The sequence below is a fragment of the Alnus glutinosa genome, chromosome 6 (assembly GCF_958979055.1).
Source record: "Alnus glutinosa chromosome 6, dhAlnGlut1.1, whole genome shotgun sequence".
Taxonomy (NCBI): Eukaryota; Viridiplantae; Streptophyta; class Magnoliopsida; order Fagales; family Betulaceae; genus Alnus; species Alnus glutinosa.
Window position 1 is genome coordinate 15499378 of NC_084891.1, and position 72089 is coordinate 15571466.

The 72089-nt window shown below is 35.7% G+C and overlaps 2 protein-coding genes across 5 annotated transcripts; both read left to right on the forward strand.

Moving 5' to 3' along the window:
* Positions 1–16178: 16178 nt before the first annotated feature.
* On the forward strand, positions 16179–33454 carry LOC133870830 (uncharacterized). Of its 4 annotated transcripts, none has more exons than XM_062308063.1 (10): positions 16179–16455; positions 16569–16613; positions 19534–19590; positions 19916–19985; positions 20628–20669; positions 27277–27350; positions 32202–32350; positions 32447–32532; positions 32644–32753; positions 33252–33454. In XM_062308063.1, exons 1-10 carry the CDS (start codon positions 16300–16302, stop codon positions 33312–33314), a joined length of 852 nt encoding a protein of 283 aa, XP_062164047.1. In that variant the 5' UTR covers positions 16179–16299; the 3' UTR covers positions 33315–33454. The 4 variants fall into 4 exon arrangements, with proteins under 4 accessions (XP_062164047.1, XP_062164048.1, XP_062164049.1 ...); XM_062308064.1 differs by having other exon boundaries at positions 32447–32529; XM_062308065.1 differs by having other exon boundaries at positions 32202–32272.
* A 15624-nt stretch (positions 33455–49078) lies between these two features.
* On the forward strand, positions 49079–59330 carry LOC133870494 (homeobox-leucine zipper protein ATHB-8). The gene is made up of 19 exons (XM_062307643.1): positions 49079–49376; positions 49492–49720; positions 49838–49997; positions 50484–50584; positions 50685–50775; positions 51372–51467; positions 51544–51657; positions 51751–51834; positions 51952–52107; positions 52191–52265; positions 52374–52480; positions 52566–52758; positions 53414–53599; positions 53772–53852; positions 54344–54478; positions 55234–55559; positions 56217–56316; positions 58061–58210; positions 58937–59330. Exons 2-19 carry the CDS (start codon positions 49503–49505, stop codon positions 59081–59083), a joined length of 2520 nt encoding a protein of 839 aa, XP_062163627.1. The 5' UTR covers positions 49079–49376; positions 49492–49502; the 3' UTR covers positions 59084–59330.
* Positions 59331–72089: the final 12759 nt, after the last annotated feature.

The window sequence follows — 72089 nt, forward strand, 5'->3', positions numbered from 1 at the left end:
TTTTTTGTAAAAAGCGGGTCGTTACAGTTACGGATTGAGTATGTTTTGGTGCTCTGGTTGTGCCTTGATGGGTTTTGTGTTTTGGCCGGTTATTGTGGAGATAGGGTAGATGGGGTAGATGGGGATGTTTTCTGTTGGACCTGTTGTGGTTGGGTGTGTTGGCCATTGCATTGATTTTGATGATTTTGGGTATTTCACTCTCTTAGAAATTGTAGTTTGGGTTGTAAACTGTATTTTGATCTCTTATGTCTTCCGACTAGCTGGGTAATTTGTTGAGCTTGGCCGTGTAATGTTGTGGTCGGTCAAATAGAAGTTGGCAGTGGATCATTTTGGGATACTTGGACCAGTTGTGTGATGTTTTTATGGGTATTTTACTGTATGGTGTTTTATTTGGTGTTTTTGGTAGTGTGGGTTGTTAGATGATGATTTGCTAATTTTGGAATAGATAATTTTAGAGTTATATGAGGGTGTTTGACTATATAAAATTTGAGTATGCTGTTTTGTTGGGATTTTGGGTTGGAATAACCAAATGGGTATGTAAGTGTTATTGGTGTTTTGGCTAACCAAATCAGTGATGGATTTTAAAGATTGGATTTCATGTTTTTATAGTGTCTTATGTTTTGGATGTGTTCCTGTTTCGGTGATGAGATTTGGAAGGAAAATTAGTGTTGTTAAAATTATTCTTTTGAAAGATAAATGGTTTTATTAAAAAGTTTGAACATTATTGGGTGAGTTTTATGATTTATGGGAATATATATATAGTTGGGAAATTCTTAGATTAAGAATAAATGTAAATGATTTTATGAATAAAATCATGAAATGAATGTTTCTATGTATGTATAAATATAAACAAATAAGATTCATGTTTATGTATGACTTCTTTAGGTGATGATAATAATAGTATTCTATGTACGTGTATCTAATTGTTACAGATGATGAACTAAGAGACTGCACAAAGGGCTGTAAGTATTTCTAAAATACTTACTAAGTTATATTGTTTTCCATATTGTTATGTTTATGGATTTATTTATTTGTTTGTGCATGTAAATTTGCATATTTTACTTTTAATTAATGAATTTATGCAATAAAGCTAGCAGAGCCACCAGTGGGCATAAGTCCCGTGAAAGATGTAATAAATACGACTTGGAATGCATAGGCTTCCAGCAGAAACCAATAAGCTTTATAAGCTGTGAGGAGCTAAGGCTCGAGAAATTCGTTAACGCACAGGACTATAACAAGATGAGTGAAAGAAGATGATAATAAAGACTGTACATTTAAAGCTACCACTCATTACTTTATATATATATATATTCAATCTATGACTATGACTAGCTACCATGAGCCATAAATTGCATATACATATAGACATGAAGTTATATTACATTATGATTTTCTTTTCTAAATAAATTTATAAGCATCATTTTATTAAAATGGTTTACTCACTTAATCATAGTATGAGATTGTGGAAGTATCCGTAATCATATACTCATTGGTGCAGGTTTTAAAGATGAAGGATTGGATTATGCTAGAGTTAAAGATTTAGAGCTAATGTTATGTAGCTGATTATCTTTCTTTGCAATCATTAATATTTGTATTTTTTTGGTATGTAACATGTTTAGAAATGTTTGTATTTAGAAGGTTTTTTATGTATGCTTTTCATGCAATGCTTATGTGTCACTGATGACATATGTTGTGATGTAATTAGTTAAATAAACTCATAATAAATGTCTAGATGTATTTCAGTCAACTCAACGTATTATGGTATAAATTCTTAAGTCTTTAAGTTGAAAAATATATTCTGCTGCTAAATCTTAACTCTGATGAGGTTTTAATGTCACGTGAGAATTCGAAATTTTCAATTACGCAATTTTGTAAAAGGTAGGTCGTTACAATGTCAGGTGGCTGTTTTTATATCTTGGTAATTTCAAACCTCTCTATGAGAATAGGTTTGCTCTTACCTCACATGGTAGAATTAGATTTTATCTTATTCTCTGAAAAGCGTGTTTTTGTTGTTTTTGTGGTTTTTTTTTTCCAACAAAAAAAAGGGGGAGATGCAGTACATAAGTTTTTTTTTTTTTTTTCCTTTTGTTTAGCTTTTCAGATATCTTATGTATTTTTAACTGACATCTCAGCCATTGTGAATTTGATGAAATACGCTTATATATAGTTGAAATCTATAGTCTGATTTCTGCTAAGTTTCTCTGCTGCATCTTAAAAAAAAAACTGGATAGTTTATTCCTCTCATGTGATGAATTTGTACACTATCCAAAGCTCCCTTAAGGTAAATTCTTTTATCTCTAGTTTTTGACACTGAAGATTTTATTAAGAGATAAATTTTTGCCAAAATGCTCAAATTGACCAACTCGCTAGTTGAACCTAAAACCTAAAAATTCTAGCATTCTTTCTAGGTTGCAGCACTAAATGTTGAAAAGCATTTAAATTTCAGAAAATATAGATAAATTAAAAGATCCACTGCTTATTGTGTTGTTAAAACTGTTCTTACACTTTTCCCTATAGAAAGAGTCAGTGATCAAATCATTAGGAAAAGAGACGATCACTAACGGACTAATTTAAAGAAAAAGTGATGTACATAGGGAGAGTATACCAGATGAGGGTGGCTAGGACCTAGTAAGATAATGTTTGACTTTTGACTAATCAAACATAAATTTTCTCTTTTTAGAAAATTCAGTGTTTTCAACCTTATCTGTGAACTTATGCCTTGTTGAGAAAGCTTTCACACACAACATGAATTACATGAGTTGAGTAAAATATTTAAAATTTTCCATCTGCGGAGATTCTTTGGCTCATAAATTGCTTGACTCTTAATTATATGTTTGCATATTTGTTATTTGCTATTTGACTGTGTTATCAGTTTTGAATACATGCGTGTTCTGAAGCTAACATTAGGGAAAAATTTAGTTGTCTACTATTTTTCCTCTATTTTAGCTTTTCTATATGGAGCATTCGGACGAGAGTGGCATAGCGTCCAGACGCGCATGGGACTGAAAGTCTGACAGACTGCCGTTCGGACGACTAAGTTCACCATCTAGATGTGCAACCTTAGGGTTATATCATTTTGTCCCTTGTGCCACACCACTGTTTGTCTTGAGATTTTCTTTTCTCTTTGTTTTTCTCTCAGGTTTCTCATGTTTCTCTCGAGTATTTGGTGCTTGTTGGCGTTTCCTACCTTTTCTTTTCACTTTTGATATTCCAGGTATGCCCTTATTTCTATTTCTCTTTTATTTAGTTTTATATGTTCTAGAAAATAGAGATTTAAGATTTATTGGAATATTTGAGATATTTGCATGAGAAATTTTCTTGTTGTGTGCTGAGGTTGGAAAATTTATTTGAATGGTTATATGCTATTATGTAAATTTTTGGGCATCCAATTTTTAGCCGTTATAATGCCAAAATTTTTCTAAATTGGGACTAATATTTTCTTGATTCTAGAATATTATATGGGAATTTCTTTTATATTTGTTTTAGATCCCAGAATTTGCCATGGCCAGATTTGAGAATAGAACAGTGATCAAGGAACGGCTGTTAACCGACGTGATGTCATGGTTCCCCCCTTCTCCTTCATTCATGAAATCTTCCGAGTGAATAGATGGTTGTCTTTATTCACCTTCAACAAAGTGTATCCTCGTCTTGTACATGAGTTCTATGCCCACATGAAGGTAGTTGATATTTCTTAAAGCTGTCCCATTATGAAGACCACTATGCTTAATGTAGACATCATAGTAGATGCTACTCTTATCAGTATGATCACTCAGATCCCTGTGACTCCAGATTTAGATATTTCCTTCCTAGATTCAATGGACCCCCCTTCCATTGAACACCTAAGGATGTTCTTTGATCCTCAGGGACATCATGTTTTGGAAGAAGATATGCAGGAAGTTAAAATTGGCTGGCTAAATTCTCCACACCGTCTTCTAGCTCAGATAGTTTTGCAGAATCTGTGGCCCCTTGTCAAACACAACACTCTCACTATTTGCCGGGCTAGATTTCTCTATGTGATCATCCAGGACTTTCCTTTTTGTATGTGCAAACATATGGTGATGACGATGATCGAAATGCAGATAGACAATTAGGTGGGTCTTCCTTATGGCTGCTTAGTGACCCGGATCATTCAACATTTTGTGCCTAATATTCCTTCATGGGAGCTTGAATCAAAACCTGAAGGACCTTTTGGGAAGCACATAGTGATGAAGTCCAATGCCCAGTTTCTGAGGCATGTGTATCCTGCAGAGCACGCTCTACCAACTCCACCAGTTCAGCAAGGGCCTTCAGCATCATCTTCTTCTCAGGCTGCTCCTCCTTCTGCTACTTTTGAGGAGATGTATTCCAGGCTCTCTGCTCAGATTACTACAGGCTTTCAACAGATTGATGAGCATTTGACCACAGGTTTTCGAACCTTTGGGGATCGTTTCCGAGTAGTGGAAGCAAAAGTGAAGCAGGTCAATCTCAATGTAGAATCTTGTTTACATTTTGTGGAGCTAGATGAAGAAGATGAAGAAGATGAAGATTAAGTGCTGCGTCACTTATTTTTTTCTTATGTAGAACACTGCTACATTCCAAAATATTTTGGATGGTTATTTGTGGGTTTATAACTCTGTTTACCCTTTGTCATTTTGAGACAAAAAGGGGGAGTAATTTTTATGTTGGACCAATTATGTCTTTTTACACCAGTTATTAGTTTTTGTCCCAGAATGGTCAAAGAGGGAGTTTGTTAGTTTTATTGGCTACATTCTGGTAGACAAAAATACTTCCTATTATGGACATTGACTTTTTAAGGACACCGTAATTCAAAGTCAAATTTAGATATTATTGCAGAATATTTATTTCAGCATGGAAAGAATTATACAAGGCAAAATCTGCAATATACTACTCAAGAAAGGGAAGATTCTGAGACAAGGAAGATTTTGTCAACGGCGATTTTCCATTGTGATCGTCCAGACGACCCAGAGGAAGCATCTGGACACCAGCCAGTGTTACATCATGTCCGAACAGCGTAGTAAATGCAAACCACATGGACTTAGTGTTTGCACAGCTGTCCAGACGACCCAGCGGATGCGACCCACTGAGAGCACATGTTCGCACAAGTGTCAGGATGCAAATGTGGTAGCTGCGAACAGTGGAGATGTTCTACACAACCGTCCGGACGCTAGAGCAAGTCATCCGGATGCGCTTCAACAACTTATGAAGAATTGCTACTTACTGTCCGAACGCCCAATGTCCTGTCCTGACACCGCCTAGGGAAATCCGAGTTTGTGTCAAATTTGGTTTTCCAAAGCCTATTTAAAGGGGGTCCTAGGCTGTTGTAAGAATTCAATATTGAATTGAATTCAAGCGTGCTAAAAGAGGGTGTTTAGGCAGAAACTATTAGATGTGCTAGGTCTCTTAGAGTATTTGTGTGATTTGATCAACCATTGAAGTCTAGCTTAGGGAGGAGCCCTAAGCCAAAGGAATCCATTGAAGAACCCTTCAAACAGGAGGTCTGGTTGGGAGGCGTTCACATATAGGTACATGTTAGAATTAAAGGTACGACTACTGCATTGGATTATGTGAGTACGATTGCTTTGTAGCTAGCTTTTTCTTTTGAATAGTGGATTGCCTGGGTTTGGCTGCCCCGGAGTGGTTTTTCTCTTTGGTACAAAGAGTTTCTACTTATTCACCAAAATATCTGTGTTCTTTATATTTCGCATTTAATATTGGTATATTGGTTGATTACACACACACACACACACACACACACACACACACACACACACACACACACACACAGGAGTCTTAATTTTTCACACTGTGATGACTCCATTTTGTTAAAAACAAAAAATAGGTCGTCACAAACACAATTACCTAATTTTAGGGGCATTACATAATTGGCTAATCTGTTACGGACCATATGCCCCGAATCGGGAGTTACCATGTGGAAGATGTGATCGAAGAACCATTACTTTGTTGCATAAGCATGCATCCCAATCCTTTCAAGGAAGTATTGCTATAGATCACGAAGCCTTCATATTCCGAAGGAAGTGTGAGAACAGGTGTAGACAATAACATCTGCTTTAACTCTCAATCCAGTCATAGTGAGCATTCTTCTTTATCAGTGCATTCAAGGGACTTAAGAGTACGGAGAAACCTTCCACGAATCTCGAACTTTTTTTTTTCTTACCCATGCGGTCTATGTAGGGTCAAAGCACACAGCCATATTGCTAGGTAGTGCTGGAACCCACACAGATGTCTGTAATTTCGATGGAGTAGGGGAGAGATATTTTAATCCTTACCAACTTGATCTTGTTGCCCCGGGCAACAAACATGCATGAACCATTTCACGAAGTATGTGTCTGAATAGCCCAAAGTCTTGATAGTTAGCTCTTGGCCTTTTGGTTGAAAAACAACGTCGATGAAGACGTGTAGTTGCACTATTACGCGGCGGGGATTGTAACTTTCCATGAATTTTCCATTTCTCACTCAATAATGGAACTTAATAGTAACCAGCTAACCTGGATGTACTATTTTAATTGATTGTTTCGATTAATATATGTGCAAACGTTGGATATTCAATGTGTTTCATCCAACGGATACATTGAATTTTTTTGATTTAATTTGGATATCCATTGTGATTTGTTAATCAAATAGATACATTGGATGGTTTTAAATTAAATTGGATATTCATTGTGATTTGTAGAAATGATGGATTCATTGAATCTTTTAATAGGTAATTTTATGAAAATTAGAACATGCATATGATATGCACAAACATGAGAATATGTGCTTTGATTTGGTGAGGTGGATTCTGAAAATCTTAGTGTTTTTTTTTTTCATCTGTTATTTTTAATTCAATTTCATTTAGCTTATTATTTTAAAAATCTCAAAAATTGGAACTAGGTTAAAATAGAATTAATTTAAATAGAAATTAATTTTCGCAACACAATTCCCTATGGATTCAACCTCGCACTTGCACATACACTATATTGCAAATGATTCGTGCGCTTACAAGTACTTTAAAACTCATAACAATCATTGATCTTGGGCAAAGGGTACTTGTTCTTCACCGTTATCTGGTTTAGCTCCTGGTAGTTAATGTACATTCGCATAGAGCCATCATCCTTCTTAACAAATAGCACTCGTGCACCCCAAGGTGATACACTCATGCGAATAAACCCCTTGTCCATCAGTTTTTTAAGCTGCTCATTCAACTCCCCTAGTTCAGTTGGGGCCATCCGATAGAGTACCTTGTGAATCGGCTCGGTCCCAAGCTTCAATTCAATGCAAAACTCAATCTTTCTATCCAAAGGTAATCCTATGAGTTCTTCAAACATATATGGGAAATTCTTCACTACTCGGATGTTTTCCAGCTTTACTTCAACATCAAGCTTGGAGAGTAGATACACCAAATAAGCCTAGCCACCATCCATAATACATCTACTTGTTTGAAATGTTGAGGGTAGTTGCAAAGTAGCTCACACTCGCGATTCAAAAATTTGAGTCTTTATATATTTTATTTATTACACGTGTTGTTATATAATTTGATTTGATGTGGTACATTAATGAAATCCGTAAGATTTTGGACAGAAGTTAATAATAATGACTTATTTGATATTTTTTTAACATATCATAGTTAACTCTTAGAACATTTTTACACTACACGGAGCTTATTGCAAATCAATGTAACCAGAGAGGTTGATTTTACATTTTTCACTTTTTTTTTCTTAGATGAAAATTTATTATTTTTTGTTTAACTATTCATTTGAGTAGGTTGGGTTGAAATATATATTGTTTAATATTCAATTGAGAACCATTGAACAATTGATTTGAAGGAAAAATAAAAAATAAAAGTTGAGCCGGATGTTGACTGTTTGATTTTTTTCAAATGAGTTTGAGTCGAGTCGAATAAGGGTGTTTAAGAGGTTGTTTGAAATTGTGTTAAGGAACTTAAAAGAAATGCTTTTAGTATATAAAAAAAATGTGCAAAGAAAAAAAAAAAGGGGGTATGTTTGGTAAAAAATGTAAAAAGTACCGCTCATTATAATAAAAAAAAAAAAAAAAAAAAAAAAAAAAAAAGGGCCCTAAAATCGCGTTTCAGAAGAAGCTTAAAATGAAGCCTTTTTTTTTTTAAGAGCTATTTTAGGGTTTATATATATATATTGTTTGGAATTATGATGGGAAATAGAATTTTTACACTAAAAAAGAGCTTTTAAGAAAAAGTTCCATTTTTCAAGCTTTTTCCAAAAAGTGTGTTTTGACATTTTTAGAGCAAAAAAGTCAAAAAAGTACTTTTTGAATTTTTTATTACACATACCAATTTTTGCTCATAGACAAATTATATTTTCTAACGCAATTCCAACCAGGCTCTAGAGTAACTTGAGCTGGAAGAGGGATTATGATCCATTACAATTTCAAAAAAAGTGAAGATTTTCAAATTATGTTAATTCAGGCCGTTTTTTGTATCGAACGACTTGAAAAATGTTACCTATTAAAAATATGACAAGTTACCGAGGTATCCAAAAAAAAAAAAAATCGTTCTTAAATTTTTTTTCTTTTGAAGAGACGTTTCTTCTTAAGGGTCCGTTTGAGTTTGCGATTTTAAAAAGTACGATTTCAAAATAGCGATTTTAAAATATGCGACTTAAAAAAAATGGTTTTTAAAAACGCAGTTAAGCGTTTGGCAAAATCGCAGATTAGCCTTTTAAAATACTGCATTTTCAAAAAAGCACCACATTGCCTGCGATTTGAATAAGCACTTTTTTGCGTTTTAAATCGTAATTTTTTAAAAACGCAGTTTCCAAATGGGTCATTTTCTATGATTTGATTTAAAATCGCACTTTTTCTCAACGAAATCGCAATCCCAAACGCATCCTAAGTAAACCTATTTAGAGATCTTGAAATTATTTTCTAATTCTTTTATCTCTTGTTTTATGTTATTAATTTCAAATTTTAAATCTGGACCTGTAGTAGGATGTTTCTCTTGTTTAAATCTTTTAGAGACATTAATAAGATTATAATTTATGTCATTAGCAATAATTTTTTCTTTTTGAACGATTTCATATAAGTATTTTATTTTTGTTTCTGGATCTTCAATTTGATTTATTAATTCCAATATTATTCTTTCTTCTTTTGTTATAGTATTTATATCTTTTCTGCATATATTCTTATTATTATAGAAACATAATCTTATTTCAATATCAGAATATTCAATATTTTGAGATATAATATTGCTATTATTAATTTGTAATAATTCTTCAGGTTTAGATAATACATCTAAGAGTTGGGATTTAGCCATAAGTTTTTTATAACTAATTTGACCAAATTTGTAATATAAAGTTTTAGAACATTTTGTCTTATAAGGTTTGTATGATCTTATCTTCTTATACTTATTGAATGATACTATTAAAGGAAAACCATTTTGAAAATATCTTAATTTATCATATTTCTTATCCTTCTTAAAATAATTTGTTAATCTTAAATCATACAAATTTAGTTCTAGATGCTTTAGTGCATTAATAATTTTTTCATATGTAAGACTAATTTTTCTATAAGTAAGACTTATACCATCATTGTGATAATTATTAAATTTTTCTTTAACCTTATGGGCAAAATAATCTATAAATCTTTCTTTCCAAAAGAGGACTCTATTATTCATTCTGATTAATAATTCTAGAAGAAAGACATCTTTATACCACTTAAAATCTGTTGCAGAAAGGTATTTTAAATGTTTCAAATTTTTATAAATATTTTTCTTATATCTTAAAACATCTTTTATAGATTGATTTGAAACAATATTAGATATTTGATAATCTGATTTATTAGGACATTTATAAACAATATTTGTTATTATCATTATATCATGTAAGATATCTGAAATTTTATAATCTGATAAATCATCTATATTCCAATTATATAAAGCATTAGCTATATAAGCAGTTCTTGTTTTTAATTTAGCTTTTATTCCTAATTCTTCAGATTGTATATCAAGAGGTTTAAGATACCAATTATGAATTATAGAAGTATGTGTAACATAATTTCCTTTATAATTATTCCTAAGTATTATTCCACTATCATTTCTATTTTCTAAGATCATTCTGTTTAGATCTAGATCTTGAGATTGTAACTTATCAATGTCTAATTCTATACCTAATTCTGTTTCTGATTCTTCTTGTGATCTTTCTAAAATTTTATTATGATTAGAAATAGACATATGATTTTTATTCTCTTGATTTTTAGAAATTTCTTCTAATAATTCTGTATCATTTATTTTAAAAGAAAATTGTAAATTCGGAGGAGTTTCATATAATAAAAGTCTTTCAGTTTCTTTTTCTTGATTAGTTAATGGATTTATATGATTTTCAATTCTGCTTGATTTGTCATTAAAATCTTTTATACACGTATTTGTATAATCATTTTGTAATATAATATTATTATCATTACTAGGACTAGCTTTAAAAGAAGAAGTAATTAATTTAAGAGGAGAAGTAACTAATTGTGATTCTTTATGAATTAGGCTTAATGATTCATTAGGAGTATAATCTTCATGAATAATTTCATCAGGTAAAGGATTTGGACTAATTTCATTAGGTAAATGATTTTTATCATTATTATTCATATTTTTATCATCATTAAGACTTATTTCTTTAAGAGGAGAAACAATTATTTGTGATTCTAAATGTATAGGAGTTATAGATTCAGAAGGAAGATTAGAAGAGTATACTTCTTGAGTATTTTCAGTTTTACTAATATTATCTTCTTCAATGTTAATTTTTTCATAATTATGCTCAAACCAGGGGAAGAAATATATATATGTTCTTAATTCATTCATATGATTATACCATCTAGTTCTTATGTTATTCTGTTCTATTTGTGAAAATTTATTAAAAAACCATTTTCTCTTATCATCATTTTCAGGAGACATAAAATCTTTTCGTATTTTATCTTTATTTATTTCATAATTTCTATTTAACTCATCTCTAATTTTCATCATAATTTCAAAATCTTTCATAACCCTATTCTCTCCATTATTAATGACGTTCCCATTATTACTATCAACTAAAGAAGGCCTATGAGACCTAGAGGAAGAGTTCCTAAAGATTGAATCCATCATTTGTTTTAATACTCTAAGTTTTCAATAATCAGCTTTGAACTACTAACTGGACCACTGCCTGGACCACCCTCAACGCTCTCCTGGCAAACGGGCTAAACCAACGGCCTTACGCTAAACCAACGCTAGCAGTTCGGACTAACCACCTACGACTCGGAATATTATCGCAAACTCTGAACCCTCTCTCTACTCACCCTTGGCTCTGATACCATAAACTCACCCAGGTGACAGTAATTAGAGAAAGACAGTATAATAATGAAGATAATGAGAATTATGAAGATAATGAAAGTAGATGATGATATTAATGAAAGATAATGATTTAAAATAATTTAGCAAAATAATTCGAAAACATAATACAAAGGAGAATCATATAGTGAAGAGAAAGACAAAGTAATAAACATACTTGATTATATTGATTCGAAGAAGTGATGATACAAAGCTGCCTTGATGCGAGGCAAGATTTAAGATACAAGGAAGGGGAATGGAATAGTACTGATAGTACTGATACAAAAGGATACAAAGGCTAAAGGATAGAAAGGCTGATAGGCGATTACAGATTGGCTCTTAAGTGGCTTCTCTCTAAAAGCTTCTAAAAACTTCTGCCTTCTAAACATATCTTACATGCCTTTATATAGGCGAAAAGGAAAGGAAGATTACAAATATAAACAGTAGAAAATATTTTACATATCTTTTGAACAGTAGGGTAGGTAATATTCCGTAACAATAATTCTGGGTTGTCGGCAGCAATAATTCAACGCGATTCTGGACAGCAGCAATAATTCAATGTATTGGGCAGCAATAATTCGAAGTGATTCTGGACAGCCGCAATAATTCAATGTACCACGTGTCTTTTGAACAGTGAAACATCAATAATTCTTGAGAAGGTAATAATTCAATGCTCCGCATGACTTCTGAACAGTAATGCAGCAATAATTCTGAGTCTTCTGAGCATCATTTGTCTTTTGCATCGGCTTGATACAATGATTCAAAAGTCTTGATACCAAAAGTCTTCGTTCAATGTTTTGCATCTTTTCAAGGGCATCTCAAAATAATACGGCTCATCATGCACCTTCATAAATGATTCTTCAAAAAGTCTTCATACTATTATTATGATCCAGATTGAATCCGTTGAGGAATTTTCTGTAGAATTTCCGCTGGAAATTCTTCATACTCATTCACCTTAGCCTTTCCTTCCTCCGCTGGAGTTAGGCGCTTAGGATTTTGTGGAATTTCCGCTGAAAATTTTCCATACTCATTCACCTTAGCCTTTCCTTTCTCCGCTGGAGATAGGCGCTTAGGATTATGAATTCTTCTAGGTGTCATTATTCCTGATCTGATTCATAAAGTCTTCATAATTCTAAATCTGCATAGTCTGCATAAGGATCTTGAGAATATCCTGCTAATACTGGTTCATCTTCATCATCTTCATCATCTGATAATTGAGATAAGGTTTCTAACAAATGTTTTCTGAATTCTTGCTTGGAAGTGGAGGATGCTAATTTTGCCTGATTGATACTTTTCTTTAGGAGAAACTGATTCTGATCTGTAGATTGATTCTTGGATAATCCTATGATTTTTGTGATAATATCATCATAATCATACTTGTCCCACCACTTGATAGAGATGGTACGAACAATATATTTAATGTTATTATCAGGAGAGACAAAGTTGTAATCCCAGGACAAGATCCAAGGGATATTAAAATGAAGAAAGAAATATAATTCTGGAGGGAATAGATTAAATGGAGCAGGTGAAGGAAAATTCTTTGAATATTCTAATAATTTGTTACAAAGGGGAGAAGGTAGGATACTAGTTTCGGCTCCAAAAAGCTTCCACCATTTATCAAACCATAGAGGCAAATTTTTGATTTCATGAATTTTATCAAAGGTAAAAAACCAAGAATGTTGATAACGATTATTCTGAAAGAAAAAGGTATTATACCAAGCTTTTTGATAATCAAAATAATTATAAGTTTGAGGAACAAATGGTTGAGTAAATCTTTTTCCCTGCCAAGGGTTATGACTCCACTGAGCAGGAGAAAGAACATTTTTAATAGTGCATTTGGAGAAAGCAATCCTTTTATGATCAGGATCATATTTGCAAGGGGTGTGTGATAGAAGGACTGATCCAGAGTCAACAAGTATGAATTCATAAAATTTTTGGTTCTTATTTTGGTCTTCTGGCAGAAAATCCCATCCTGGTGGGAAGACTTTTGTGACTAATTCTCTAGCATTTTTCATATGTTGGTATTCAAGTTCAACAGGAAATAATTTTGGCTGGTATGATTTATACTTATGCAAAATTTGTGAAGGTTGGGAAATTGGACTAGAATTCATGCTTTCTGAAGAATGTTCTGGCTGATTCTTTGAGGAGGATGATGCAGCTTGAGCAAAGGTGGTTAATTTAGTAGGCAAGGGAGGAAAATTTCCTAGAACAGTAAACCTATTCTGAGAAGGGATATGATTCATAGAAGGAGAGGTAAAGGAAGGATTGGTCGAAGATTCCTTATTCATGGCATAATCTGCTGGATTTTGTATTTTTGATCTATCTGGCTTATTCATTTTCCCTGTAAAAATTCACGGGTTAAAAAATCAGGAATACTATTTGATTCTCCTTTTATATATTCAATTTTGAAATCAAAAGAACTTAAAATTGCTTGCCATCTAGCAAATATTTGTTTAGAAGCAATATTTTTAACATCTTTTTGTAAAACATCTTTTGCACTTTTACAATCAACACGAACAAGAAATTCTTGATTTAAAAGATCATCTTGAAATTTATGAATGCATAATACAATAGCTAAAATTTCTTTTTTAATAGTACTATAATTTTGTTGTGCAGTATTCCATATACCAGAATGATAACGGACTAATTGTTCTTTTGAATGAGAAGTTTTTTGCTTAAGGATACCTCCATATCCTATTTCTGAGGCATCAGTTTCAACAATTTTGAAAGTATTAGGAGAAGGAAGACCTAAACAAGGAAGGACTTTGACATGTTTTTTAACCTGCTTAACAACTTCTGTGTGTTGATTAGACCAAGGAGGAGGATCTTTTTGTAATCGTTGATAAAGTGGTTTACAAATGATTCTAAGATTTTCATAATAATCAGAAATATAATTTAAGCTTCCTAGAAATCTTTGTAACTGATTCTTGTCTTTTATTTCATCAGGAAATTTGTCTGCAAATTGTAATGACCTATTTATGGGGGTAATAGTATTCTGGACAATATTATGACCAAGAAAACGAATATTATTCTGAAATAAACTAATTTTAGTAGGTGAAACTACTAATCCATTATTCTTTATGATTTGGACAAAAGTATGTAAATGTTTCCAATGTTGTTCTATTGATTTGGAGAAAATTAAGACATCATCAATGTATACAATGGAGAAATCGGAAAAAGGAGTGAAAATATCATTCATAATATTTTGAAATTCACTAGGAGCATTTTTTAATCCAAAAGGCATGACATTCCATTCATAGTGTCCAAAAGGGACTGTAAAAGCAGTTTTATATCTATCATTTTCATCTATTTGAATTTGCCAAAATCCACTCTTCATATCAAATTTTGAAAATATAGTAGCATCATATAATCTTGAAAGTAAATCTTTTTTATTGGGAATTGGATATCTTATCCATTTTAGAGCTTCATTTAAAGGTTTATAATTTATAACTAATCTAGGGGCTCCTCTTTCTAATTCGGCATTTTTCTGGACATAAAAGGCTGAACAACTCCAAGGAGATTTACTTTTCCTTATTAGACCTTTTTGTAATAAGTCTTGGATTTCTTTTTTGCAATATTCTAATAATTCTTGATTCATTTGGATAGGTCTGGCCTTTGTTGGTATTGTTTTCTCATTAAAGTATGATTCATAAGGTAATTGAACAACATGATTCTTTCTATGCCAAAAAGCATTTGGAATGTTAGCACAAATATCTGATTCTATTTTTTCTTGAAAATTTTTAATTTTTTGTTTTAATAAAGGATCCTTTAATTGTTCTTTTATTCTTTTATGTTTTTGTTTTAAGAACATTATTTGTTTGGAAATATCATTAATATCTTCTTTTATTATTAGTAAAATAAATCTGAATAAGATTTTCTTTCTCATAATTTTAGTACTAATTCTTTTTTCTGTTTTTATAAAAGGATCAAGCAAAGCTAAAAAAGGATTTCCTAATATTATTCTAGAGGTAATATCTTTTACTAAAATAAACGTAGTTTTAAAACATATTCCATCATTACATATATGAGCATTAGGTATTTTATATTCTATATTTAATCTTGTTCCACTAGCTTGATGTAATTTTTCAGTTGTTTTTTCATAATATTTTGTAGGTATAATTCCTTCTTGAATACAATTCATATCTGCACCTGAATCTAATAATGCTATGGTTGTAATTTGAAATTCAGCATTAATAATTAAAGTAACTTCAACATACCATTTTTGAAAGATTATTCTATCTATAAGATTAATGAATAATTCTTTATCTATTGAATCATGTTTAGTATTATCATTATTTTTGATTTTATCATCCTGTATAATCTTTTTGGTATGCTGTTCTTCTGATTGTAATGTTATAATTTCTTGTACTAATTGTTCATTAGAGATGTTGAAATTATTTTCTAATTCTTTTATCTCTTGTTTTATGTTATTAATTTCAAATTTTAAATCTGGACCTGTAGTAGGATGTTTCTCTTGTTTAAATCTTTTAGAGACATTAACAAGATTATAATTTATGTCATTAGCAATAATTTTTTCTTTTTGAACGATTTCAGATAAGTATTTTATTTTTATTTCTGGATCTTCAATTTGATTTATTAATTCCAATATTATTCTTTCTTCTTTTGTTATAGTATTTATATCTTTTCTGCATATATTCTTATTATTATAGAAACATAATCTTATTTCAATATCAGAATATTCAATATTTTGAGATATAATATTGCTATTATTAATTTGTAATAATTCTTCAGGTTTAGATAATACATCTAAGAGTTGGGATTTATAACATTAAATAAAAATAAAAGACCTCGATTTACATAATTTAAGAATTTACGATTTGTTTAAAATTGAAGACAACTCAAGCTATTATGTTATTTTGTCAAGCCGAGTCGAACGCTTAGAATAAGTCATGGGAGCAGGGTGATTGAAACCCCAACAAAGCCAGCCTTTGAAAGCCAACCAAGATCCAGAGAAAATGGAGAAGCAGCATGATCCGATAGAATGGTTAAACCGAATGGTCTCTGAGCCGTATTTTCTCTTCCATTTTCTTGCTTTCTTCTCCTACTTGGTCGTCCGCGGCTCTGCATCCCAACTCCTCTTCCCTCACCTTACCCATCATCTCCTTCATCGGGTACTCTCTCTCTCTCCAATTGAATATTTTAGTACTTTTTTGGTAAGTTCCTTGCCTTGGATTTTTGTTGATTTCTTGATTTTCATTGTTTACTGTTCCTTTTATTTGTATAGGAAATTCAAGCGATTCTGGCATTTTCTGTGTTGACTCTAATCAAGGTATGGTTTTCCACTGCTTTCTCTAAGAGTTTTTATATTACCATGTAATGTAGCATTTGGTAAATTTTCAAAAATTCCCCATTTTAATAGTTTGTCTTCTTTGAAGCCGAGCATATAGGATTTCATTGTAGATTATCCTTCATGCATGTACATGTACATTGAGTGTAAGATTCAAGATAGGATCTTTCATGAAATTCTATAAGGAAATACTTCTCTCCTTGTTTATTTTTTTAATAAGTAATGAAATGCATATCAAAGGGCACAGAGGGCGCAACCCTAGTATACAGGAGAATGCTTAAGTAGAAGAAGAAAAAAGTACAAGAATATCATTAAAACTAATCACTAAAGGAGCTAAACACCCAGCTATCCAAGTAAAAAGAGAGTAAAAGGACATGAGATCCTCCAACGTCCTCTCTTGGTTCTCGAAATTTTTGTCATTACGTTCCCTCCACAAGCATCACATAAGGCGTGAAGGCACTATCTTCCATGAGACGGCACTCCAAGAACAACTACCCATCCACCAGCAAGCAAACAAATCAACCACTTGATTAGACATAACCCAAGACATCTCAAAGCGACTAAAGATAGCATTCCATAGAGAACATGCAACCTCACAAAGGATAAGAAGATGATCTACGGATTTCCATTCTGTTTGCACAAACAACACCTATCAAACACGATGACATGCTTTTTCCTAAAATTGTCCATGGTAAGAATCTTCCCTTGAGCCGCTGACCAAGCGAAAAAAGCCACTTTCAAAAGAACCTTAGTCTGCCAAATTCTCTTCCAGGGAAAAGGAAAAGCTTCTTTACAAGCAAGGATCTTGTGAAACGGGGCCCACCAAAGCTTGTTTTTCCCTTCCCTACTCACACTATGAGAATACAACAAAGTGTAGAAGGAAGCCAATACATCCACCTCCCAATTGTGAGCCGTATGAGTAAAGCTAACGTTCCATTGAAGGGATCCACTAGAGAAGTCCATATAAATTGCAACAAACGCATATCATCCCAAAATTATATAAATTTGGGAAAGCTTCCTCGAGGGTCATCTCTCCACACCACATATCATCCCAAAATTTGATCTTGGACCCATCACCCATCTCAAAACTGGCATGTCTAAAAACAATCTCCACCCCATCCTGATATTCTTCCAAAGTCCCACCCCATGCGGCCTAGGGAGATCAATAGAACTCCATCCGCCCCAAGCACCACTAAATTTAGCGTCCACAACACCTTTACACCATGCTTCTCTCTCATGCACATAACGCCACAACCACTTCCTTAAAAAGGCCCTATTGAAGAGCTTCAAGTTCTAGATCCCCAAACCTCCCTCAAAAATATGAGAGCGTACCTTGGGCCAACTGACCAGATATTTGAATTCTTCATCTATCCCACTGCAAAGTCTCGTTGAAGCTTCTCTATATGATTTGCCACACCAACAGGAATGGGGAAGAGAGACAAGAAGTATGAAGGTAAGATGGAGAGAGTGCTTTTGGGGTAACCTTGCCACCTTTAGATAGATTCGTTATTTTCCAATTAGCCAACCGACGCTCAATCTTTTCCACAATACCATCCCAAATATACTTGGCCTTCTAACAAGTCCCTAGTGGAAGACCAAGATACTTCAAGGGTAAAGAGGAAGTCCTACAACCCAAAATGCCGACCAGTTCATCCACATTGTTCACATTACCCACAAGAACCAAAACTGACTTAGCCAAATTGACCTTTAAACCAGAAGCGGCTTCGAAACATAAGAGTAAAACATGCAGATAACAAAGATGATTAGGGTTGGCCCCACAAAAAACCAAAGTATCATCCGTGAACAACAAACGTGAAATATTTACCACATCAGAGAGCCTAGATCCCATAGAGAAGCTTGAAATAAGACCCTAATCAATAGTAGCAGTAATCATTTTACTTAAAGCTTTCATGACAACCACAAACAGAAGAGAAGACAGAGGATCACCCTGCCTCAACCCACGAGAGCTACTGAAGAAGCCAGACAGAGTGCCACTAACCAAGATGGAGAGGCACACTAAAGAGATGCAATGTGCTATCTAAGAACAACATTTCTCCCCAAAACCGCACATTCTCAATAAATACAATAAGAACTTCCAGTTGACGTGATCATAGGCCTTCTCAATATCTAGCTTGCAAAGGACTCTTGGATCACCAAATTTTATTCGACTATCCAAACATTCGTTTGCTATAAGAATTGAATCCAGTATTTGCCTACCTATAATGAAAGCGTTTTGAGACTTATAAACAACCTTCTCCACAACCCTTTGCAATCTATTAGCAAGAACTTTAGCAATGATTTTGTAGACACCACTCACAAGACTAATAGGCCGGAAGTTCTTAAGATCAATTGCCCCAGGCTTCAGGATTAGAGCACTAAACATGGCATTGCGGGTTTTTTCAAATTTACTACGAGCATGAAAAGCTTTTTCTGTTTTTTTTTTTTTTTTTGTAAGTAATTCAGATATCATTAAAAGTGTAAGGCTCCCCCAGGTACACAGAGTATAAAAGAGAAGCCATCTAACCAATAGGAAAAATAGTTCTCTTTGTTCGAATTTATTTGTTCTGAAAGGCAGTCTAGACAATGTGGAAAAAGCATTTTTGTAAAAGGTAGAGAGGATGGGCCTTGTTATCTGGTACATAATGAAACATTTGTCTAAAATCTGGATGCTTGGTAATGCTGAATTGACAAAATAAGGAGTACTAATTTTAACTTTACTTCTACAAAAATTCTATGATGCACTTTTAAATGTTTTCGAAAAATTATGAGGCTGTTAAGAAAACAGATTTCAGAGGTTGTGGACAAAATTCTGCATTGTGATTGGTTGAAGTAGCTAGGATTTTAGGAAAGTTTATTTTCTATTAAAGGTTGTTAACACTAGCTTTCTCTTTGTTTGCAACAGATAACCAGACAAGAAACTTGGGAGGCGTTTACTGCTGATATGCTGTTTTTGGCAAAGGTGGTCATCTCACTGCCATTTCCTGGTCTTGCTACATAAGCAAGGAGATTTAATAGTTATTAGTCCGCAAGTTACCAATTAAAAAAGAAAAAGTTATTGGTTTGCAAGAATGATTATGATTTATCTATTAAACCATGCATAATACATGCTTCCGCAGGAGGGACGAATATTTTGTGAGTGTCTGTTACCAGAAGTCAGATATATGTATATTTTTTTTTTATATAAGTTTTTTTTTTTTGGTATCACCCTCTTCAGTTCTTATGTTTATTTTCAATGTGGTGCTTCTTATGTCGTATTTTCTAATCCGAGATGCATTTTCTATCAGGTTTTTCTTGTCACCCTTGCTTTAGTAATGGATTACCATGTGGCTCTTTGGTACTTGGTGGTATTTGGTGGTAGGTACCCTTTTTCATGTTTTTTATATAGTGGCCCCGTTTGGCAACTCTTCCTCCATACTTCGATTTTTTTTTTTTTTTAGTGGTAGTAAGAAGTGATTGATGTGATATAAAGTAATAAAAATTTATTTGGAGAAGTGAAAAAAAAAAAAATTGTATTTTAGTGGGTTTATTTTAATTAAATAATAATAAAAAATTGTTGATGTGATATAAAAGGTAAATAAAGTTAAAATGTTTTGAAGTTTATATTTTTTTTGGGAGAAGTGAAAATAAAGGAAGGGGAAAGCAGGGGTTGTCAAACGTGGCCAGTACCTGGAAAAGTAGACATGGAAATACTAATATTCTGATTTTCTTTGCTTATTTAAATTTAAGGTTTGGCCCCTAGTCTTTCTTAAGTTTATAAAAAATGTTTGAATTTAAATATGATAGCAGCCTGCCCACGTTGCTTTATGGTATTAATTTACTTCTCTCATTTGATAGCATGCCATTGAGAAAAATATGATGTTATTTATTTTTCACTTAATTCTAATGCAAAACATAGCTGAACATAGAGCTGAATATATGATGAGTCAAGGATACTTATTTATTAATTGATTTGATTGTTTGATCTTAATGCTTATCTACTGTTGTGTTCTTATGCAGCTATATATATTCTAACTCAACAGCCTGCCTACCAAGGACTAGGTAAGAATGAATTTGGGTTTTGCCCCATATCATCATGATAATAATAATAAAAATAAGTTTGTAAAGAAACCAAGTTGTTTATGAACAGTTCAAACTTGACTCCTATAAACTAAGCTTGTGTTCGGTTTGTTTACTAGACAAACTGAGTTTGAACAAAAAATTACCGAGCCTAGCTCATTCAAGTGAGCTTGGCTCATTTAAGCTCGTGAACTGCTCATATACAAACTTGATTTCAGTCGATTTGAGCTTGTTTAAAGTTTGTTTTTGTACACGCGCACGTAATATGCATGGTAAACACGCGTGGGATGGTACTCTTTTGTCTTGTACATACTAAAATACCATATATATCCCCTCAAAAACTAAAACCGTCTCTCCTTCCAAAAACCAAAGAAGCCCCATTTTGTCTTCAGTTTTGTGATCTAGCTTTGGTTTTCCATGAATAAACTTTCCCCTTGTCATTCAATCCACCCAAACTTCCCCTCATTCTACATCATTGCCCCCACTTTATTAATCTTATCTTTCACACCACCCGTCCACTTAAGCACATTTCCGTGCTATGTACTTCAAGTCCTTTGACCCTCGACCTAACTTTTTCAGGACTCTCTCTCTCTCTCTCTCTCTCTCTCTCTCTCTCTCTCACACACACACACACACACACACACACACACACAATCCTTGTTCTGTTTTAAAGGTGAGTTAAAATTGAAAACACTGCTTTATCCGCATTTTGTCATTTAGTCTTTTTCTTATTTATATCTTATCATCACTCAATGGAGACCTAAAAAGAGAAGAACAAATTAGAAGGGGCTCTCTCATTTCTTTCCCTTTGCATTTTTCATTGATTGATTGGTGTAGATAGAAACAGTATTGTTTTTTTTTTTTGTGAGTGACAGATTTCAAGGAAGCAAAATTGTTAAGGGAGGCGATGAAATTGTTGTGGCAAGATCGGCTTGGATGTTGTTTGTGACTCCATCATAAATCCCAAAGACCCTCCTGCCTCCTTGAGTTTTTTTTTTTTTTTTGGTTTCCTCCTATTCTCCCTGTAATCATGTTGCAGTTAGAGACGTGGCAGCATGAGGGAATGATTTAGATATCGGTGGGGCCCTTCGTAACTTCAGAAGACAGTTAGAGGATCCAATAGGGGAAGTGGACTGGGTTTTAGCTAAGGTGGATGAGGGCCAGATTTCTAAGGGCCTGAAGGAGTTATATAAAGTGGATTAGTCAGAAAATGTAAAGGAAAGCCCAATCAAACAGTGCGAACCCATTCAATTTTAAATTCAATTCTAGATGTGGATCAGGCTTTAGCTGAGGTGGATAAGGGTATGAGTTCAAAGCAGGTCCATATATTTTTAAAACCAGCTGTAGGTGTTCAAAGCTTGAATATGCAGATTAGAGCCCATCAGGCTAAAAATAAAAATGGCTTGTATCCAAGAAAGCTGAAGCTTTTGCTCCAACTTAAGCCCATGTTGAAATGGGTTAGAAAGATGGGGGCTGGGGAGATGTTTTCTTCGGGCAAAGGCCTAGGTTTGGGAGCAGGTCAAGAGGTTTAGTGCACCGCTCAGATAAGCAATGTTCCAGTGGTTTCGCCGGCAATCCTTGATGGTGCGGGAGTTGCCCAGAATCTTTTCGAGGGCTCTGTTGGGGTGTTGTTGCACGCCGGAGATCATTCGTTCACGAAGTAGCTTTCAATACAATTGCCCAGTCGCAACACTTGCGCACCTCTCCAATCAAACTTTTTCGGTGAGAGGTTGCATTAGTTTCTCTTAAATCTGGGCTTGTTAAGTTTGATGTTGGTGGCAAAGTGTGCACGTTAGAAGAGTTGCCTTGTTTGTTTGACAATATGGGCCTATCAAAGATAATGTGGTTGATGTTGTTTGTCTGAGAAATGATGTGATGAGGGCCAAGTTAACTTATGCACTGTTAGAAAAGATCTATGCCCTCATAATTGGCTCTTTAGGAGTTGTCTCAGCTCCTCCTAGTTTTGAATGGGTTATTGTTGTTAAAGGGGAGAAGTGGATTCCTCTGCCTGATTTTTCTCCTTTACCATCCTCTCCTGAGTAGGTTTGGGGGGTAAAATTAGTATCGATAAGGGGAAAGTTGTTGTATCCTTTGAGATGGATTGGTGTGTCGTGGGTGATGTGATAGGAGCGATTCTTTCGTTGATGTAACACCGCTTTGCATGGATTTGGAAGTGTTCTCTGTGGTGGAACCCATCTTGTTGAGTTCTTGCCCCCTTGTCCCCGATTGAGACAAGTGCAAGGGCAACGTCTTCAGCTTGGGTATTGCAGAAAGTGAAGGAAATCAGGCATTTTGTAGGGTTGTTGTTGGCTTCAAAGAGGAATTTATGGCCTTGCTAATTGCCGTTGAAGCAAGCCACTCTCAGAAGGAGTTGGCCTCTAGTTCCTAATTGGGCAACAAAGAAAATAGAGAATTAAAAGGATTATTCAGCACCATTAACTATGATTTGAAAGGTGTTAGTTCTAGTCGAGACAAAGCTAAGGGGAGGGCAATGCTTGGTTTTTATGAAGCCTAAGTTGTTATCTTGGAATGTGAAAAGGTTGAATAAAGTTGACAAAAGCCTTAGAATCTGAAACTTGCTCAGACAGTGGAAGCCATAAAATATTTGTTTGTATGAATCTAAATTGGAGTTAATTTACAATAGTAGTATGGGGAAGTCGATACATGGATTGGTGTTATTCAACTTCTAGAGGTGCCTTCACTGGAAGAATCTTGATTATGTGGGATATGAGGGTGGTGGAGAAAGTTTAAAAGTGTGTGGGGGAGTTTCCCATTCTCATTAATTGTGGAGGCATTCAGGGGGATAGAAGATATTTCAAGTTCAAGAGTATGTGGTTAAAGGTCGTAGGCTTTGTGGACAGAGTGAAACAATGGTGGTCTTCCTATCATTTTCAACGTTCCTTGAGCTTCGCTTTGGCACACAAACTTAAGACCTTGAAAGCCGAATTAAGAGTCTGGAACGAGCAAGTATTTGGTAATGTGGAGAGCCAAAGAAAAGAATCTCTTGAATGAGTTATGTGTTCTTGATGGTTTGGTGGAAGAGAGTGTTATGTAATGAAGAGAAGTTGAGGAAAGAAAAAATTATCAGTTTTTTTGGAGAGGGTTACTTTGTTGGAGGCAAAAGTCGAGGGCACTTTGGCTAATTGATGGTGACAAATGCACAAAGTTTTTCCATTGAGTGGCTAACTCGAGGAGGAGAAACAACTCCATCAAGGCGTTGTATGGATCAATTCCTTCTGATCATGAGATCAGGGAACACATTGTGCATTTCTATAATAGATTGTTTACTAATCAGCTTAGTTGGTGACCTAAGCTAAATGGCCTTGCATTTGATTCCAGTAATGAGGAGGAGGTTACGTAGTTAGAGAGACCGTTTGAGGAGAGTGAGGTACTAGAGGTGCTTAAATGTATGAATAGTGATAAGGCGTCAGGCCCTGATTGTTTTACTATGGCTTTCTTCTAAGCTTGATGAGATGTGATTAAGGATGTTATAAGGGTGTTCCATGATTTTCGAAAAAAGCCTTAATGCCACTTTTATGGCTATCATTCCAAAGAAACTTGGGGCTGTTGATGTTAAAGATTTTAGACCTATTACTCTAGTGAGTGGGGTTTATAAGATTATTGCCAAAGTCCTAGCCAATAGGTTTAAAAGGGTTGTAGAGAAGATTATTTTGAAGCCCCAGAATGTGTTTTGTTAGAGGTAGGCAAATTCTAGCCTCTGTTCTTATAGCTAATGAATGCTTGGATAGTAGGATCAGATCTGGTGAACCAAGTGTGCTTTGCAAACTAGATATTGAGAAAGCGTCTTGTCATGTCAATTGGGAGTTCTTGTTGTAGTTGCTGAGGGGTGTGGTTTTGGAGAGAAATGGCGTAATTGGATAGTGCATTGTATTTCTTTGATGTACTTTTTTGTTTTGGTGAATGGCACTCCGGTTTCTTGAGTAGCTCCCGTGGTCTAAGACAAGGAGATCTTGTCTCCTTTGCTCTTTGTCATTGTAATGAAGGCTCTAATTAAAATGCTTATTGCTACTGTAAATGGGGACTTTCTTTAAGGATTTTATGTGGGGTCTAGGAACATGTTGCACTTCACATTTTGCATCTTTTGTTTGCAGATGACACTTTGATATTTTGCGGGGCAAACCCAAAAACACATGTTATCTACGTCCTTTATTCTTATGCTTTGAAGCTGTATCCAATTTGAAGATTAATCTGGCTAAGTCATAATTGGTTCTTGTGGTTAATGTCAATAATGTTGATGAGTTGGCCAGTATTTTGAGTTGTGGGGTGTCTTCTTTGCCTTTGAAGTATATTGGCCTTTTGCTAAGAGCTCCTTTTAAGGCCAAATCGATTTGGAATGGTGTTATTGAGAAGATTGAGTGCTGTTTGGCGGGATGAAAGATGATGTACTTATCTAAGGGTGGAAGGATTACCTTAATTAAGAGGGATAATTGCACCACTAGTTCCTGGGGTTGGCCTAAATTACAAATTACTCCATGTGGTACAAAAAGCTAATTGAGGGTCCCTGTGGTAAACTATAATTACGAATCACTCCCTGAACCCGTTTTTCGTCCACCAAGTTAACAGATTCCGTTAGTTTGCCACGTTATACCTAATAGGAAATCGACACGTGGCCACTCTAGGCCTAGGGGAGGCCACCCTCAGACGTGGTCAGACCATCCCCGGTAGCCACCCCTTTACTATTTTCTATTTTTTTTTAAAAAAAAAAAAATTATTTTTTAAGTTTTATTTATTCATATTTTTTTATTGTAATGGACATATGTAGATTTCTTATTGGGTATGACGTGGCAAACTAACGGAATTTGTTAATTTGGTAGACGGAAAATAGGTTTAGGGAGTGATTCGTAATTGTAATTTACCACAAGGACCCTTCATGAACTTTTTGTACCACAGGGAGTGATTTGTAATTTAGGCTAACCCCAAGGACCAATGGTACAATTATCAATAATTAAGAGCACCCTTTCCAATTTGTATACGCATTTCATGTCTCTTTTTCCCCTTCCTACAGGTATTGCTAATCGCATAGAGAATTTACAGGACTTCTTATGGGGTGGGCTAGGTGATGAGTTCAAATTGCACCTGGTCAGCTGGTCCAAAGTTTGTTCCCTGATTTCCGAGGGAGGGTTGGGGGTTCAAAAATTGCTTTTGTTTAACCTGCTCTTTTGGAGAAGTGGCTTTAATGCTATTTGCATGTGAGAGAGAGAGAGAGAGAGAGGCATTGTGGAGAGTCATGGGCACTAAATATGGTAGTTTGTGGGGCTTGTGGTGTTCTAATGAGGTCTATGAGTCAAATGGGGTAGGGTTATGGAAAAATATTAGGAGGGGCTTGGGGGAATTTTCTAGTCATACCAGGTTTTGAGGTGGAAGATAGCTCCAAGATTAGATTCTAGCATGACATATGGTGTGGGGATCAGGTACTTAAGGAAAATTTCCCAAATTTGTATAGTATTGCTCACGTAAAGGTGCTTTTGTGGCAGATTACTTGAAGTTATCTAGTGATTCTCATCAATGAAATGTAAGCTTGCTTAGTTTTTTAATTTGTTGTATTCCTTTAGATTGAGACAGGGAAGGTGAAGACAGGCTATTCTAGGCCCCTTCCAATAGAGGGATGTTTGATGTTAGATCTTTCTATATGTCTTTGTTCCTCATTATAGCACTCATTTTCCTTGGAAATGTATTTGGAGACAAAAGCTCCCCTTGAGAGCAGTTTTTCGCTTGGACAGCCACCATAGGGTTGATCTTCGCCATGGATAACCTAAGGAAAAAGCATGTCTTTGTGGTTGATTGGTGTTGTATGTGTAAGAGGAGTAGGGAATGTGGATCATCTTCTACTCTGTTGTGAGATTGCTAGTGTTTTGTGGAGTGTTATTTTTAGTTGTGTTAAGTTAGCTTGGGTTTTGCCTAGAAGAATAGGACTTTTTTGCTTGTTGGGAGAGGGTTGGGAGGCAGTCTTCAGAGTACAGCTGTATGGAAGATGGTTTTGTCTTGCCTTTTGTGGTGTTTTTGGAGAGAAAGAAATGGTAGAAATTTTGAAGATCGTAAGAGGATGGTGGTGGAACTAAAGTCTTTCTTTTCAAAACTCTTTACCATTGGACAACTGCTTTAAATCTTATTTTTTCTTAGTTTTCATAATTTTCTTGACTTGTTTTCTCTTTCTAGCTAGGTGTATCTCTTATATACTCCATGTATACTTGGGTTGGGCATTTTGTGCTTTTCAATTATATTTCAATTTCTTATAGAAAAGAAAAAATAAAAAAATAAACTGCAATTTGACTCAAACTCGAGCTCGACTCGTTTGGTTTATTTGGGTTGAGCTATTTTAGTCAAGTCGTGCGTGAACACCTTGTTGGAGCTTGGCTTTTGTTCGAGCTAACATATAGTTTGTCGAGTCATGTTTGAATGGCCTCTATTCAACATGAATAGGAGGGACTACATGCCAAAATAACAATTATTATTTCTCTAAGGCAAGCTTCTTGTTCATCATATGCACTTCATGAATTAAAGAATGCTTTTACTCTACTATGTGATTAACTCAAAATGTTTGTTTTTTTGTATTTAATTGATTCTTTAGGTAATTCAAGTAAGTTAACACCGTTGCAGTTGGAAACCTTGTTGACAGAGGGGAACACATCAAAATTCTGGCTGGTTGGTTCTAACGACTCTTTTCTTTTCTTTTCTTTATTTTTCAGAATTCTGTGTTTAATAATTCCAACTATGATTGCTTTCATCATGATAGATGAATGGTCTTCTTCTTCCTCCTCTTTTTTTTTTTTTTTTTTTTTTTTTTTTTTTTTTTTTTTTTTTTCGGTCATCTGTTTCGTTGGGTGGTTCTTTGTTCGGCGATGTAGTTTTTTTGGGTTGTCGTTTTAGTCCTGGGTGTGTCGTAGATGGATAAGAATTTCTTAGTGGAGTCGAAGTCTTTTACCTTCTCGGTTTTGGGTGGGGCGTCGACGTTGAGGGTGGAGGAGAAGAGGAAAAATTTTCTGGGTGTGGTCATTTTGAATGCTCAGAGCTCCAAGTGGCTTGCGTCGACGTTGGAAGTGTTGTTGGGTCTCCCGGCAGAGCAAGATTGTGTTAAGTCGTTCAGAGAAGGTTCGAAGGTCCTAATTGCTCGGAGAGGCGGGAATAAAGCTGGGCGCTATTTAGAGGCGACAACGTTCGGGTTGGGCGGTCGGAAAGGGTCCATTGTAATCCCGGAGGGCCGTGGAGGGTGGGGATGGCTTAAATTCTCCGACGAGCTAAGAAAGGTTGTAGACTTTTTCTCAGTCTCGGTGGGTTGCGGGCTCGGTTCCTCATCTACATCGGAGAAGAAGGCTGTGAAGGACGGCCGACTCTGGGCTTGGCTCCAAAGTGGTCGGGGCTTTCTTTTGCGGAGGTTTTGAGGTCGGATTCGACCACTGCTGCGAAGACGATGCCCATAGTGGGTGATGGTCGTTCCTGGTTAAGGGCTTCGTTGGCGACACCTTGCAAGCTTGATCTTCTTCCGGCGGTGTGGCATGCAGAGGCTGTTCCGAGATCGGCGGTGGATTGCTTCTCATTGGAGTCTCACCCGCTTGATTTGTTGGACAAAGACCAGATTGTACATCCGCAGGGTAAGTACTCTCGTTTGAATTTTGAAAATTCGAGATTGCGGACATGGCGTAAGTTGGGTCCCGGTTTTTATTTGGCATTGGGCCGGGCTATGAGGAGAGTTCTGATCCGGTTTGCCGGGTCGGGGCTGTTTCAAAAACCCTGAGGTTTTCGTGTGGCCCGACTCAAGCGGAATCCTAAAGTCTCCTGTCCGCCGCCTTTCTTGCCGGAGATGTCAACGGAGGTGCCCTCTGGGTTGGTTCTGAATCGGTTTCCTCTTGGGGGTTTGGAGGTTACAGCGTTGGGAGCCAAAGAGGGCGCGAGTCCAGCTTCATCGGCTTTTGTTGGGGATTTCTCTAGGTCAGAGCCCTCGTCGGCGGCAGTCAAAGGGACAGTTACAGGGACAGAGTCTTCTTTCGGGGGTGAGTCGAGTAGTTCCCAGGTGTTTCCGGCGGTTTCTAGCCGGACTCCAGCCTCTAATCTGTTCAAGTTCCCCCCTTCTCCGGCACCGGATCTGGGTTTTCCTGTGGGTCCTGCTTCTTTTAAGTTCACTCCATTGGGGAAGCTTCAGATTCTTAAACCCCTTTCGGCCCCTCCGTCTCTCGCTGGAGCAGCTTTTTTAGGAGAGAAGCTGCGTTCTCCCCTCCCTATGGTGGTTTCTAAGCCTTTTCAGTGTTACTACAGGAGGGCGAAAAAATTGAGGGAAGGGCATTCTGTGAAGTGGAATGATGTGCTTCTTTCTGACTGACTAGAAGCCATGAAGATGTCAATTGGCTACGTTGATAAGAGGGTTTCAGGTGCAGAGCCGCCAGCTGAGAAGGCGGCAAAGCCTCCTGCAATGAAGAAGTCAATGACGCCAGTGAATCAGGGCCTTTTTAGGAAGGGGTTTCTCAACCTTCCCCCGATATCAGTCCCTCCCGTGTCGCTTCAGGAGGTCAACAATGGCGGGGTGGTAGGTCCTTCTTCCCCTTCGAGTGGTTGCTTTAATAGTTTCTCCCAATCTCGGAATTAGCCAGTTGGTTTTGATCATAACAGGGAGATTGTGATGTGGGAGGAGGATGAAGATGATTATTGGGATGGTTTGCCCTTAGATTGGGCGATGGATTGGGATTTTGGGGAGGCGGCTTTGGCTATTTAAGATGCCATGGAAGAGGAGTTACAGTTTTTTGCGCGCCAAAAGTCTAAAGGAAAAAAGGGAGCTTCTAAATTTGCATAGTTCCATCAACTATGGTGATGCGAACTATCCCTCTAGGCGAAGGAAAGGCAAGGCACACATGTTGTAGGTTTGTTGTGCCTTGACGGGTTGTGGGTAGTCTTGTTCTTAGTTCGGTTTTTTTGTAGCTTGTTTTGGTTCTTTTGTGTTCTGGGGCCTTGGTGTTGCGGGTTTTTGTGGGTTAGCATTGGTTGTTCCTGTGTATACTTCTTGTGTACTTAGGGGCGCCTTACGCTTTCTTTAATAAAGTTCTTCTTACTTATCAAAAAAAATGATAGATGAATGGCACATGTAACTTCTCAAAAAAATGTTGATTCTCAGAGGCATCTTTGTCTGGAGAGTGATTCCAGCAAGTTTGTGATTTATTTTCTCTATAATGGTAATATTAATCGATAATATTGTGAAGTACCCGAAGAATCAATTAAATAAAAAATGAAAACAAACATTTGGAGTTAATCACTTGTAAAGCAAAACATGTGTGAATTCATGAAGTGCGTCTGATCAGCAAGAAGCTTGCCCATAAAAAATATAACACTAATCACAACGACAATTACAACAACAGGTGAGTTGATCAATAACATTGTGAATTAAATAAAAATTGTGAGTTAATCCAATTGTAAAGCAGAGCAGAGTAGAGCATTCTTGAATTCATGAAGTATATTTGATCCACAAGAAGCTTGCCCCAGAAAATATATAATAATAATGATGACAACAACATTATGGATTCAAGAATGCTTTGCTTTACAATGTGATTTACACAAAATGTTGTTTTTTTTTTTAATATTTAATTGATTCTTTAGGTACTTCAAGTAGGTTTAAGAATCAATCCAGTAGCTGAAACCTTACTGGTAGAGGGAACACGTCAAGATTCTGCCTGGTGTTCTAAGGACTTTTTCTCAGAATTCATCAAGTTTTACAATTTCAACTATGTTTGCTTTCATCCTGATAAATGAACAGCACTTTGTTGATTCCCAAAGGCATCTTCGGCTGGAGTGATTCCAACATTGTGAAGTACCTAAACAATTGATTAGATAGAGAAAAAAGCCAGTTAATCACATTGTGAAGCAAGCATTCTTGAATTCATGTTGTTATTGTCATATTTTTTCCGGAAGCTGGCTAGTAAGCATGCTGTAGTAAGAGTATTTATGGACCAGGTACTTAAAAGTAAGTTAACACCATTGCAGTTGGAAACTCTGCTGACAGGAGAACACATCAAGATTCTGGCTGGTTGGTTCTAAGGACTTCTTCTCAGAATTCATTCTGGTTAACAATTTCAACTATGTCTGCTTTCATCCTGATAACTGAGTGGCGATGTAGCTTTACAAAAATGTTGTTGATTCCCAGAGGCATCTTCGTCTGGAGTGATTCCAGCACTCCGTAATTGATTTTCTCCCATTGGCTAAGAACTGATATGGTTGTTTGCCAGTTCATGAAGCACAAAACATCTGAAGGACATGCTCCTTTCTTGTAAGTTAATGGAGAGAAAGGGATTCGAATTCATTTCAGCACAGTTGCCACTTGTTATTGCATGAGAACTGTCCAATATCTGTATTATAAAAATATGTTATAAAACCTTGGTGAGGAGATTGAAAAAGAGTCGACTCCAATTTAGAGTGTGGGGAAAGACTACCCCAGGTATAAAAAGGGTATATATCAGTTCTGAATATTTGCCTGTTAAGAGATGAACTGCATTAGGTACATGTGCGGCACATATTCTTGATTTTTGTAGCTCTGGATGTTCACCTGTCTAGTGTTTGCTCGATCTAAAGAAAAGCTTTAGCTTTATTCTGTTCTCTCCATACAAGGCTTGTCACCAAGCTAACTGTGGACATACCTATTCTGTTACCAGCGAGCATTTTTTCCTTGCAATCTTTTTGCAGATCTCCTAGGTGTTTGGTTGATGTGGCAAATTGTTGAAGGTAGGAATACAGTACTAGGTAAATTTTTAGTAGGCCCTCACTTGGCCATTGAGGTACTGGCCAAGGCCATCAGATGCTTGCTTGCTACTGCTTTTTTTTATATTTTTGCCCTTATGATATGGGTTACAGTACTTTCTTTTCAATTTTGAAGCAAGCGAGGTGTGTATTGTTTCTTTTGTTTTAGCATGTGTTTTGTGGTTCCCCACATTGTAATCATTGTCATTGCCAGGGGTGCGCCTCAGTTTAGTTATGTTCCATTGTGGTGATATTCAATTTATTCTTAATTATAAAAAAGAAAAAAAGAAAAAAAAAAAAAAAAAAGGTGTTAGTTTATTGTCTACACACATTATGTAGACACATTATATATAGTGAATTTCTGACGCTTGGGAAGGTAGATTCTTCTGTTGTTTATATAGATTGAATAATGGTGCATATCCTTGCATGGTTAAATATTATTTTAGGACTATTCTATATCATTTTCTTATTTCTCTTATAAAGAAGATAGCTTGGGTGGCTCGGGTTTTTATGCTTGTTCCTTGCAAACTAGCCAGGTTCCTTGATGGGGCTTCCCTTCATGTTTTCACACCATTTTCTACAGATTCATTTGACACCAAGTAATCATGCTTATATCTCCACAAAATATGTAGAGGACTCTAAATTGTGCTGATGCTCATTAATGGTTAACCCCACTAGTTAATACTCATAATGATGGTATATCTTCATTTTATGTTTGGCCTACTTTTTTCTCCTCATTTTTTAAGAATATTTTGATGATTAAAAAACTTTATTTGGCAGGTAGAATTTCGTGCGTCATGTTCTCCCACTTGCATACGCACAAGTCGGTGCTTTCCTGAGCTCTCAATTACGTATGTTTTTGCCTTACATGGGTCTTCAACTTTAAGTAAAAGACAGAAAAAAAGAAAAGATCCTCTTCTCAAGAACTTGTGAGAGTTGTGAAGCCAGTGTGTTGCCTTTATTGCATTAGTCAATATAAGCTGTCATTACAGAATTTTATGTGTTGTTATGCTTCCTTGTGGCAGATATTCAAATAAAAATTTGTCTTTTGGAATAGTTGATCTTGGACTCTTCCCAAATGCCGCCGAAAAATTTGGAATATATCTTGGTGGTAAAAAATAATATTAGTTTTGGAAACTGTTCAATTACATTTAGCTTCACTATCATACATTTCTCTTTGGCTATTGTTAAAGTTATTCATATGAGGATTATGCATTTGCAGGGGGCATGGATCAACTACCTACATTTATTTTATTTGAGAATGCAGCTGAGGTTGCACGCTTTCCTCAGTTCAATCTTGAAGCAAAATCTTCTCATCCTCCCATAACTAAGGTTCTTTCTGGCATTCATCTTGGTTAAGTTTAATTCATGTCTAATGGCAACCACTTACCCTTCCTCTTGACCCCAACATACTATTGGAACTGTCAAATCCTGACCTCTCACAGTCGGTTGTCAAATTTTTTATTGTTATTATTATTATAATATTTTTTAATAACCAAGGCATAGGTGCTTACTTCTCACCCATACGGGAGTGAAATTCTTGCCTTAAGCTGTTACCTCTTAAAAGCACAATCTCTCGTATATTAGTTTGGGTAGGTTGTGAATGCCTTGCCTTAAGCTTGTGCCTGTCAGAGAGACTACATCTTGGCATATAACTTGGGAATAAAGGATTGTAGATATGGAAAACTAAAACTTGGATTAAATCCAAAATAATATTGCACTATGATTTTTGTCGATGTGACATGAAATATCCAGTTATTTATTTATTTATTATTATTATTTTTGAGCGACATGAAGTAATCATTAACTCCTGGAGTATATCTGTTGCAGAGACTTCTTTCTCGATATTTTGAGCTTGATCTTCACCTCCTTGAGTATGTAAATGGTAAATAGGTAATTTAACATTGATGCCTGCAATATTATTATTCATTTCCATTTGTATCCTTAAATAGCTTTGAGAGAAAGAATGTAACGAATTATGTAATCGAGTTTTACCTGTTGTATGATTCAAGCTCGAGGAAGAGTTAAATCCAGAGCCATGCATTAATTTACTTAGCAGATTTTAGGCCAAAATTCCCTTCATGTGGCAGAATGTTTGAGCAGGCAACCCTTGCCTTAATTTGTCCTGGTGATGGTTTTTCTCAGAAATTGGAAAATCGGAACTTCGTCTTAATGTGAAAAGGTTGTGCGCTTAGGAACACCAAGAACAATGGAATGGGGTCCTCTCCATTTCAACATTTAATTGTTCTTGGCGAAAATCGGACCTTGGTCGAAATGAGTGCATTTTGTAATTGGGTTTTGTGTGTTGTAAATGGGCAGAAATGAATGCACCCCAATGCAGCCCTATGGTCCAACAAGCAATAGATGGTATTCTCCATCTTAAAAGGAAGGCACAGTAATGCCAAGCACTTGGGGCTGCTCATTTTCAATTTTTCATTCATAAAAATAAAGAGGCCTATAAAGAAATTAAGGAAAAAGTTCTCTATAGGGTCTCTCAGGATGGAAGGCAAAGCCCCTTTGATATGCAGCCAGATTCACTTTGATAAAATCAGCAGCTGCTGCTCTGCCGAGCTTTTCTCCATATTCATGCTTCCAAAATCTCTCTGCTCTTGGATTGATGCGACCTTTAGAAAATTCCTGTGGGGATTCAATGGCTCAAAGAAGCATAATCTGACTCCTTTGGCCTGGGCAAAAGTCTGGACTCCAAAAAACATGAGAGGTCTAGGGATTAGAGCCATGATGAGCCAGAACAAGGCTCTTGCAAAACTAGGCTGGAAATCGTTGGAGGATCTTCTTTGGGTAAATGCTCTTAAACAAAAATATCTTAAGAATAAAAGTTTGTTGTATGCTTCTTATTCCCCTCAAACTTGTTGGCTTTTGAAGTGAATCTTATTATGAGCAAAGGGGCCTTCTATGGGGTGTAAGATGAGTCCAGCCATTCGTGAGCTCGGTTCGGTTCGGTTCGGTTCGGTTAAACTCGATTCGATCTTAGTTTAAATAATAAATGAATTGTTTGTGAACACAATAATATGTTCAAATATTAAATAAGAAATACTCGTATAAACTCAGCTTGACTCGGATAAACTTATATATACTTGTATAACTTTATTTTTACAATTTTTTTTTTAGAATACCTTCAATAAGGATGTGTTGTAAATCCTTTATTTTACAGCAACCAATTATAAGTGGACAAGTCATCAAAAACTCAAAAATACAATAAACATGAAAACACTCAATTTTTTCCCTACTCATCTATGTTCTTCTCTTAATCTCCCATGAAGGTCAATCTTTTCTTGTTGACAACAAATCGCAAGAAGCCTTCACCGGACCCTTGCCCGAAGAACCAATTGCAAGGATGGCCGATCTGGCTCGTAAAGCTCGGCCCGTAAACGACCCTGCCTCTCCAGCCGAAGCTGCCGTCGGATTCCATGGAGCCATCGTCGTACAGTGTCGGAATCCATGGACCCACCGTCGGCTCCCATCCCGTCCCAGTGATTTGACTCCTCGAACTTTGACACCAAGTCGCTGGCAACTCGTCCCCGATCTTCGCCTCCAGCCAGTCGTACAGTGCCGGAAACAATGTCTTTTCCTCAAAGCCAATGCGAAAGGCCCCGTCTCCTCCATCTGTCTACTCCACCCGTTTGCGTGAAATCTGATGGGTTTTGTTTAATTTATTTGTTGGGTGTTTTTGCGATTGGTAGTAGCTCTTCTATCGGTTTCTTTAGATCCATCCCACCTGTAATTATGTGGCTTTGGTTTGTAAAAATTTATGAATTTTTGTTGCTAGTATCAATGAAAAATGGCTTCAAGATCCAAAGGTTCACGTTTTTTAAGAAGTGTCAAAGCACAACAAGACTGTTGGTTTGTTATTTCTGGAGGCTGAACTCGGCCAAAGAATGCTGGCTTATTGCGGTGGTTGAGAATATTTCACATTTGCTAGTCACCCACCATGAATTCCGGCTAGACCATAACGGAAAAAGACAAAAGTGCCCCAATTTTATGATGGATTTGCTGCATTCATCCGTACTCTATTTGGTGTGTTTTGCTGATGTGTCAAAGTTTTATTAAAGGCTGTAAAAATAGTGTTTTACAGATGGTTTATATAAAAGGGGCTTTTTTTTTTTTTGTATTATTTTAATTTTTGTAATAAGAACATATTAAGGAAAAATGAATTATCTTTCTAACTTGATAAAAACAACTTGAATTATTTTTGTGAGTTTAGTTTTATATATTTGTGTATACATGAGTGTATTTGTAAGTATATGTGTATGCATGGACATAATTAATTTGTGTACGTGCATAATGAATTTATATAGATAGATGAATTTGTGCAAAATCATAATAATCTAATTGACTCAAGTTGAATGGAAGAAACTCAGGGGGTTTAAAGATCCAGCACAGATGGTTGAAACATCTCCTTTGGAAGGTTGCCTCGACAAACTCCATATCAAAGCTAGAATGGCCAGATTCACTCTCTGTAATGACAATGAGGTATTGGAGACCGCTCAACATTTAGGTAGGTTTGGAGATTCCAAATTGTTGCTATTATTGTCATTGATGTGATATTTGCTAAACAAGGCATATGGAGATATTTAAATTTATTATTATTTTTTTAAAATTAAAAAAAAAAAGAAAAAGAAAAAAAAAAAAAAAGAGAGAGAGAGAGAGAGAGAGAGAAAAAAAAAAAAAAAAAAAGAGAAGGAGAAAGTGCCGCCGCCGCCGAATATTGTGGGTAGAATTAATTTGATGAAGGCGAGCGTAGGTAATCATAGTTTCCACGCCGCCTTGTAGGACCCTCCATTTGCTTGTCGGCCCACGGTGAGGCCGTCACTCTGCCACTTTTCTCACTCCCATTAACTCGTGCTTCGCGATGTGGCGTGCCTTTCTTAGCCTGGCAACAACACAATACCATTTACTTTTCCTTTTTTTTTTTTTTTTTTTTTTTTTCCCCTTTTTTGAACTATTTACTTTTACTTTTCCTTTTTTTCTACACACGGCAATTGGAATGTCCATATTCTCTCTTACATACTTTTCCGATCAAATAAAACGTTTTTTAAATATTTTGAAATAAAATAAAATTTTATAATATAAGAATTTTCATCACATAATTAATTAATTAATTATTTACTTAATATTATTTAAAGGCATAGGCGATGATGATGATTCACCAAAATCACCAAATTAAGTCCAGAACAATTTTTGGCATTACAAGGGCAAGAAAGGAAAAGGAGAAGACAGAGAAGGGCTGAAGAGGGAGGGAGACACAGGCGTGTGGTGTCACAGTAAAGGAGGACGAGAGAGTCCGTAACGTTGACGAAACCCAATGTCACGCTTTCCAAGACGAGAGAATGTCTCGTATGGCGCGGAATCTGACACGCCGAAAGACGGTGACAAGCGTTCTGTTTCTAGTGGTCCCCATGTTCGCTGGGAGGCAGTGAGAGAAGTACTGTAGTGGTCCCGCCCCTTAGGATTCCTCGGAAGGAATGTATGTATAAATTATAATTAGTGGGTACATGTCCCCACCACCCTTCTTTCTTTCTTAAAAAAAAAAAAAAAAAAAAAAAAAAAAAAAAAAAAAAAAAATTAATAATAGCTTTGACCTATAACTCTAACCCAAGTGGTTTCTTCTCTATTAGACAAAAAAAAAAAAAAAAAAAAAAAAAAAAAATTATAAAAAAAAAAAAATATGAAGAAGTTATTTTAGGTGGAAGGAATAAAAAAAATGTGCGTGGGTGGCGAGGATCACGTTGTAAAGTAGAGGAGCAGCTTCACGCGTGCGGGGGCCACAAAATATGAGCCCACACGTGGGAACCACACAAAGATATGGTCTGCTAGCGTGTAGGTCACGCTACACAAACCCTATTCAATAGCCACTTGTAAAACTTTGTTAATTAATAATAATATAAAGTGAAATGGCACACTTTTCTATGCTACTGGCGCGAGTGGCGGGTTATGTAAGCACTTTTACCAGCCCAAATCCTATTATATTATTATTATTATTATTATTATTATTTTTAATCTCTTGAATTAGGCCGGCCATTATCTTTTAATCCCAGATTTAGGACTTGGTAAAAAGCACATTTGTAAGCAATAATGTAATGGGAAAACAGCGTAAGATTAGGGTATGATTTTAAATTAAAAATTGAAAAAATAATAAAATTAAAAAATGTTCGTGTTGGGTCCATCTTCGGATGCGGAAAATCCAAGAATCAAAGTCCACCTTCCTTGGTCTGCCATTTATGGTTTTTAACCAATTATAGATGCGCCCGAATTTGATTTGTGATAGATGAACACGACTTTGAATTGACTTTATTATTATCTTTCTGGAAAAATTAAAAGTTGACCCATTCGGTCTGCTCTACCCATTTGCTAAGGTCTTCAAATAGGCTTTACCAAAAGCTTCGTATGCTCACTTTCACTTGATCATCCCTACGTCAACTCTTCCAATTGAGAAAATACTAATAAGGAAAGATTTTTTATTTTATATATATATATATTAAGAAGAGAGTTGGAGGGAAGGGAGTCACATGTCACAAATGGTAGTTTAGAAACAAGTGAGCATGAGGTTTCCGTTCTTGAGGACTAATTAATTTTACTCCTTAACCAAAAAATTAAAAAAAATAAAAAAAATAAAAAAAATAGGCATTTAAGATTAATATTTCCAATACTTGATGAGGCAATGTATGGAGTTAGTTTTTATTACAATAAACATGTGCCCTTTCTCTCTTATACATTGTGTTGGCACCTTGGTATGTGAGGATGCCAAGGTACCTAAATCCTATAAACCCTTTAAAAAAAATAAAATAAATTAATAAATTAACTCCCAACATTATCATATTATATTAAAGTACGGTCTCCTTAAGTCAAAAATTATTTGTTAAAACATCATAGTTGATTCTAAATGGGTTAACTTCTTAGATAGAGGAGTCACCACTATAGCTTAAAAAAGAGGTTAACGGCCAACATGAAAGTGGAAGCTAAATCTTAAAAAGATAAAGATTGTTTGGCCTAATTTGTCATAGATCCAATTAAAATAAAGCATACTTAAATGATTAAATATTACATAATTATAATAAATATAAATATAAATACACATTCATATGCCCTTCTCATGACACAAAAATATACTGATAATAACGCTAAAACAAATTATTAGTTGATTAAAATTTTATTCTTTTACTTATAAAAAAAAAAAAAAAAATTTATTCTTTTATTGATGAAAGTTGACAAAGTCACAAAAACAGTAAACTAGAATTCAAAACTACACACGTGCGCTACTAGTTGTTGGTGTAAATTTTTATTATTTTATTAAGGAATTCCTTTTTTTCTTTCTTCTGTAAAACAATCAATGATGCCGTTTAGTGAAATGTCTTCATGTTAGTTATTGTTGGTGACAAGTTTGGTAAGATAATTTTGACAAATTGACATCGAATTCCGTGTGCTTAGTTTTCAATTGAAGTTAATTAGAGTTAATAGAATTATATATATAGAGACTATTTGGTATTTACTTATTTATTTCTAAAGTTTGAACCCGAGAGTTTCTAGAGAGAGAGAGAGAGAGAGCGAGCGAGCCTGAGTTTTGGTGTGTTCCCCGGGGGAGGGGGAGGTTCTACGCCTCCCTCCCCTAGTGGTGATGTCCTCCTTGCCCTTTTAGGGGGAGGTTTTTTGTTCCTCCCCGGTTAGATTCAGTAGAGTTTAGGTGTCTTACAACCATTAGGGCTGTAGAGTTTTGTTCCCTCGGGTTAGATCTGGTGATGGTTGTTGTTCCCTAGCAGAAGACTTCACGGTTTTGGGTTGGGGAGAGACTTTTTCGGTGCCTCCGACGGAGTTTTCTGACCTGGTTTTATTTGTTTTGGGTTTTTACTTTGGAGTCAAATCTGCTCACTCTTGCAGGTTTTCTCAAGACACCACAGGGATCACCAGCTTCTTCCGGTCCAGCAACTTCTAGCCACGACAGTGCCGGCTCTCCACGCTCAGCTCGTGGCCTGCACGTGCCGTTGCCGACGGCGGCGCTTCCCGGCTCCGGTCTCGTTTTGGTTTTCTGTTTAGGGCGTTTTGTTGTTTTTTTTTTCTTTTTCTTTTTCCACAGTCTGCCTGTGTGATACTTAAATGTTACTAAACTATTTGTTGGCTTAGATGCTAGATCTACCCTCTATTATTTGTTGTCTATGCTGAAATGTAAAGAGTGGCTCATTATTGTCCTTGTAATATTTATGTATTGTTTAGGTTACTGTTCAAATCAGATTTTCTAGCTTAGGGTGTAAGGGTCTTATACCTCTTTTATATGTATTTGTCCTTGCCCTGGAGATTTCTTCAAAAATATATAATAGCACGTGCTATTTGTTCCAAAAAAAAAAATCTGAAGTTTGAATGCTAGTCCAACATCCTCAATTGGGAAGCAAACACTTTATATGATCCAATTCTAAGATAAAGCCCACTTATTTGATGTTAGGGTATAAATTTACAAACCTTAAAATTAAACGAAAAAAAAAAAAGAGAAAACAAAAACAGGCATAAATTTATAAATATATGCATGTAATAAAATAGTTATAAGGATCTAACTAGAAGGATTTTGTCTGGTTAGGGTAAAAATCCGATGGAGGAAAAAAGAGAAAAAAAAAAAAAAAAAGAAAAGAAAGAAAGATAAAATATGTTATAATAATTCTTACGTTTTGTTTTTCCATATATATATATATATATATATATATATATAGAAGTGTAACATAACTCTACATAAAGAGTTATATTACTTCTCAATACAATAATGTAGAGTTATATTGCTTCTCTATAACTTCCATGGAAGTTATCACCTCTATAGGGATGATTGAGTGTTGGGATGACCACACTAAATATGGTATGATCATCCCTACATCTACATCTCTCACTTTATCACATTATAATATTTTGGTAATAAACTTTAGTATAGCATGATTACCATAGTGGTAATAGTTTTCATCCATACTAACTCTCACCTGTAAAACCTATAGTCAGTATTAGATCTTGATATTATTATACGTGCGCACGTTTCTTCTTTTCATTTTTATCTGACGGCATCATTTACCATATATTATCACACCAATAACATATTTATCTGATGGCATCATTTCATTATCTAAGAAACGAACGGCATCAATTTTTCATGATTGGGAGTATAATCCATACCCATTCCATGATTGACGACTTCAGTCATGCACAAAATCATGTGTTAACCTGCACTAAATTTTTGATCATGTACTTCCTAGAAAGTCACTATTCCTAAGGTTTTCCTTAATGCACCTTATTAGTATCTTTTTACACTTTCAAAGCATAGATATTACTCAATCTCAATATAATGTTTTTCAAATGAATTTCACATTTATGTGAGATGTAATATTTGTATCTTGTTAATGTTGTCTGCTCTTAATTTACCATTATTTTACCATAGAGTAGAAGTGCATAAAATCGTTCTTCTAAGCGTCCTCGGATCCTTCTGACTATGCATTAACCCATGTAGCTATCACTTAAGTATATCTCAATCTCATTGTTGCTACGTGTTCTCTGAATTTTTCTAAAGACAATCATTTGATCATAGAATCGGCTACCATTTCAATTGATGAAATAAATTCAACATTTATTTCACATTTCTCTACTATATCTTGAATATAGTGATAATTTATATCAATGTGTAAACACCTTTAATACTATGTGCTCTACTTTTATTAAAGAAATAACATACTTATTATCACAAAACACATTGACAGGTCTATTAGTTATACTTAAATTTAAACTTTCAACAAAATATCCAATCCAGACTGCATTACTTATTGCTGTGCTGCAATGATATATACTCAGCGTCCATTGTGGATTTTCCAGCACAATTATGTTTCTTGCTAGACCAAGAAGCAGTTGTACTACCAAATAGGAACACATAACCACTTACAAATTTTCTGTTATTTGCATCTCATGCAAAATCTGCGTATGTGTATCCTGCAATTTTTAGATCACTTATACTAAAACATAGCTTGATGTTTTTGGTACCTTGTAAATATCTAAATTTTCTTTTTACTACTTGCCAGTGTGCCTTCCCTATATTGGACTGATATCTATTCACCAATCCTACCGCATGACAAATATCAGGTCTTGTATAAGTCATACCATGCATAAGACTACCCATTGCCTGAGCGTAGGGAACCGATTCCATTTCTTTAACATCTGTCTCATTTTAGGGACACATCGTCTTGCTCAAATGTTGACCTTCTGAAATAGGTGTACTTAAAGGTTTACAATTATCCATTTTAAACTTTTTAAGTATCTTTTCCATATATTTTAATGATACAAGTATAAAAATTTTGAATTTCTATCTCTAGAGATTCTTATTTTCAAAACATAGTTAGCAGTGCCCATGTCTTTCATTTCAAACTTGGATGCTAAGAAAATTTTAGTTTTACTAATCATATCAGGGAAATTTCTAGTCAACAATATGTCATCTACATATAATGATAATATAGTTAATTTATCATTATTTTTACATATATAAACGCAATGATCTAGTGGACTTACCTTGAAACCATTTTCTAGTATAACTTGGTGGAATTTCAAATACCATTGCCTCAAAGTTTGTTTTAGTCCATTATAGATCTTTTCAATTTGTAGACCTTTTCTTCATATTCATCTTGTTTAAATCCCTCGGGTTGAATCATATAGATGTCTTATTTTAATTCTCCATTTAAAAATGTTGTCTTCACATTTAGTTGATGTAATTCTAGATCCATTTTAGCTACAATATACATAATTATTCTAATAGAGGTGAACTCTGCTACAGGTAAATATCTATCTACAAAGTCTATATCGGGTTACTGAGTAAATCCTTGGGCTACCAACCTAGCTTTGTATTTGTCTAAGCTTCCATCTGCTTTGAATTTCTTTCTGAGTACCCACTTGCATCTGATTGCTTTCCTTTGACTTGGGAGATTCTGTGAGTTCCCATACATCGTTGTTCCAGATTGAATCAATATCATAATTCATAGCTTCAATCCATTTATCAGCATCAATGCTATTAGTTGATTCTTTAAAATTCATTGGATCATCTTTTAGATTTATGTCATCTACACTTAGAACATAATGATCTTTCAATATAATTGATGGCCACCTTTGTCTTTTATTCTCACTGTTATTATCTTCTATATCCATGTGAGATAGATTGTCAGATTTATTTTTAATACCCCCACTAATCTAAAGATCTCTCTCATGTGTGTTGTTTAGTGGAGAATTTATTGATGTTAGATATGGAGGGAGGCTCTTTGTCTTGAAAAATGTGAGTTCATCTGTAGGAGTGATTTAATTGGTATTCTCAAGAAAAACAAAATCCCTACTTTCTATCAATCCTTTTTCACAATGATAAAATCTATAATTGCTACCATTATCCACATATCCTATAAACCTGCATTCCCAGGTTTTGCTTCTTAATTTATCTCTTAGAGGTTTTGGAATAAATACATGTGCTTTTACATCCCCATACTCTGAGATGTTAAACATTTGGTTTGAGACTTGTTCAATATTCACAAAGTGTGAGTAGCTTTGATTTGGTTTTAACTCTGTTAAAAATATATGCTGCAGTTGATAATGCCTCTCCCCAAAAATAAACAGGTAAATCAGCATAGGCCATCATGGATCTAGTCATTTCCATCAAAGTTCTATTTCATCTTTCTTCAATGCCATTTTGTTGAGGTTTATAAGGCATCGTAAATAAATGTCGTATTCCATTTTTCTTACAGAAAAATTCTATGGCTTTGTACTCACCACCTTTATCATTATTCAAGCTTTTTATGGATCTACCTAATTGTTTTTCAACTTCTAATTTATATTCTTTAAATTTTTCAATAGCCTCGGACTTATGTATAATGAGGTAGATATGTACATATTTTGAATAATTATTAGTAAAAGTAATAAAATATTCCATTTCTTTGTGTGTTTTAGTTCTTAAAGGTCCACATATATCTGAGTGAATTATTTCTAATAATTATGTTGATTTCCAATGTTTTAAAAAGACTTATTCGTCTATTTCCCTTTAATACATGATTCACATATATTGAAATCTTTAGAATTGATTTTTGGTAACAATCCACCCTTACTCATTTGGATTAATTTATCCTTATTTATGTGACCTAATCTTAAATGTCATAAGAAAGAACTATCAATCGACACAGTCAAATAATCAGAAATAGATATTTTATTATCAACTTTGAGAAAACACATATTGTCTATTTTTGTACCCTTTACTGATATATTTCCTCTACTAATGTAGACCTTTCATGATTTAAATTTAATAGTGTATCATTTGTCATCTAATACGGGTACATATATTAGATTTCGATGGATACTTGGTACGTACAAGACATTGTATAAAACAATAACAAACCCATTGGCAGAAATCTTAAATTTTTCCTCTAATAAGACTTCACTATAAGTATTGTTGCCCATGTAAACTTTGTGTTCTTCGACTGGCTTTTCTTTGAAATCTACAAAAAATTCTCAACTTCTTGTGATATGTCTTGTTGTTGTTGAATCTTTCCACCATGAATTTTTAGTCGGTTCTATCATCATTACTTCAGTAATTGTCATAACAGTTTCTTGCTGCCATTGTGTTTTGGACAATTTGCTTAAAATGTCCCATGTTCCACATCTGTATCATGTTCTTTTGCTTTTGAAATTTCTTTCTGGTTTACCCTTCCATTTTCTTTTCAAATTCTTCAAGTGTCCTCTAAATGTGGGCGCATGCGATTTTTGTGCAGTTGTTTATGCCATCATTAAGTTTGTAGCTTTCTCTTATATTTTTCTTTGCTTCATCCTTCCTTTTTCCAACACAAGTAGTAATGCGAATGATGTCACGAAAAAATCTTTTCTACTAAGTGTCAAAGAAGTGACCATATACTCCCATGATAAAGGAAAACTATTAAGTATAGTTGTTACTTACATTTTGTCTGACACTGGATGACTTACATTTGCTAATTCTTTTGCAACAAGTTCCATTTGATTAACATAATCACCTACACAATCATTTTTTTTTTTTTCATACGTGCATTGTTATATTCATTTAATAACAATTGTATGTGTGTGTCAGACTAAGGTCATACTTCTGATCTAAAGCTTTCATCATACATTTTGCTGTTTCGTGTTATTAAAAAGGAGGAATGATATTCCTTCATATTATGAAGAAGAGTAGCTCTTGCCACAAGGTCATTTTCTAACCATTTTTTTTTTTGTTTCTTAACAACCTCTTCGTCTCGTTGACCATCCAATTCTAGTTTTATAAAATTAAGAGTGTACAATAGTTTCTCATTCTTCAGTACATAAGAAAATTTTCGTTTCCACATTATAAAATTGATGCCATTAAGGTTTTCAACCTTCGAGGCATCTATACAGCTTTTTATAGCCATTTTAAAATGTGGATATGATAATATTAACTAATAAAGTTTAATAATTACAAACCAATACAATTGTGTTTTGTATCACACTTGTATCAAACATAAAATAAAAAATGTGATTCTAAATAAATGCAAACCAAACAATAAAATACTAATAATAATAGTTTTTTTAAAATAAATTGTCACTGGAATAAGTTAGACTAGGCTGATAGTTGTTCAGGTAAGCCCGATAATATGCTAGATCTGGATCTGGCGGATTGATCTGTTCACCTCTTCTCGGAAGAGAACAACATTGCATGCCCATAGGCTACGGATCTCTCAGGTGTTGTACTACAGGTCTAACAATTCTTAAAGGATGTGGACCTTTTAGTTTTCTGTCAGTAGTGATTTTCGATCGTACCAAATTCGGAATGGTAAATTCAACCTGTGGTTCAAATCTGCGATTCATATTCATGGAAGCTATCACCTTCCATGGGGATGAATGGGTGTGGGGATGACCACACTAAATATGGTGTGATCACCCCTACATCTACAATACCAACATTACATTTTTCAACTTTCCCTCAAATGATTTAGAGAAAAATTTCGGCACTTTGGAATTTTCCTTTAAAAACTTCAAAACATTGAGTGTGATTTTCTGAATTTCCATCGAGTGGGATTTGGATAATCTTTTATTTTCATGTGGCAACAAGCGATATTTCTGACATGTTGCAAATCTCTCTCAAATGACTTGGAAAAAAATCTCGACACTTCGGAATTTTCCTTTAAAAACTTCAAAACATCGAGTGCGATTTACTGAATTTCCATTTGTTATTAGAAAAGCTTCCTTTGGATCATCTTTTATTTTCATGTGGCAACAAGTGATATTTCTGACTTGTTGCAAATCTCTTAATTACTAAAGTGTGGCCCACATGTCACACATACAGTTTAATTAGACACAAATTAAAGGTATTTGGTAATTTTTTTAAAAAAAAATTATTTAGGGAATCAAAATTAGAATTGATTTTTATTCTGATTTGTATTCCTTGATGGTTGGAATAATTAAGGAAAAGTTTTAATTGAGTCTCCCTAATCATCTCCAACAGTGATAGTTATTTTAGCTACTCAAAATACACATTTTTCTATTTTAGTTAAATGTTTGTCAATATAAACTCCAATAGATTATCTATCACATTCTTTTTAAATATTAAGGAGTAATTACATTTTCCCCCATGAACTACTGGCATTTGTCAACATGCTATCACGAACTGACATCTCGACTAAAAGAGAGCATGCAACTACTATTTTTGTACATTTACCTCCTTTTCGTTTGTTAAATTCGTGAAAAGACTAAAATACTGCAACTTAAAATTAAAATTTACAAAAAAACTATATAAATGTACTTGTACGTATATATTTTATTGTATGAGACACGAAATAAGGAAGAAAACACATGACAAGATTGCAAGTTGACACGTGGAGATGCTTTCCAGTTGAACAACACAATACGTTGGTCGAACGTGATTGTTTAGTTTTTGTTTGATTTGATATGGACTGTTGATTTTCCTATGCTTTTCTCCTACTGCCAAGTATCATTGGTCACCGTTTCCAATGGGATCATTCGCCAGTCGAATGAAGTTGCAATACCCCAAAAATGAATTAGGGTTAAGTAAGCCTTAATTAATATTAATAAGGGGTTAGGGTTGGATAAAGATACAATTTTTGATTTTTTGTCCTGGCCAAACATTCGGCTAGGGTTACCAAACATTCGATATCACAGTACATTGAAAGTTCAAATCCTAAGTCAATGAATGTTTGACGACTTGGCGTATGTCACTGTTCAGGCATCAGCTTTATGTCAGAAGGTACACCGAACGTTCGATCTTGCCTGAAACCGCATGGTAATATAGTACACTAAACATTCGACCTTGTTCATTTTTTTGTAAAGATATCATGTTACTTGCTTACTGTTTAGGCTTTATCTTTAGCTATTAATACATCTTTGCTTAGGTTTTGACCTTAATATTAGCTTAGCATTGGATTAGTGTTTTGATATTGTTTGACGTACCAAGTTCTGCATGGAAATATTATTGAGGTCTAGGACTCTTGTAAGAGTCATCTCAAGACCTTAGGAATTGCTTAGAAGTGGTTTTGGGGCTTTTTGGTTTGGAAATGAGATTCTGCACCAACACTGAACATTCGACCCTGAACTGGACGAACATTCGATGTCAAGGCTGAACGTTCGACCCTTCTGTCCGAGCGTTTGACCAACAGGAAGAGAGCCTATTTTGAGTTTTAAGGTTAAGATTTGGGCTTAGAACTATTATTAGGTATTTCTCGGATCTTGAGGAGCCTCAGGAGAATTTTTGTGAAAGCCCTTTATGACTCAAGTGAGTAAAAACTCACATGAATACTCGTTATTAATTTCTTCGCATAGCATACTTATTATGTGTACCAACAGATACATGTTTACAACTCACATGAAATATACTTTTGATAACTGTGAACTCTATTTTTGTGAAAATAAGTGATTAATGACAAGATAATGAAAATGAAGAGTTTATGAAAAGCATGCATGTAAAAGATGATGAACATTGAATTGCACCGTATGACATGATACACCGATACGTGGAGGATAACGGCATGGACTTACTATTATACAAGTTATTCTCTATAGTCAAAGATTTATTGTTATGTTTGACTTTGGATCTAATAGTTTTTGTGACCGGCGCAACCATACTTGAGTGGTGGTTACATAGACGAACGTCATTAGCAGTATGGGCCACTGAGGTCAGACTCGGTCGGGCCGCTAATGATGGATAGTAGCGTACAATATCCAAGACACCGGTATTATATTACAGGTCTCTCATGACAGCGTCAACCTTGCCGTGAAGGGGTTACAATTCTGGTTAGACCGTACATAATTGAACTATGATATGATTCTCTTGTATGACATGTATTATACCTATACTGCATTCATGCTCATTTTATCAAATGAAGAATTATATTTGTAAATTTCTGTATGTAACTTATATCTTAACTTCTGAGTTCACTTTATGATAACATGTGCATCATGTGTATTATTGCTAATTAAGTCGTGGACTTACGGTTGCATCTTCTGCATCTATGAAACATGTGTTGTTTTATAATTAGCTTTTTAGATGCCGCCACCAAAACATAGGATGATCCATCGGGAGGATGTGGTTCGTGTGATTTTTGCGAAGTTGGATCCGGTTTGGCTTAAGTCCATGTGGGATGAGGATGGAAAACTAGGGATAGCATGATCGAGATCATCCACTCGCTCTATCTTATTAATTTTCTTTGATGTTATTTTATGACTATTAGTATTAAGTTGTAATATTTTTAGTATGTTCGGAGCCTAACATTTGGTGACTATCTATGTTATGATGTTTTAGTAATACTAAAATTTTAAAGATTCAAGCATTGATATTTTTTGCAAATTCCGTTAAATTTTGACTAACACCTAAATCCTAGCATTTTATTTTTCTTTTTAAAAAAGAGAGGTATTTTGGATACTTTATTAAGATTTAACAGCAAATCCCTAATAGAGTATCCTTTAAGTAAGACGTTTAAAAATGTGGATATCTCAGTTTGAAACATTTGCTAGTTCAGTACCTTTATCTCAAAACGATGTATAATTCGATACCCTTATCTGAAGTTATTTATTTATTTTTTAAATTCATCATTACATTTGTGGTCCCATATGTTTAATAGTAAATTTACACATATATGTTACTTAAATCTGTGGTCCCATAACGAAAACAAACAAACATTTCTCTTTGTATATATATCAAGAGTAATGATTGAATACCACCCAAAGATACAACTTTTCACCACCTTGTCTATGTGGCAAGATGGTCCCCTACCTTAATTTATTTTTAAAAAATAAAAAAACTCAAAAAGTAGTGGGGGACCACCTTACCACATAGACAAAGTGGTGAAAAGTTGTATCTTTAAGTGGTATTCAATCATTACTCATATATTAATCATATGATTAGATAAGTTAGGTTTAATAAAATTTTTAATAGAGTATTTGATTTATTATAATGTTATATATAATAATAATTAAACTGTTTAAATTGGAAAAGATATGAAAATTCAAAAGTGGTGTTCTTTAAAGAAGGGAGTAGTGAAAAGCAGGGTGTGGAGACGTCCAACACGCTCAGACAACGCACGCGCTGGGAACTGGGAGTCTGGATCGCATCACAAGTGTTGGAAAGTGCGAAACAAACAAAGCAGTTGAAAATAAAAAGGAAGCGGCAGCAAAAGGAACAGCAAAAGAAAGAAAACAACAAAAGCAAAGAATGATGTGAAAACAAAAATGCACGTCTCTGCGTATTCTCATTCTGTCTGGTATTTGGGGTTTCTCTTCTCGATCTTATAACACCTTCCCGATCCATCCCAAAATATTCCCACTCTCTTTTTTCCTATTACGATCGAACAAACTACTGCACTACTGTCTACTGAAAACGCTGTAGCTTCAGGACTTCTATAACCTCCATGGCTCCACAAACCTCCTCTTGATCATCTCTTCTAAGCGAAACCACAGACGGTAAGCCTATTCTTAATTTGTGAAGTGGGTTTTCTTTCTCTTCTTCTTCTTCTTCTTCTTCTTGTTTTGATAAATTGGTTTTTGATTTTTGTTTAATTTGGTGGTGAATATGAAGAGTGGGCGGGGATGATGGCGGTGAGCTCAGCCTGCAAGGATAGTAATAAGGATGGAATGGATAACGGTAAGTATGTGCGGTACACGCCCGAGCAAGTTGAGGCGCTCGAAAGGCTCTACCACGACTGCCCAAAACCCAGCTCCATGCGCCGCCAACAGCTTATTAGGGAGTGCCCCATTCTCTCCAACATCGAGCCCAAACAGATCAAAGTTTGGTTCCAGAACCGAAGGTATCCCACCTTTCCTATATATTCTTGTATTCTTCACAGTATATATTTACAGCGTTGGGAAAAAAGGATTTTTTTTTTTCTTTTTCTTTTTTAATATATGTCTCTGTATTTGTACAGATGTAGGGAGAAGCAGCGAAAAGAGGCGTCGCGTCTTCAAGCCGTGAACAGAAAACTGACGGCCATGAATAAACTTTTAATGGAGGAAAATGATCGGTTGCAGAAGCAGGTGTCACAGCTGGTGTATGAGAACAGTTTTTTCCGCCAACAGACACAAAATGTAGGGACTTCTAAATCATCCACTTGTTACCATTTGCAATCGGATTTGGCTTAGGTGGTGTAGGCTTTTTCAACGGTTCAGATTTAATTCTATTTTCTCTTTTTCTCATAAAAAATTTGATATTTAATTTGGCTTGTTTAAAAAACTACAAGCTATGTGCTTACAAGTTGAAGGAAAAAGAGAGTAAACGCAATTTTAATCTTTCACGTTCTTCTTTATTTGGCTGATAGGGAGATGGGATTTTTCACCACTTAACTGAGGTTCAATCTTTTGTTTTTGTTTTCATGGGTCCTATTAATTAATGTAAAAGGACTTATTTTTCATAAAATTTAGGGCTCTAGTTGTTAATGTTTTTTTTTTTTTTTTTTTTAAACCAAAAAACTATTAGAAACAGAAGCGGTCAAAGAAAGTGTCAAGTTTGATATATATGAATTGAACAACTTCCAACATAACTTGTATTAATTATCGTGTTTCCGTGTCTTGCAGGCGACCCTTGCGACCACAGACACAAGTTGTGAGTCGGTGGTGACGAGTGGTCAACACCATTTGACTCCTCAGCATCCACCAAGGGATGCAAGCCCTGCAGGGTTAGTGTTTCAAGTTTGTTTATTTTCCCTTTTTTTGTGCTTTGCAATTGCCTTGTGGGTTATATGGCTTATATATGCGATTGTGTTGCATGTTTTCTAGACTTATGTCCATTGCAGAGGAAACTTTAACAGAGTTTCTTTCGAAGGCCACTGGAACTGCTGTGGAGTGGGTCCAAATGCCTGGGATGAAGGTTACTGCTCGCCTTCCTATCATTAATTATTCCAATTATTCTTTTCTCATTGTGAAGAAAAACTAACAGAAACAGTTTAAATACCTTGCTGACCTTCTAAGCAACGACTTGCATATCCAAATCTTTTATTCATTAAAATTCCCCTTCGTACCCCATCTAGGTTTCTTTTCTTTTATTTTTTTATTTTTTTAAAGTATTATCTTCTTGAGAAATGCACACAAAATGTTGCTTGCTTTATTTTCTTCTACTCCACTGTCAATAATTTCCATTCAATATACTCAGTTCAAGGAATCTACTAACTCTTTCCAGGTCTTGCATTTTTGTAATAAAGATAAAGTAGGAAAAGAAAGGAAGCAATAATCCTAGCTTTCTTTTGAATCACGATCTAAGCAGGATAATTTGGTCCTGGCGGGCTAGAGAGTCCTTATTAGATATCTCTCATCTAATATGATTTCTGTTTGTCCTCTCCTCGAATACAAGGAAACTTGATTTACATTTTTATCCTGGTGTGTTAACTTTCACCATTGCTGAAAACTCTTCCAAATAACCAGCAGTCTCAAATTCCTGCTCCTTATTTAATCTCCTTAATCTGGCAGCCTGGTCCGGATTCCATTGGAATCGTTGCTATTTCTCATGGTTGCACTGGAGTGGCAGCACGTGCATGCGGTCTTGTTGGTCTTGAACCTACAAGAGTAAGTTCTCCTGGTTTTTAAAATACTATTCCAGTTGGAGATTCATGGAAATATTAACTGACTACATTTTATACAGGTCGCTGAAATTCTCAAAGATCGGCGTTCATGGTTCCGTGGTTGCCGAGCTGTGGATGTTCTAAATGTGTTGTCCACTGCAAATGGTGGAACCATTGAACTGCTTTACATGCAGGTAGGTGCTAGTATGTTTTTCGCTATTGTTTCTGATTTACTAGTAATTATAGATTTGTTTAACAAACTTTGGGATTTCATTGTCCTCATTTAGCTGTATGCACCTACAACTTTGGCACCAGCTCGTGACTTCTGGTTGCTGCGCTACACATCTGTTTTGGAGGATGGTAGTCTAGTGGTATGTGACTCCTACTTCTCCTGTACAAGTGCCAATAATCATGGTATTTTCTTATTTTTCCATAACTTACCCTTGTAACTTGCTAAGGTACCATTATGATTGTGTGGTGCATAATAGGTCTGTGAAAGATCACTTAACAACACTCAGAATGGTCCGAGCATGCCTTCGGTGCAACAATTCGTGAGAGCAGAAATACTACCAAGTGGGTATCTGATTAGACCTTGTGAAGGGGGTGGATCAATTATTCATATAGTTGATCATATGGATTTAGAGGTGTGTAAATTTCTTGCTTTATATGCTGAATAAAACTCGTTTCTTTGCATGATTTACTTAATAGTTTGGCTTGCTTAAACTAGCCTTGGAGCGTACCTGAAGTGTTGCGCCCGCTTTATGAGTCATCAACACTACTTGCTCAAAAGACAACAATGGCGGTAATACTTTTTCTTCCCTCTCATAAATAAGAGGGGTGGGGGGGGGGGTTGTTGGAACTGTGACTTCAAAGATCTTGTACTCTGATACAACCTTGTCATTTTATTCAGGCATTACGCCATCTGAGGCATATCTCTCAAGAAGTTTCTCAGCCAAATGTCACTGGTTGGGGGAGGAGACCTGCAGCTCTACGTGCACTTAGCCAGAGATTGAACAAGTAAGTTAAATTTTTTATTCAAATTGTTCCTTGGAATAATGGATTGACTTTAATCTTTGGTAATCTAACAAACTCTTATTTGCAGGGGGTTTAATGAAGCAGTTAATGGGCTTACAGATGAGGGCTGGTCTGTGTTAGAAAGTGATGGCATTGATGATGTTACCATTCTTGTGAACTCATCTCCTGCCAAGATGATGGGTGGAAATCTTTCCTATGCCAATGGATTTCCATCCATGAGCAATGCTGTTCTATGTGCCAAAGCATCCATGTTATTACAAGTAAGGATTTCACATGGACATTGAAACAGCAAGGAATTTGCTGAAACTTGGACTAAAAAATGACTTTTTCTTATTTAAGGTCATGACCTTAAAGCAAAGACATTGGGTTAAAAAATATAGTATTCTCTAAAAATATCTATATTGCTTAGTGGATATGGTTTCATGAGTGTAAGAGTCGAACTAAGTTGCTTGTATGTCTAGCAAAATTTCTTTCTGGTGAGAGGTTGTAGATTTCTTAGCATCCAATTGAATTAAGCATGATTTGCGTATGAAGGAAATGATGAAGAATGGCCATTTGAGTCTCAGTTCTTTTTGTGAACTGTCTTTTTGGGGATAGAGTGTGAGGTGTGAGTGAATGTGGATTTAAGCTTTAAGAAAGGACCTCATGGCCCTGGTTAAACACTTAAGACATTGCCATAGGTATAGGAGTTCGGTAAAAAATGGTTTATGCAGCCAATTAGTAACCTAAGTTGCAAATGTAGTTGTTAAAACCCCAAAAATCAATGGCCTTAATAACCAAGTATCTGGTGTGTATATGCTGACTCATATAGGGGAATTTCATTGTCAATCTGAAGGACATGCCTCAGAGGCAACACACAGTTTATCACCTTCCGTTTATTTAGTTCTGACTTGTACTTTCTTTCTATTCTCGTAGAATGTGCCTCCCGCAATACTTCTTAGATTTCTACGAGAACACCGATCGGAGTGGGCAGACGGCAGTATTGATGCTTATGCAGCTGCTGCTATTAAAGCCGGTCCTTGTAGCTTACCAGGAGTTCGAGCTGGAAGTTTTGGGGGTCAGGTCATTCTTCCGCTGGCTCACACAATTGAACATGAAGAGGCAAGTAAATCATTATTAAATTACAGTCACTAATATTATCACCCTTTATCCCAGAAAAAAAAGAAAGTAGAAGCTGTTTTTCTTTTTTGGAGTCGTTATTGTGGATCATAATGATTTGCTATTATCTAATGCCTTCCCAATTGATTAGCTTTGGTTTTTTTTTTTTAAACAGTTTATGGAGGTCATAAAGCTTGAAAGCATGGGCCACTATCGGGAGGACATGATTATGGCTGGTGACATCTTCCTCTTGCAAGTAAGTCTTATGTTTCTTTTGATTTATTTGTTACACAATGTAATCGCAATTTTCTTGTAAATTATTATCATTTACCAGTTTGCTTCCTGCTCAAAATAGTTCAATTTCATTGTCTTTGTTAAGAAGTTTGCTTCTTCTTCTTCTCTTTTTTTTTTTTGATTAGAAGAGTACTGTTAGAATATTATCAATGTGGAAGGTTTCTGATTTGCCTTTTACTTTCTAGAACAAGGGTATAGAATTGAATGTTAGGTTTTGGCCTTGATTTGCTTATGAAAATCCAGACTTGAGTCTTGAACATCTCGCTGATTATAACATCTATCACCCAATTGGACTAGGAAGTTAGACCTCATTCTCTTTTGAAAAATGTATGGCTACACAGTTAAGCTTAATTCTTTTGTTTTTAATTATTTTGACCTCATAGTTATGTTATTGAATGCTTCCGGACTATAATAAATGCTGATTAAATTGTTTGCGGTTGCATTTGTCTGTAGCTTTGTAGTGGAGTGGATGAGAATGCTGTTGGCACCTCTGCTGAACTCATCTTTGCTCCCATTGATGCCTCTTTTTCTGATGATGCACCAATTATACCTTCTGGTTTCCGCATTATTCCCCTTGATTCTGGAATTGTAAGTGTTTGTCTTATATGATGTAATTAGTTGTCTTTTATTTTAGGAAAAATTGCACCATTGGTCCTTGTGATTTGCCTAAATTACAAATTGCTTCCTTTAGTATCAAAATTAATTCAGAGATTCTCGTGGTTGGCTTACTTTACAAATCGCTCCCTGGAGTCAAATTCCGTTAAAAATTTTGACAGATTCCGTTAGACGCCACGTTAACACTAATAAGATAGCGACATGTGTTGATCATAAAAAAAAATTAAAAATATAAATAAATAATACTTAAAAAATTATTATTATTATTTTTTTAAATTTTGAATTTTTGAAAAGAGAAAAGGGGGTGGCTGCAGGTTTGGGCAACCACCCCTGGCCACCCCCAGCCAATAGGGGTGGCGGGGCTGGGGGTGGCCGCACTCCACCCCTACATGCCTTGGTCGGCAGCCACCCCTTTTCTATTTTTAATTTTTTAAAAATAATTATTTAAGTTTTATTTATTTATATTTCTTTTATTATGATCGACACGTGTCGCCATCTTATTGGCGCCTAACGGAATTTGTCAAAATATTTAACAGAATTTGACTTTAGGGAGCGAATTTGTAAATTAAGCTAATCACAGGGATCTTTGAATTAATTTTGATACTAGAGGAAGCAATTTGTAATTTAGGTCAACCACAAGGACCAATGGTGCGATTTTTCCTTTATTTTATGGCGCTTTCCTTTTTTCCGCTATGTTTGAGTTTTATGTTCATTTAAAAATAATGCAGGATGCCTCGAGTCCAAACCGTACACTTGACCTTGCCTCTGCTCTTGAAGTTGGACCTGCTGGAAACAGAGCATCTGGTGAAAATTCTGGTCACTCTGGGAGCACCAAATCTGTAATGACAATAGCATTCCAGTTTGCATTTGAAATCCACCTTCAAGACAATGTAGCAGCCATGGCTAGACAGTATGTCCGGAGTATTATAGCATCTGTGCAGAGGGTGGCATTGGCGCTCTCTCCTTCTTGTTTTGGTCCTCATACTGGTTTTCGTTCACCACCTGGCACTCCCGAAGCTCACACACTTGCCCGTTGGATCTGTCACAGCTATAGGTGTGTCATTTAACTTTTATTATGCATTCAAATACCTCATTCTCTGAAGTTCTGGACCAAGACTAATTGCTAGTTTTCTATGGAGTTTTGGACTGATGTTATACTATATCATTCATGAACACAATAATTAGCATATACTAATAGCTGGACATACATTCTGGTTACATTTACTGGAAAGAAACTGATTTTAGTTCTTATCTGAAATCAAGAACTTAAACTATCTTTGATTTCTCAAAGAACTTCAACTTTTGATCCTTGCTTTAAAAGCTGAAGACTTGCTGTTTATTTGGAACTACTAGAAAGACAAAATTTGCTATATGTTTCTCTGACTTTTTCTTACAAACAAAAGGTTAGCTATTTAATATATATTCTATCTTTTCTTTTTTTATTGGTTCGGATAATTATGTATTACATACAAATTATGCTGTTCTGTATAACTTTTCAACCGTGACTCAGTTTGGTCATCAGAGTGCTTGGCTTTGTTTGTGTTTATGATAATTCTGATAGGAATGTTTTTCTATATCTCACGTTAAATTTTAACATGTTTAGTAGTGAGGCAGAATTAAGTGTCCTTTTCCTAGATCCCGTTGCCAACTTTTTCTAATTCTGAAAATGGGGAAAAAGACCAGTGTATATTAAGTGTTATCTTCTTTACAGGTGTTATCTAGGGGCTGAACTACTTAAAAGTGAAGGAAGTGAATCCATTCTCAAAACTCTTTGGCATCATTCTGATGCAGTCATTTGCTGCTCTTTGAAGGTATTTCTTTAGTTTTTATTTTTCTTATGAGTCTGAAAAAACTTCCCCTTCTTTGTCTACTATACTCAAGGTTTGCATTAGCTCTTTAGTACAATTTCTGTGCTTTATCTTTCATGAAAGGTTTTTAACCCTTCAATAAATCTTTTTGATTGCTAAAATGATAATTAAATTATTAAACTCTTTCCTCTTAGCTTAAATTCTTAGAATCAGTGATTTATCATGGTATCAGAATAATGTTCCTAATTTCAAACCTTGACTTTACACTATATTTCTTATTTTAGTTAAATATTCCACATTTTGGACCCACTTATTGAAAGGGAATATGGTTCCACATGTGATGAAGAGTGTTAGAATATTAATTCAATTATTGGCTTCACTTTTTCTTATCAATTTAAGCATATATTGGGACATTGGTGATTTAATGCGGAAGAATATTAGTCAAATGATTAGATTCACCTTTAAGTTGTTGGCATAATTAGTGATTTATTATAGGTGGATTCCCTATACATCAAATTAAAGTGTATGTTATTGGTACACTCTGCCCGCCAGAACAAGTAGCAAACCTTGACAGAACTAATGTCCGATGGTGTGAAATTCCACAAGAATTTGATCTCAAGTGTTAAGAACATAAGCTATGAGGGAATACATAACTAAAAACTGTAGTGCCTTTCTGAGCTAATTCCTAGGAATTTAGCATCAAAATCATGGAAAAGTGGTCCCATGCACATTATTCTAGTGCATAGATAGAAAGTGGTGCCAGATGTACTTATTGAAGGCGAGCTCCTACCACAGAGCATATGAAGTTGCCCTCTTGACACCTTTACTCATGGAAACCCCATTAATTTTCAAATATTTAAATTTTGAGTTGGTGTGAGAATTTTTTCTCTTTTTAGGCTTAGGAGCTGAATGGAATTATTTTGTGCCTAGTATTTTTTATTTTTAATTTCCATTAATTAGTTGCTTCTATAACTGATATATCTTTCTTATATTAATTATATTTGGGCCAAAGCAGCATATAATCTTTGAGAGTTTGAGAGATACCGTGTGAAGATGAACCAAATTATCGCTGAGTAATTCATGTTGACTACATTTTGGATAATGATTATGTTTTTGCTAATTAATGATTTTGTACATTTTGTATTATTTCTTATTCAAGTTGGGAATGTTATGAATGGTAAATTTATGATTTGAAACTTGAGTCTTCGTTTATGATTCCACTCGTTGTAATGTATATATCCAGTAGCCTTGCAAATAATCCAAAAACATGTAGTTCTGTTTATTATTAGTTATGCATTTATTTTGTTGGAGATGCATGACGCACTATAGTCTAAATGGAACTTGAACAAAAGAATAATATGAAATTATGTGTTTTCACATTTAAATTCAGTGTATTCTTTCACAATTCATGGTCTTGGAATCATGAGGATATCTTAAACTGTTCTTTGCTTTATGCAATTGTTGCTTTTCTTTGCCTCTCTAGCAGTTTGTTTCTAAAGTCTAATAATAATAATCTCTTCCCACCAGCTCATATTTTTATTCAGCCACTGATATGGAAAATCACAAAGTTTAGTCTCAACCACCTAATAAACCATTTATGTTCTGCCGATCATCAATCTTTATGTTTTTTTGTTTGTTTGTTTGTTACAAATAAAAAATCAAATTATGTTAATGTTTAATCTAATCCTTCTTCTCCTTTCTCTTTGTTGATACACAAGAATTGTAATTAATTTTGTAATTTATGCAGGCACTGCCAGTTTTCACATTTGCAAATCAGGCGGGTCTTGACATGCTTGAGACAACCTTGGTTGCACTTCAAGACATTACTCTGGAAAAGATTTTTGATGACAATGGAAGGAAAATCCTGTGCTCAGAGTTCCCACAGATAATGCAGCAGGTAGAGTGCTTTGAAATCCACTGAAAAAATATGGAAAAAAAGGTTCTTTTCTACTTGCCAAATAAATCACCAAAAGCCAGAATTATTTCAACAAAAATTAAAAATAAATGACAGTGTATGAAGAAATAAAGCTCCAAATTGTTGGGGAGACAGAAAGCAGAAAACATAGAAAAGAATGTCCGGGAAAATGAAATTTTTCTCCGTATTGGTAAGCAAACCGACATATAGATTGTGTTTTTGCTTCACGATCTTAAAAGGAACCACCTTGAGAAACAAATTCTTTGGTTATGGCAGCGGAATGATGAACAGAAAAAATGTGCTAGAGAATTTATACCATGTGATCATATGCAAATGAGACTTGACCATAGTCATTATCAATTCCCGAAGCTAGAAGGAATAGGACACTATATGGGCAATAGAAGAGGGATGGAAGTAAATCGTTTTAGACGCCGATTGAAAATCCTGAAGAAAACCATTGCAATATAGCTGACTGACATCACTGGGAAACATATGATGGACCTAAAGAAAAAGTATATGCCTAGATGTTGAGAGAAACAAGGGAGGGAAAAACTGTTTCCTTAAAGTTGTACAAAAATGAGAAAAAAATGCATTTCTGCATAGATAGATTATTTACTGTTGTTACTAAAATTGGAGATATTAAGATTAATCTCACTTTTTTTTTTTTTTTTTTTTTTTTTCTTCCTTTTTGTTTGGCCTTGGGAGCAGGGTTTTATGTGTCTTCAAGGTGGTATTTGCTTGTCTAGCATGGGGAGGCCAGTCTCGTATGAAAGAGCAGTGGCGTGGAAGGTGTTGAATGAAGAGGAGAATGCTCACTGTATCTGCTTCATGTTCATCAACTGGTCTTTTGTCTGAAACTTTGGACACAACATAGGATGTAGAGAAAGTATAGATTAAAACACATTTCTCTTTCTTTTGTCCTTCTGGTGCATGTGGAGAACCCAAAAATGGCTTTTATGCTGTTATGAGCTAGCATGCTGCACCGAAAGGCATCCGGGGTCCCATTTTTGGTTATCCTAGATTTTTCTTCATGCTATATATATATATATATATATACACATGCATCCTAATGTCAATTGGCTGAGCTAAATCTTGGATGCGACATCGATCACTGCTTGTGATATTTTAATTACCCTTTGGCACCTCACCCGAGGAGATCGAAGCATGACTTGCTTTGAAATGTGGGTTAGAAATTCCTTTTCACCCCACTCAATACTTTTTTGTTCGCAAAGATATGCATGGTGTTGGGTTTTTCAAGCGTGTGAGATCCAAATTAATGAAAGAAAGAGCATTCGAGGGTTGAACAAATTAACAAAAAATTTAGATGCATATATGCTGACTTTTGGGAATTGAATCTTAAAGCTTTAGATTGTCAATCCTTACACAAAAAGCGAGCGAACTTGATTTTTAGGGTTTCCAAGGAAAAGGAGGACCTGTTTATAACTCAAATGAAACTTAATTGTCGAGAAAAGACGTCCACGTGTCAAAGCATCCAATGGTGTCCTAACATCTAAGATCTTGATCTTCCAACGATAACGTACATGAGAAAAGACTAATTTTTTTTTTCTTTCTTTTTTTCTTTTGTTTTTTATTTTATGACCGGACCAGATATTTCATTTTCTGTAAACAAGCTATATATATATATATATATCTCAATTTATACAAAAGCTAGCCAACTTCTGTTCAAAACGGCTACTGAGGGGCCCCTGCCAGCCCCCTCTCTCCGTCCTTGATTGGAACTCTAGAAAACAACACACGTACAGTTGCCCACTCTAGTATAGAGGCCGAATACAAATCTTGCTGAAATTATATTGCTCACATCCTTATGTTTTGAGCTACGTTTAAAATTCTCTCAGCCTCCTATAATTTTGTGGTACTGTTATAATATTGGAGTGACATACCTATCCTCGAACCCGGTGTCTCATGCCCGCACTAAACATATGGGTATTGATTTCCATTTTGTTAGAGATATGGTAGTCGGCCCAAAAATCTGTTGATACTCAATTTATTTTAAGTAAAGACTAAGGGGTTGACATTTTGGCTAAGCCGCTGTCATCTTCAAGATTTGCTCTACTCTGTGACAAGCTCAACATTATTGCCCTTCCGTTGATCATCTTGGGGGGGGGGGGGGGGGGGGGGGGGGGCGGGCGTGTTAGAGAGATATTCAAATTACACAGTTCAAATTTCAAACACTCAAACTCAAAATGAACTAGAGAAGATAACTCCAAGTCTAAAGTCTGTTGATTGTGTTTTATTCCATCTATAAGAATACAAAATAATTTAAAAAGAGAAAACATGAAAGAAAGACAGAGATTTAAAGTGATTTGACCTCTAGCTTGTTAAGTATCCCCCTTTCCTAAGGCGTTTTTTGCGGGTGAGTAAGGTCCATGAACTTTTACATGGTATCAGAGCCACAGGTTTCTTGCGATGATGGGTCTTTCCCTCCCGTTGTTGTCCACGTGTTTCACCATTAGTTGCCACACGTGAGGGGCGTGTTAAAGTGTTCCACATCGCTAAGATTTTCTTCACCTGGGCACTTTATTAGCCATGGTATCCCCTCCTCTCTCAAGACGTCTTTTGAGAGTGAGTAAGGCCCATGGAATTTTACATGGTATCAGAGTAGGTTCCTTTGACAGTGATGGGCCTTTCCCTTTCGTTGTTAAACACGTGTTTGGCCAAAGATGCCACACGTGAAAGGGCGTGTTAAAGTTTTCCACATTGCTAAGAGATCCTTGTCTTGTAGACTTTATAAGCCATGGATACCCCTCCTCTCTCAAGGCGTCTTAGAGCGAGGATTGGGCCTTCCCTCCCGCTGCCGCTCTGATGCAATACACGTGATTGGACAATAGTGCCACACGTGAGGGGGCGTGTTAAGTATCCCCATTTCCTAAGGCGTCTTTTGAGGGTGAGTAAGGTCTATGGACTTTTACATACGTCTACACATTGAAGCCTTTTATTGACGACATAATTTACTTAAATATTTGATTGTATACAAGACTCTATTGTAAAGAAATAGTTTGAACGTTACATGTCTCTTCTATTTTTACATTAACAATAATAAACTTAATTTTACACAAATCATCTTGTATCTCGTAAGTTCTTAAAACTCTTATTCAAATAGGATTATATTATATTCACATATATTACTCTACCTACTTGACTTATAAATAGAATGCCTAGCTAACCTCGTTTAAAGGTAAGCCGAATATATTCTCAAACATATTTCAAACTATAACATGTACGTACGGCTGCAATACCAATGCGTTTATTAACGAGAATTAATGTCCGTCACTTTACTACAAAAAACACTGCAAATCGCCGCGTGCCTACAGTACCGGTTACTGTAGACACGCGGCCAGATGGCTGCGTGTTTTGCTGGCCACTTGGCCATATGCGGCGTACAAACAATTGGCCGCGTGTATAAATTACACGTGGCATTTTGTTGGACACGTGTATAAAAATACACGTGGCCAACTGGTGTTTTTTGAAAAAATATTTTTGGAATTCTTTTTTTTTTTTTAAAAAAAAAAAAAAAAAACAAACAAATAGTATGTACATGATAATATTACTATGTACCCTATACCAAATTAGAGTTTATAAACTAATTAGTTTGTACAGTACTTGTATTTAAATTTTTTTGAATTTATTTATATAAAAAAATTCTTATTATATACCCCAACAATAAATTTGTGTTATATTTAGTATGTATTATATATAGTATGTATTGTACTTATGGTTATGTTTTAGGGTTTACATGCAGGTTGAGTTTCTTGAATATGGTTTATGCGTTAGGACTTAATTTATTGTATGTGTAGTACATACTCTCAGGGTTAGGGTTCGTAGAACATCCATCTGAATGTGTTGGCCTTGTGGTCCCGATCATTATAGCATACCTTACACAAGTATAAAATTGCATGCCTCTATCATTTGATCCAGTTCAATGTTCAAAACTTGGTCGAACTATCATTTGATCCTAGAGTTAGGGTTTATAACTATATATATAGTATATATATTTAGGGTTAGGGTTTATACCTATATATAGTACATACACTTAAGATTAGGGTTAAGGTTAGGGTTTATGGCTTACATATAGTACATACACTTAAGATTAGGGTTAAGATTATGGGTTTTAGGGTTCAATTTTATGGTCAGGGTTTAGTATAGTATATATATATATATACTTAGGGTTAGGATTTAGTTTTAATTTATAGTTTACGGTTTAGTTTTATGGCTTAGGGTTTAGCAATTTGTACAGTACATACACTTAGGGTTGCATGTGTTTGTGTTTGTGTTTGTATTTGTATTTGTATTTGTATTTCAAAACTATCTTGTCATATTTGTATATACATATATGTAATATATGCATGCATGCATGCATGTAAACGGCGTGCCGAAACTATATACATTTATAGTTACTTGTATATACCCTAACATTGGGGTTTATGGCTATATATATATATATATATATATATATATATATAGTATACTTATATAGCTATATACAGTATAGCTATATATAGTATATACACTTAGGGTTAGGGTTTATAGATATATATAATAGGTATATACACTTAGTGTTAAGGTTTATGTTTATATAGAGTACTAAATGCATAATTAAACCAAATTTGTGCCATATATATATGCATAATTATACGACGAGGAACAAAAAAAAAAAATGCAACATAACAAAGTACATACACTTAGGGTTAGGGTTTATGGCTATATATAGTATATAGACATAGGGTTAGGGGTTATGGGCTACGTGCAATATGTTTATAGTATATTTACGTTTTACGTGTTGAGTGCTTTACATATATATGGTATACTTATAAGTAAACCCTAACTCTAATTAGGATTTGCGTTAATGAAATACTAATCTAATAAAACCCTAACCCTATATATATATAAGACCTATATATATATATATATATATGAACCTTAACACAGACTTAGGGTTTAAGAATTAGTTTTAGGGTTATCGTTTAGGGTTTAGTTTTATGGGTTAGAGTTTACGTAAACCTTAACACTATATATATTACATACACTTAGGGTCAGATTAGGGTTTGTGTTTGTGTTTGCGTTTACAAATACAAATATATATATATATATATAATTTTTCGTTTTAAAAAAAAAAAAAAAAAATTAAAATAACAGATAGAGACGTGTATTAGTATACACGTCTCTAATTGGCCACGTGGTATTACGCCACGCGGCCAATTTTTGGCCAGGTGACCTGCGCGGGACAATTCCCGCGCGCCACTTGGCCTATTTTTTAAATAAAAAAAATTTAATAAAAAAAAAAGGGTAGCTTCCTCTGGAAGCTACCCTTTTCGATCCACTCTCCCACTCAGCTCTCTATCTCTCTCACTCTTACTCTCTCTCTCTCCCTCTCCGTCTCTGTCGATCACGCACGTCCGCATCGACCACCGCCCTCCACTGTCTTCTCCGGCCAGCTCCCTCTCTGGCCGTCACTGCACCACACGTGCACCAACCTATAGGTGCATGCTCTCTCTCTCTCTCTGTCTCTCTCTCTATCTCTCTGTCTCTCTCTCTAGCTCTCTCTCTCTCTCTCTCTCTAACCGAACCACAGTAGGAACCCTAACCCTAGGTCCGGACCTCTCTCTCTCTACATCCGTCTCTCTGTCTCTATCTCTCTCTACATCTCTCTCTCTCTCTCTCTCTCTCTCTAACCGAACCACAGTAGGAACCCTAACCCTAGGTCCGGACCTCTCTCTCTCTATATCCGTCTCTCTGTCTCTATCTCTCTCTACATCTCTCTCTCTCTCTCTCTCTCTCTCTCTGCCTTGTACGTGATTGCTATTTTGGGACTTGTTTTGGGATATTGTTTTGGGACTAATATGTTTTAATGCAGGTACATTTTGGCTAAGGAGCATAAAATACACCCCAAAAAAATATTTGTGAGTAATTTTGGCATTAATTTTTTTTCTTTATTTTTGGCTATAATAAACTTGGTGCATTTAAATTAATTTGTTTAAAATATGTTTCTAATTGTTTTAATAGTTTCATATAATAATTGTGGATTTAGCAATTAATAATGGTCCATGCAATGCTGTTAATTTTGTTGGGTTTGAATATCTATTGTTGTGTAATTTTATGTGTTTTGATGTGGTTGGTCGTTATGCATGGAAAATATTCGTACAGTTGTGTTATTTTTCTTTTTTGTAATATGTTTTATTGTACTACGAATTGGTGTGGGGATTATTATTTGTGGCAATTTATGCCCAGATTAAACAATCTCGCCATTATTTTATTAACTTCATCATAAAATCAATAATGCAAACCAATAAAATATAAATAAGTATGCGGTACTATTTCAACAATTTTTGGGTTTTTTAAGAACAAAAAAAAAAGTTTAATTGTTTATTTTCAGGTAATTTTTTTACAAACTAAAAACAAAACATTTCAAAGTAAACTCGCCATCATTTTATAATAAAATGATCGTATCCAACAATTATTGGATATAGATACAGAAAATTAAATTTGGCCACCGTCTACAATTTATAATAATTTCTTTTATTATTCAATTTATAACAAAGGTCTAAACAATAAACCTTAAACCCTAAATCAAAACCAATACAAAAATCCCTATACTCTAATCTCAAAACCAAACCCCTAAACTTTATACTCTAAAAAACAAGCAAAAACCATAAACCCTAAACCCTAACCCAACATACCGTACACCCTAAAAACCCTAAACCCTACAAAAGAGTGAGATTTTTTTTTTATTTTTTATTTTTTTTATTACTTTTTTATTTTAGTTAAACCCTAAACCCTAACCTTAAAACCCTAACCTTAAAAATTAAACCCTAAAAACCTAAACCCTAACCCTAAAAACTAAACCCTAACAACCTAAACCCTAGCCTTAAAACCCTAACCCTAAAAACTAGAACCCTAAAAACCTAAACCCTAACCTTTTTAACCCTAACCCTAAAAACTAAACCCTAACCTTAAAACCCTAACCCTAAAAACTAAACCCTAAAAACCTAAACCTTAACCTTAAAACCCTAACCCTACAAACTAAACCCTAAAAACCTAAACCCTAAACCCTAAAAAAAAAAACCCAAAACCCTAACCCTACAAACTAAACCCTAAAAACCTAAAACCCTAAACCCCCCCCCAAAAAAAAAAAACCAAAAACCCTAAACCCTAAAAAAAGAAAAAAGAAAAAACAGACAGATATATATATATAAATATATATATATATATATATATATATATATATATATATATATTTTTTTTTATAACTTTTTTATGGTGAGGTAAACCCTAAACCCTAACCCTAAAAACTAAACCCTAACAACCTAAACCCTAACCTTAAAACCCTAACCCTAAAAACTAAACCCTAAAAACCTAAACCCTAACCTTAAAACCTAAACCCTAAACCCTAAACCCTAACCTTAAAACCCTAACCCTAAAAACTAAACCCTAAAAACCTAAACCCTAACCTTTTTAACCCTAACCCTAAAAACTAAACCTTAAAAACCTATAAACCCTAACCTTTTTAACCCTAACAACCTAAACCCTAACCTTAAAACCCTAACCCTAAAAACTAAACCCTAAAAACCTAAACCCTAACCTTAAAACCCTAAAACCTAAACCCTAAACCCTAAACCCTAAACCCTAACCTTAAAACCCTAACCCTAAAAACCTAAACCCTAACCTTTTTAACCCTAACGCTAAAAACTAAACCCTAACAACCTAAACCCTAACCGTAAAAACTAAACCCTAACAACCTAAACTCTAACCTTAAAACCCTAACCCTAAAAACTAAACCCCCTAAAAACCTAAACCCTAACCTTTAACCCTAAAACCTAAACCCTAAACCCTAACCTTAAAACCCTAACCTTTTTAACCCTAACCCTAAAAACTAAACCCTAAAAACTAAACCCTAACAACCTAAACCCTAACCTTAAAACCCTAACCCTAAAAACTAGAACCCTAAAAACCTAAACCCTAACCTTTTTAACCCTAACCCTAAAAACTAAACCCTAACAACCTAAACCCTAACCTTAAAACCCTAACCGTAAAAACTAAACCCTAACAACCTAAACTCTAACCTTAAAACCCTAACCCTAAAAACTAAACCCTAAAAACCTAAACCCTAACCTTTAACCCTAAAACCTAAACCCTAAATCCTAACCTTAAAACCCTAACCTTTTTAACCCTAACCCTAAAAACTAAACCCTAACAACCTAAACCTTAACCTTAAAACCCTAACCCTAAAAACTAGAACCCTAAAAACCTAAACCCTAACCTTTTTAACCCTAACCCTAAAAACTAAACCCTAAAAACCTAAACCCTAACCTTAAAACCCTAAACCCTAAACCCTAAACCCTAAACCCTAACCTTAAAACCCTAAACCCTAAACCCTAAACCCTAACCTTTTTAACCCTAACCCTAAAAACTAAACCTTAAAAACCTAAACCCTAACCTTTTTAACCCTAACCCTAAAAACTAAACCCTAACAACCTAAACCCTAACCTTAAAACCCTAACCCTAAAAACTAGAACCCTAAATACCTAAACCCTAACCTTTTTAACCCTAACCCTAAAAACTAAACCCTAAAAACCTAAACTCTAACCTTAAAACCCTAAACCCTAAACCCTAACCTTAAAACCCTAACCCTAAAAACCTAAACCCTAACCTTTTTAATCCTAACCCTAAAAACTAAACCTTAAAAACCTAAACCCTAACCTTTTTAACCCTAACCCTAAAAACTAAACCCTAACAACCTAAACCCTAACCCTAAAAACTAAACCATAAAAACCTAAACCCTAACCTTAAAACCCTAAAACCTAAACCCTAAACCCTAAACCCTAACCTTAAAACCCTAACCCTAAAAACCTAAACCCTAACCTTTTTAACCATAACCCTAAAAACTAAACCTTAAAAACCTAAACCCTAACCTTTTTAACCCTAACCCTAAAAACTAAACCTTAAAACCCTAAACCCTAAAAAAAGAAAGAAGAATATTAAAAAAGAAAAAAATAAAAAAGAGAGAGATCTCTTTTTTTTTTTAATTACTTTTTTATGGTGAGGTAAACCCAACCCTAACCCTACAAACTAAACCCTAAAAACCTAAAACCCTAAACCCTAAAAAAAAAAAACCAAAAACCCTAAACCCTAAAAAAAGAAAGAAGAATATTAAAAAATATAAAAGAAAAAGGTTAGAGATCTCTTTTTATTTTTTTTTATTTTATTTATTTTATTTTTTATTTTTTTATTACTATTTTATTTTAGTTAAACCCTAAACCCTAAAACCCTACACCCTAAAAACCCTAAACCCTAACCCTAAAAACTAACCCTTAAAAACCTAAACCCTAACCTTAAAACCTAAAAAAAAAAAACCCTAAACCCTAAAAAAAATATGAAAAAACGATACTTTGAGTTAACTGTTTAAAACAAACATTAAACAAACAAGCACTTTATTTGCTGTAATCAAATAACATATTTCGTTTCAGACTGTTAACTCACGTACAGAGGAATATGGACAAGTCGTGGATGTCAGCACCTAGGGGTACGACACAGTATAACGACGGGTGTAGAGCGTTCGTGGCATTCGCCGTTCGTAACTGTAGGGCTGCTGATGGCAAAATTTACTGCCCATGTAAGTACTGCCGGAATAACCAACAGCACCCCCCAGATTACGTTCTTGCCCACCTGACAGGGGGGAAGGGAATGTCCACAGGATACGGTTTATGGTATATGCACGGTGAGACTACCCTAAACCCTGCTGCTCTTATTCGGGGTCACAACCATCCCAGTGTCACAGATACGGCTGCCCGTGGCATTGAACATGTAGAAGTCACAGAACAAGGCAGAGACCTGGAACAAGGTGGTGACATGCACGCCATGTTGCGTGACGCCTTCGGCGTGCACGAAGTAGGTGAAACCGATCATGTTGGCCAGCCCAGAGAAGTAAATGAAGGAACCTCTGCAAGGGACACATTGAAGTACCTTGAGTGGTTGAAGACTGCCGACAAGCCACTTCACCCCGGTACAAAGCACAGTAAATTGAGTGCTACTGTACATTTCTACAACTTGAAGTGCATTGGAGGTATTAGTAACAAGATTTTTTCTGATATTCTTGAGCTTGTCAGTCAGTTATTGCCTCCTTGCGATGAGGCCTTGCCGGTTAATACGTACGAAACGAAGAAATTCCTCAGTTCCATGGGTCTCGGGTATCAGAAGATTTCGGCGTGCCGTAATGACTGTATGTTATTCTGGAAAGACAATAAAGACCTAGATACCTTCACCGTATGTGGAGAATCTAAGTGGATGGCTAATATACATTTAGATCAGGATGGTGAGGTAATATTGTCGAGGAAAAAACGTCCAGTGAAAGTGTTGAGATGGTTTCCATTCATCCCACGGCTACAGAGGTTATTCATGTCAGAGCACACTGCGCACAATATGAGATGGCATGCAGAAGGCCGCACTAGGGACAGCGTATTGAGGCACCCCGCGAACGGTGAGGCATGGAGATCGTTCGACACTCTACATCCGGATTTTATGGCAGACAGTAGGAACGTGCGGCTTGGACTGACAGCAGATGGATTCAATCCATTTGGGAACATGAGTACATCCCACAGCACATGGCCCGTATTGCTTGTACCGTACAATTTGCCTCCTTGGATGTGCATGAAACAGACGTCGTTCATCCTGTCACTGGTTATCCCCGGACTGAGCTCACCTGGTATGGATATCGACGTTTACCTTCAGCCACTGATTGATGAGCTGTTGGAGCTGTGGGATGTAGGGGTACGAACACTAGATGCTGCGAAGATGGAGAATTTCAATATGCGAGCTCAGTTGATGTGGACAATAAACGACTTCCCGGCGTATGCAGATTTATCCGGTTGGCCTAACAAGGGTCTGAAGGCATGTCCTTGTTGCATGCATTCGACACGTTCTAAACATTTGAAGAACGGTTGTAAATTTTGTTACATGGGACACAGGAGGTACTTGCCAACTGAACATCTGTGGCGGCTGAACAGAAGAACGTTTGATGGGACTGATGTGTTAGAATGTGCTCCTGATGTGCTTTGCGGGGACGAGATCCTCCAACAGTTGGACGGAGTTGCGTTTGGGGATGAGAACGCGGGTAAGACGAGACTGAAGAAGCGGAAGACGGGTGCACGGGGTGCTGATGATGTTGTGTGGAAGAAGAAAAATATTTTCTTTAGATTGCCGTACTGGAAGGACAATTTGCTTCGGCACAATCTTGATGTCATGCACATAGAGAAAAATGTCATGGACAATATACTTGACACTATTTTGGACATCAAAGGGAAAACGAAGGACAACTTGGCAGCTCGGCTGGATTTGCAGGAGATGGGGTTGAGACCTAAATTGCATCCGTTCACCGCCGCAAATGGTAAAACATATATACCCGCGGCTTGTCACACGATGTCCAGGGAGGATAAAGAAGGCTTTTTAAAGGTTCTTCGAAATGTGAGAGTTCTAGACGGATATGCCTAGAACATTTCACGGTGTGTTCGGATGAATGACCGTACAATTTCAGGGTTAAAAAGTCATGACAGCCACATACTAATGCAGCAGTTTCTACCAATTGCATTGCGTCAGTCACTGCCAGACAAAGTGGTCAGACCTATCGTTGAGATGTCAGCATTTTTCAGAGGCATATGCTCGACCAAGCTAACTCAAGCTGAGATGGACCGACTGCAGGGTGACGTCTGTATCACACTATGCAAGCTGGAACAGGTATTTCCTCTTGGGTTTTTTACTAGCACGGTCCACTTGGTCGTGCATCTTGTGCGCGAGTGTAGACTCGGCGGACCCATTCAATATAGGTGGATGTACCCGGCAGAGACGTAAAATCTCGCAGAAAATATATATATATATATATATATATATATATATATATATATTTTCATGTAACTCGTGGCATTAAACGGGGACAAGCCCTTAATGTTTATGTGTGTGCACCAAGAGTCTTGGGGGTTTCAAGTCGAATGTGCGCAACAAAGCTGCTTCTGAGGGGTGCATTGCGGAAGGTTACATAGCGACCGAGCTAGTAACGTTCTATTCGAGATATCTAGAAAATGCACCAACCTTCCACAACAGACCTTTGAGAAATCCTGATGGTTCCAAGGGGACGGGAACGCAAGTTAGCTTGAACTGGTTGACGATGCATCAGATTCATCGTTATATTGTGTTCAACTCTAAAGAGTTTCTCAATTTGCGGATGTAAGTAGTGTTTACATATTGAATCGGATTCAAATGATATAATTGATAATAATTAGTTTTTTAATTATATCCGCTGAATGTAGGATGCACAAAGACGCTATTAGGCGATCATGCGTTGGGGGTTGCATCACGGACGCTCTAATTGAAGCCCAACATCATGAGCAGTTCTGCGAGTGGTACCGCGCATATGTAAGGAAATAGTGGTATTTTCGTATATAATATTTACCTATGTTCAGTGTCATTTTAAGATAGGGTTCGACAATATGCCGCTATTAACCGATGTATTTTTTTAATATATGAAATGATAACATAGGTTGATGGCCTTGATGATCAACGTAGGGAGGAATTGGGGCAGAAATTGGTTATGCGCAGTAGAGGGTTGAAGGAGACAGCAGTGAAGTATAACAGGTACGTGGTAAACGGAAAACTGTTCCGCATGCTAGCCCATGATGTGGGAAGGAGGACTCAGAACAGCGGCGTATGTGTGCCAACCGTTGAATGCGAAACCTACTACGGGCAATTAACCGATGTAGTTGAGGTCGAGTACTACGATAGGACTACGTACGTCCTATTTAAGTGCAATTGGGCGGACCCCACGATGGACAGAGGATTCAGAGTCGACGATTATGGCCTAGCGTTTGTCAACTTTACTCACCTTGTCCACAGGGGAGAACTGCTTACTAACGAGCCTTACGTGCTTACATTTCAGGTAGACCAAGTGTTTTATGTCGAGGATGGAAGGAACCCAAACTGGGTTTGTGCCGTGAGGACTAAACCGCGCAACGTGTACGATGTTGGTCAGGGGGAAGGGAGTAGTGATGCAGATAATGCATATCACGAGTGTGTACCGCTCGTACTACCCACTGATGACCTGCATGATATGAATGATGAATTCGATCACGACAGGCCCGACATTGATCAGATTGAAGCTCCTGTTATACAATGATTGCTATATTTATTGTTGATACAATTCGCTTAAACTCAAAATGCTTTCTTATTTTGCATAGAGCTCATTGTATATTATGCATATTCTTTTTTAATATCAAAACTATTACGAATTTCAAATAATTTGTCTAACATTTGTTCGCAGGTTTCGATGGACCAGAGACCCCCTACTTGCGTACATCGTGCACCACGCCTACCTGTGCCTTGCACGACTACATCCACACCGGCGATGTCAGCGGCACTACATACCACACCTTGGCCACACCACCCGGACGCCGTTTATAGACCATTGCCCCCGGGTACGGCGGGGATGAGCTCGTCAGATCCCGGGCAGACGAGCGCAGCTGGATATTCTCCTTCTCCATACCCACCTACGTCCACACCTGCGATGTTAGCGGCACTACATACTACACCGTGGCCACACCACCCGGACGCCGTTTATAGACCATTGCCCCCGGGTACGGCGGGGATGAGCAGTTTAGATCCTGGCTAGACAAGCTCAGCTGGATATTCTCCTTCTCCATACCCGACGTTCTCGCAGTTGGGGATCACCTCACCGGGTCATATTGATCGATGGTGGGCGCGAGAGTGTCATGATTCGAGCAGATTCCCGTTGTACTATCCATACCCCCTTACACCACCTATGCCAGTCAACCCTGATAGTGAGACTCAGGATGACAGATTC

Bases quoted from the DNA above. Each gene is read 5' to 3' on its own strand.
- LOC133870830 (XM_062308063.1), top strand. From the start codon at position 16,300: ATGGAGAAGCAGCATGATCCGATAGAATGGTTAAACCGAATGGTCTCT. The intron at 16,614-19,533 runs GTATGGTTTTCC...TGTTTGCAACAG, and splicing joins CTGTGTTGACTCTAATCAAG to ATAACCAGACAAGAAACTTG. The intron at 19,591-19,915 runs GTGGTCATCTCA...ATTTTCTATCAG, and splicing joins ATATGCTGTTTTTGGCAAAG to GTTTTTCTTGTCACCCTTGC.
- LOC133870494 (XM_062307643.1), top strand. From the start codon at position 49,503: ATGATGGCGGTGAGCTCAGCCTGCAAGGATAGTAATAAGGATGGAATG. The intron at 52,108-52,190 runs GTGTGTAAATTT...TGCTTAAACTAG, and splicing joins TTGATCATATGGATTTAGAG to CCTTGGAGCGTACCTGAAGT. The intron at 52,266-52,373 runs GTAATACTTTTT...CATTTTATTCAG, and splicing joins CTCAAAAGACAACAATGGCG to GCATTACGCCATCTGAGGCA.